At 36.3% G+C, this 72089-nt stretch overlaps 2 protein-coding genes and 1 long non-coding RNA gene across 3 annotated transcripts; 2 read left to right on the plus strand and 1 right to left on the minus strand.

The window, feature by feature from the left end:
• Positions 1–10740: 10740 nt before the first annotated feature.
• Positions 10741–12876, minus strand: LOC117315903. The gene is made up of 2 exons (XM_033870321.1): positions 12656–12876; positions 10741–11661 (listed from the first exon to the last, which is right to left on the minus strand). Exons 1-2 carry the CDS (start codon positions 12855–12857, stop codon positions 11087–11089), a joined length of 777 nt encoding a protein of 258 aa, XP_033726212.1. The 5' UTR covers positions 12858–12876; the 3' UTR covers positions 10741–11086.
• Positions 12877–23661: 10785 nt separating this feature from the next.
• Positions 23662–25385, plus strand: LOC117314998. Its single transcript, XR_004529660.1, has 2 exons — positions 23662–23822; positions 25210–25385. It is a non-coding gene; the product is annotated as an uncharacterized LOC117314998 (long non-coding RNA).
• Positions 25386–31096: 5711 nt separating this feature from the next.
• LOC117315835 lies at positions 31097–33886 on the plus strand. The gene has a single exon (XM_033870238.1). It carries the CDS (start codon positions 31097–31099, stop codon positions 33884–33886), a length of 2790 nt encoding a protein of 929 aa, XP_033726129.1.
• The last annotated feature ends 38203 nt before the right edge of the window (positions 33887–72089 follow it).

Raw genomic sequence — 72089 nt, forward strand, 5'->3', positions numbered from 1 at the left:
ACACTTTGAAAACGAATTTACAAAGAGAGGCAACGTCCGCCACAACAATCACTCCAACAACCATGACCAAGATGACCCAAGCTACACCTCCCATAGCTACACTGCTGGTCCGGGAGTCATACACACTGATCAGTTTACGTCTGTAGGCAGATAGCTTGGTTTTGTTTACGGCCAACTGAACCCTCAACAGACGTAGCATCTCGTCAAGTTCATCTTGGTCAGGATTTGGCTGTTTTTTGAGGGAACAGCATTCCGCGCATGTGTCATTTGCTACGTCATAACTGACCAGAGCTCTAGTCGATGATATGGCTGACGACGTAAATGTTGTAGGAGTCATAGTGACATCAGTTGACCTATCCCCATCAGTATATGATGTTCTGAAATGTGTAGATGGATCAGTAAATCCATTAGAGACAACGTCCGCGTTGGATGACGTCGTAATGGGGCCGGACGCTGTTGTTTGAATCGTTGTATGGAAAACCCCTGAAAATAAAGTTTAGGCCTACAGTTTAATTTAACTATCTATTTCATCATTATTTTAAGGTATGTTTATGCTTTTCTTAAGATGAGGTGGCAGATGTAAAATATATTATATAAAATTAATTTGACAAAATTTTACGAAATGATAGCACTCAGTTTCTTCCTACCTGACCGTCTTAAGAAATACACATACTCAGGTTTTGAGGCAAAGGAGAAATGAAATTTTCTCTAATCAATTAATTTACCTTATCACCTTTTGAATCACTGGGCCAAGGTGGAAGTATTTTGGACTAAAAAAGGTAAAGTAAAATCGATATAACGAGGGGTAAATAGGAACAAAGAAATTATTGATATCCAGGTAAAAATGACGCATGATCACGAAAGGTTGGTTGAATACTTAAATACATAACGTACCGTAACAAACAGCAGGTAATTAATTCGCTGCCAGACTGCTAATCATACCGAGTACTCATTCATGCATATAGACACTCTATTTTTTTTCTTTATAAACACTGCGTCATTTAACCGTGAAGGTTTCGCGTAGATATTGTATGTGTGGAGTTATTAAAATGCAAACTGATGTGAGATAATAATTAACGTGGAGATATTATCATGAGATGTGATATGTAATGTACAATGTGGTTACTCTAGTTATTGTTGTAGTCTAGCTCTGGTACATATACACCTCATGGTACATCGACTAAATGACGAAATAGAAAAGTACAGAATGTATTGTGTTACAAAGAATTCTTTAAACACAAATGCATAAAACCATAACTTTTAAATTCGACTGTTGAATTCAATTCGACTGTTGAATTCAATTCGACTGTTGAATTCAATTCGACTTGCCGGTGACATCTTCATATCTTTATGTAGCATCGATTGATGTAAAATAATTCATCTCATCTGATGTTTATTTATTAATTTCCGTTCTAGCTGTCGATGTTTCCTTGACACCTGTTCTCATATGATCCAGTTGTCGGTGTTTCCATAAAACCCTTTTCCACTTAATCATAGTTGTCGATGTTTCCTTTAAAGCCCTTCTGAGATTAATCAACTTGTCTATTTAAATTTAATACATTGTTTCTCTTTGTTATTTCACACATTTTATTTGTATCATGACGAAGTGGTTCGACCTCCCGCGGAACACCTGTGACGTAGTTGTTTGTCCTCCTGAAGATCGTCAGTGACGTATTTGTTGGCCCTTCTGAGGATCACCAGTGACGACGTCGATCGTCCTCCTGAGGATCTTCAGTGACGATGTGAATCGTCCCCCAGGGGATCGCCAGTGACGAGGTGGTTTGTCGGTTCTTATAGGACTCGTCAATGTACGTTGTGTTTATTTGTCAATCTATATTAAAACTCTTTATTTTTCGAGACAAACAACACTGAATACCCACATTAATAACAAAACCATAATTCCAAACCAAATTTGATTCAACAAATGCAAAACTATAGGTATAAATTGATAAACCTTTACATAAAACCTTGGCTTTATATATTATGAATTCAGTCTCAGATAATAAAACTTCTTATTATCACCTTCAATACACATGTTTTAATACAATGTACATGTCAGCAACAAAAACATATCATAATTGTCTGAACGAGATATCTAAAAAAAATTCTGCTTCTAATTATTTTCGCGATGAGAATATATTTCCGATTCCCCCAGACATTTGTGCTCATTAAACAAGACCCTGCATTCGAGGAATTATGAAGAACATGTAAACATCGAGTTGTGCTTCCTGTCAAGCTCCCTTCAAGCAACGAAATGGAGACATGATAACAAAATAATGTGTACTCAAAATACAGCACGAATTATGGACCTACATACAGACCATTGAGTACAAAGAGATGTAGACCAGGTGTTTCGGGAGTGTAACTGTCTTCTATTTCACGCCCAATATTTTTATCTTTGCAAAATAGTGGATCGTGTCTGAGAAATATGTGAGAAGTTAGTGAACATGGGATTGAAACCCGAAGTATACACGCTTCTAATCCCCCAACCCCCGGTTTACTTTATAATAACAACATGTAATGAACTTTAACAAAAAGTCGGTAGGAGACACTATGGAGTGTTTATTAACTGATAACTATGAACTTAATGGCGAGTTTATATTAACGTTGAAGTCATTATTAAAACATTAACCTGCTACATGTTAATGATAATTTCAAAAGGAAACGCCAGATGAAATAATCACTATTGTCAATAAGGTGTATAAATGCACAAAGCGTTTCAGTTAAAATCACCTCCACCTTTATACCCGTCAAGTGGAATGTAACGATACATACAGTGTACATTGATTTTTAGTTTTAACATTCATAGCAGTTTAAAAACCTAACGAGAGCGACCCCAGGTACACCAATCTCATCGACAACCGTGACCAGGATGAACAATGGAGCATGACGTAAACCTTAAAAGAGGAGTGGATGATCAGGTAGAACAATGATAACATCGACAACCGTGGAGCATGACTAAAATCTAACACGAGGTGATGGGGGGTGGGGGGGGGGGGGGGGATCAGGTACAATGGTAACACCGACAACCGTGACCAGAATGAGATATAAACTTTTAAAGAGGAAGGGAGGAAACAGGTACAACAATGATAATATCGACAACCGTTAACAGGAGAAGACTATGGAACATGACTAAATCCTAACACGAAGGGGTGGGTGGTGGGTTGGGTTGGGGGTGCATCAGGTACAACGAAAACACCGACAAGCACGACCGGGATGAGACAACAGGACTTTATACAAGCTAACAAGGAAGACCCACTCGGGAACATCGACCAGACTGACGGCCGTGACCAGGATGAGGCCATGGAACATGACACAATTTTAATTGGAAAGAGGCCATTAGGTACAATAGTCAAACCGACAACCGTGACCAGGAAGACAAATGCCACGCCTTCTATGCTCAATACTTGGGACATGAGCCATGCATGCTGATAAGTTAACGCCTCTGGACTCTGTCACTATTGTCTACATCAGGTGCTAAGTTGCTGACGTCATAGAAGTTGTCGGATTGTGAAAAAAAAACAGCTAACCAATCATTTTCTGCTTTGATTACCGTTAACTGTGTACAGCCGTTAGCTTAACAATCATGTGTATAACGATAATTCTATTATTGAAAGTTCCGCTCTAACTACTCCATCCGCGATAGGCCGATGACTATTATATTAATCTTATACACATATTCGTTTCTTCTACGGAAGCTAGTTAGGGTCACAGGGAAAACTATATTATGTCGTAATAACGACTTAGTATCTCGTAATAACGACTTAGCTATGTCGTAATAACGACTTAGTATATCCTAATAACGACTTAGTTATGTCGTAAAAACGACTTAGTATCTCGTAATAACGACTTAGAAACTCGTAATAACGACTTAGTATCTCGTAATAACGACTTAGAAACTCGTAATAAAGACTAAGTTATGTCCTAACTTGCAGCAAGTCATGTTGGGACATGTCATGTGACTTCATTGGATTATTCAGTTTCAGTTTTTGATTGCTTATTATCAGAAAATATTGCACATAACGTTTTCAAATACCATTTCAATCTTGTTGTACATTCTAATGTAGTAGAATCTAGTCCTTGTGCATTTAACTGTTTGGGACTGACCAGAATCACAATATCGCAACCAAGTGGCCATCTCGGGTTTTAAGAGTACACAATAACTGGTAATGTTCAACTGGACTCTACAAGTTTGGTACATTATATGCATACATTAAAAGTTCATCTTGGAATAGTGGAGCGCAGTATAAAATATGGCTTAGTAAGTCATTTAGTATCTAAATAGTATATACGTTGTTGGCATTTTGGCAAGGAACAATTTGGAAGATCATCATTGATGAGAGGTAAAGGTGAAGCTCTTTGTTCCAGTGCCACTTTAGGACATGATTTTAGGTTGCCTTTTGTCCATCGTTTTCCTTCGTGCGTTTGTAAACAATCTACCTGCGACGAAATTCGATGAATGTTCAACCAAAACTGTGAAATATGTGTTCCCCACCACCCGGGAGCCTGAGAGGCGGGGCCAGAAAAGGTCAAAATGATATATATATATCAAAATTCTTCTTCTCAACTCCGAAACATGATAGAATATACATGGTCCAACGTCCATCAAGTTAAAAACAATCATTTGTACACACTTGTTATGACAAAATATGTAACATCATTGAATTTGTAAAATGTTTACACACTTATAGCTACAACCACTTGACTCGCGCAAACGTTTTGTGAAACGGCTCTTACTCTTTGAACATGGATTGAGTAATGCAACAATGAAACCAGTGTTTGGGACTCACTATGAATGCAGTTGACTATAAAGTGGTTGAACTGTCATTGTTTAAATTTACGTGAACCCAACGATATGATTCATAGTGAGAAATACATGTTAGCTTGATGTTCGTTTTGGTATTGCTAAGTACCATCCGATTAAAGATATATGTCCATGGGATTAAGTACTTCAATCAGTTTGTACTATGGTGTTCATGGTAAGCACACTCAGAAATGAGTAGAGCGAACATCATATTGCAATTGTTGAGACATGAATTCTGCCCAGCACCGACAACAGTGTTACTCATCACCTACTATTTCGATGGTTTCACACAGCAAGCCATGTATGTATTAAAATAGATTATACGTGCAGCCATAAATGCGAGTTAAGGTATTATCATTGTCGGTAAGTATTAAACCAAGACGGTCACGAATATCCGTAGTTTTGAACCTGTATCTTAATGTTTTGACTTTTTGTATGGCAAGTCAAGTTGTCATCCAATAATCAACCAAATCACTTCACTTCAATCAAACTGCACCGATCTAATTTTTTATAGAATTTTTGTTGTATGCATAGTACGCGAATATTCTGTTAATATGTTTAAATGTTAATTATTAGACAAAGTTCACGTATGTTCGATATGTAAACAACGGCCATGTGTGTAGTTTATGTGCAGTGTACGTTGTTATGCAGCTGTAGCCTCGTTCTCGGCTCCGTGACAAATATCACGATAAATATAAATGCGGCGAGTTATTTTTATATACTGATGTCGCAATAACTCCCCCGGTCAAGCGTCCAGGCCAGTGGTCATTTTAATGTTAGGAGAGAGTGAATGAGTGATTGCCATTAATACACGTGTGCAACAAGAATTTTAGATTGTTTGGGAGTATGTGGCTTTAACCCCGGTCGTTGTTGATCTGTTGTATATTTGTGCCCGCAATAATACCACACTGATGACTTGCTCCAAGTTAAGACATAGCTAAGTCGTTATTACGAGATACTAAGTCGTTATTACGACATAGCTAAGTCGTTATTACGAGATACTATTTCGTTATTACGACATAGCTAAGTCGTTATTACGAGATACCAAGTCGTTATTACGACATAGCTAAGTCGTTATTACGAGATACTAAGTCGTTATTACGACATAGCTAAGTCGTTATTACGAGATACTATGTCGTTATTACGACATAGCTAAGTCGTTATTACGAGATACTAAGTCGTTATTACGACATAGCTAAGTCGTTATTACGAGATACTAAGTCGTTATTACGACATAACTAAGTCGTTATTACGAGATACCAAGTCGTTATTACGACAAAGCTAAGTCGTTATTACGAGATACCAAGTCGTTATTACCGTTATTACGACATAGCTAAGTCGTTATTACGAGATACCAAGTCGTTATTACCGTTATTACGACATAGCTAAGTCGTTATTACGAGATACTAAGTCGTTATTACGACATAGCTAAGTCGTTATTACGAGATACTATGTCGTTATTACGACATAATATATGTTTTCCCTGTGACCCTAACTGGCTTCCGTATTCTTCAAAGCAAATATCACAGTGTGTATTCAGTAATTCCACCTTACACTGTCCGGTCGACCATGTCAATAAGATTTTTTTTTTAATCAACAGTATTTGATAAAAATAAATATTCATTTGTTCTTAGTTCAATTAATGTCGTCATTAAATTTTGTTTAACATTTTTATATTGCTATTCTCAACAAATTAAATATTATCTCGCCCTCGCCAAGCTGGTTGCATTACGTTTCATGTAATCGGTTATAGCTCATTTATAATTACTTAGCCAATCAAAGGACGTAGCGTCCATCTAAGCATCTTGAACGGAAAAAGAACAGTAAGGTGCAAAGCCAGAAACCATTCATAATAAGTACGAACAGTTTGAGGAGGCCTTGTTATTATTATAGATCGGCTGCGGACAAATTCGTGAAAAACAGTTCGACGAGAAGAGGTTGTAGATCGAAGATACGAAAGTCACTCTATATACACATAACCCAAAATATATCCGAATTGAACAATATTCAAATTTGACGAGTCACTGAGCATTATTAAAATATTTAAGGGTTACATGGAAGTCGATGTCTCATACTGGACCTACTTGTTAATGTGATTAGTATCAGTCATTTGCATTTTTTTTTTTTTGTCAAAACGAACACTAGCGTGGATCGAAATATCCAATAGAAAGGTTTATTAAACACATGGGGTGTTATAAATATATAATTATCCAACTGAAGAGCACATGTACCTGGATAAACATGTTTCGCACGAGCGATGCAACAGTAACCCACGTATATTGCAATTCCCTTTGTGTAAATATGGCGACAGCTGGAAACAGGTTTTGATTAGTCATACCATCTAGTAGCATTAACAATTCCTTCTCGTCAAATTATCAAGTGAAGTTTGAACTTTTGAATTGGATACGTATTTGATATAGCACTTCAACCGTAAACTGCGCAGTATCTGTCGGTGATCAAATCAATGAAACAGTAATTACATTTTGTACATACATTGCTTTTTTTAATCTATCGCTCTTATTCAAGTTCATGCTATATACAAGCATGTTTGAATTTGTATCTATGCGTTATAAGATCAACTCGGATATACAAACTATATACGGAATAAATTATTTTAAAAAAAGGAAATGCATCAAATCAATGTCGGTATCAAGTATCGATTACATAACCGCTCTGCGCTGCAGGTAGGACGTAAGAATTGTACATGCTGCCCCAATTGCATGATCGTAAAAGGCGACTAAATTTGGGATCTTATGTTTTCTTTTCCTTCTGAACAACTTTCTTCTTCCTAATGTCTCCCTTGACAATGCCTCACTTTTGGCCTTTAGTTGAGCGTTCGCCCCTATGAGGAAGGCTTTGGGTTCTGTCCCCTAGCCGAGGCATACCAGAGTCTTTAAAAATGGTGGTTGCTACTCCTGCTTAGCGCTCAGCATATTTGGAGTGGGACGACTGCTTTGCCCGTTGTCAGTATAATGTCACCGGGTGGTGTGTGATGCTGGGTGTCTTCGGCAACGGCAGTATGCTTCAGTGAGGTAGCACTATAAATCGGCAAAAGTTCCGGCCTATCACAAGAAGACTTAACACGAACATACCGTAGCCTTTCAAAACACACATACACAATCACCACACGTATGCATGTCGCACGCACGGGAGGCCGTCCTTAAATGACCCTAGCTGTTGATAGGACGTTAAACAAATAAAACCAAACCAAACCAAGCATAACCGCTGCTGTGCTCAATGGAATAATTTATGTCATGTTGTCTACTATCCCCGATCGCATGAACTGTTCGCATGCCTTACATCTTCCAACCATTGTTTAGGAATGGGTTGATATATATTGTTTACAATTACGGGTAAGATGTCACTAAGTGGCGCCCATTGTGTTGTAAAGTTATCTAAGTCACCGTCGCCCAAGTATAACCTTATGTACACTGCCCCCTTAAAGTCCTGTTACCGTTATTACGCAAATAAAACAGCAATCTCGAAGTCTTTACTACAATTTGTTAGAATCATAACTTCTTAGGATGTTTTTGTTCATGATTTCAAATGTTCATGTTCATTTTTCAACAGTGCGTATGTTATGTTGCAATGGAAATTTTCAAAATGTAATATTCTGGAAATTTTCCTCTTTGTTTAATATAAATTTCAAAAATGCATTTCTTACATTTTTTACTGTTAATCAGTTAAACAATTACTTCTATCCGTGTCTGAATAAAACCCATATTTTATTCATTATTGAACATTATGGAAAATAGGACCCTCCATTCCCTCTCCCTGCAAAAAAGTAAGGTATTTTTCAAATACTATCTAACGGATATTACAACACTTTTTCTCACGTTTTGTTGGCAAAACCATTCGATTTAATTAACGTTCCGAGTGTAACAGAACTTTTTTTAGAGCAGTGTATGCATAATTTATCAAAATTATTAAAAAAAACTTGTCCACACAAAAATAGTCTTACGGATGCACATAGCTGCAATCAGAAAAGCTAATTTGATGATGAATTCTAGCAAAACATAGCATTTATTTACGTTGTAGTAGGACGTCTGTTCAGAGTGATTGTTACTTTCAACCCATGTATACTCAGGTTACATACAACTTGCAATCTTCATTTCTCGTTAAAGAGTTAAGTACAATTCACTAATAAATACTAGTCTAGTAAGAGTATCCCTTAACTGTAGTTGGACAAGGAAGATGCCTGCTCACAGAGTTGAACGTTGCTATTTTAACCAAAACACAAGCAGAATATATTTCTTGTTATCAACATAAGATACTCGCCTGTTTGAAAAATGTATTTTGTGCCATAAATCAAATATACAATGTGGTTAATGAATTGAAACTATTGATACGAATATAATACCTCTCAAAATCTATATTTTTGTTTTGTTTTGTAAATATGACAGGTTTTTAAAAACAACGTATTCTCTGTCTTGAGAAAGCTACCTTAGCCAACCTCTAATTTATTTGAAACGTTTTATTTCCGAGCATAGCAAATCAAGTATAACTAGATACAAATGTAAATGAATAGATAAATGAAAATATCAGTGGCCATAAAATAGCGATCGTTTATGTCACACCAGTATTTAAATGTGATTTTTTTCCTTCTGAATCTTTCAATTATGTCTCAAACAATGTTCAAAAAGGTTAACAGTTTATTGGATATAAGAAAACACAAGCAATGAGACAGTAACGTGAAATAAAAACAACAAACACTGAAATATATACGGACACGTGTAAACATTGCCGATCATTGAACTATTCAATACCAAACGCATTAAATATTTATGTACGTATATTTTCTATATTTTTTATTAGATTCTATTTCATTCCAGATTTACATTCAAAATGTATTAATACAATGTACTTTACGCTAACTGTGACATTATGAAACCTGACCACGTGCATGTCAAACGTTAAAATAGGTAAATGTTACAAGTTAGATATTAACATGCAAATATATCAATTTGATATATATCATCTACAGAAAAATAGTTTAAATATATTCAATTATCTATTTAAAGTATTTTTAGTTAAAGACTCTTACCTTTAGCACTGTGGCCGTAAAGCACACAGCTTATGCTGGACGTGTGGGTATATTAGGGTCTATAGCCGGTGTGAGTTGCACTCACCTGGGTAGGGCCCAGGTAAGGCTTTTCACGTGCACTGGTATAGGGTCATGCGGGGTAAAGTGACACACTCAAGCAATCCTTGCCCCCACCTGTCATACGTCACAATAACAGCTTTATACACAGGTACATATGACATTGTTTGACACAGAGACTTGTACCAATATTACACACGAAACACAAGTATATATACAAATAACATCTGTTGGTCAAACTAACAATAGTTTGACCACTGTAACATTCTCCCCTGGAGAATTACTCCTGGCATTTAAACCAATATCGTCCATAGTGGTTTAATCTACTGATTAGGAAGGAACGGACAGTTATATAATAGTCAAGTGATCGGGACAAGTCCTACCTACAAGGGATGAAAGATAACTGCTCATATCGCAATATAGAAAAAAATACAATAATAAAAGTACAATCCGACATTGAAACCATCACCTTGACAAGTGCCCCAAGGTAATATAATATAAACTATGACTACTTAGAAGAATTTAAGAATTTCTCCTCTGCCATGTCGAACAAAGCTTTCCTGATGTGAATATTAATCGTTTACTTTAAAATTGAATGAAAATTACAATGAAGCTACAGTTTCTACTTATTCAATGGTAAACCATGAGGTAATGCACACAAGTAGCTGTAGAGATTAAATATCAATTCCAATATCCGGAGTAAACTTTGCCCACAACGACATTTATTTGGTTTAAATATGGAATTCAGTTACAAAAGTAGGCGGAGTTTGATGATATACGTATAATGCAATGTACTTGTCAAGATATATCAAATTCACAAGTTGCAGAACTCAGACCAAACAAATCCCAGTGAAAGACAGAAACAATGTAGAAGAAAAAAAAATAAATAAAGGAACTCCACAACAGTTTATTTAAGCATCATGCATATGACTGGTACAACACTGTATAATAGCCGATGACGTCACAATACTGGTTATCACTGACGTCATCAGAAAACCTATACTTTATTTTCCAAAATTGTATTTGAATCGAAGGCTACTGCATGATTAGAAAAGTCCCCCTTTGGTTGGATATCGTTGTCAATATTAGATTCGATACTTCTGTTATTTCAAACTATCGTGACCTATATTATTAAAAAGACGTCTTGATATGCCTAAAATGCTGCGTTTGGCATGTGAAAACTATACAACCGAAGTTTTGCGTCGAGATTTAAAGAGTTTGAAAACGAACCTACAAAGAGAGATGGCGTCAGGTATCACAATGATTCCGACAACCGTGACCAGGATAGCACCAGCCATACATCCCATGGCTACACTACTTGGCCGCGTGTCATACACACTGATCAGTTTACGCCTGTTGGCAGAGAGCTTGGCTTTGTTTACTACCAATTGAACCCTCAACACAAGAAGCATATCGTCAAGTTCATCTTGGTCAAGACTTGGATGTTTTTTGTTGGAACAACATTTAGCGCATATGCCATTTTCTACGTCGGAATCGACCAGAGACTTAGTCGCTGATATGGCTGACGAAGTAGAAGTTGTAGGAGTCATTGTGGCAACAGTTGACCAATCAACAAAGTCTCCGTCCTTTTCTGATGACGTCATTGTGGCAACAGTTGCCCAATCAACAAAGTCTCCGTCCTTTTCTGATGACGTCATTGTGGCAACAGTTGACCAATCAACAAAGTCTTCGTCCTCTTCTGATGACGTCGTAGTCTGATCGGAATCAGTTGTTTGAATAGATGCATGAAAAACACCTAGAAAATAAAGTTTAAGGTTACAACATGAACATTTAATATTTAAGTATTATTTCTTTTGTAAAGTTACCTGTTGTGTTTTCCAATAATGTGTTGTTGTTTTTTTTTTATCTTGGGCATCAGTGAAATAAGTTCATAGAATCGTTCTAATTTCCTTGTTTAGTTTTTCTTTTTTTTTCTTAAGCGTGCAATTGACTGGTTTTGCGACATTAATACGTTTCCCTTTTTTAATTGTATCTAAATATATAATATATTATAATGTGATATTACATTTTTTTTCAACCTATCCCATTCTACACGTTGACTATATAAACATTAAATATATAATTCTTCAGTTGTTGATAAATGTGGTGACATTCAATATATGTGTTATGAGTTCAGATTTCAGTCTGTGAACAGAAGAACTACGAACATGAAACCTATTTACATCTTAATGACGCAAGATATATTGAATTTATCTCCAATCCCCATTTTTAGCAACTACTAGCCGTTGACCTAATAATCATGTGAAAGCCTAGATATCCAATGTCGTCATGTGGTTCCGTTATTATATCTGGATTATTTGACAATTGATATCGGCTACGGGGATGGCGTAGAATGTTTGAAGTTCGAAAATAAGAAAAAAATGATGCATCTTATTTTCTATTTGATTTGAAATTATATGTCAGAAGCATATTTGCAAAATCAGAACGAAGAATTTTTTTTATTTATTTATTTATTTTTTTACAATCCTTTTTGTCAACCTGTGGAATAACAAACCAGAAAAAGTAGTGTGTGCAGATACCCTAAACCCTTTAACAAACATATCTGATAATTACGTGGAAAGACAAGAAAATAGTCATGGATACGTTAAGGCCAAACTGAATTACATCGAAAGTCACCGTCACGACCAGGGAGCCTCAATTAAAAAATGACGCCAAGTAACGGTATGTAAGTAAGTATTATTTCAAAGTTTGATTGAAGGTTTTTCTGTATTCAGTGATATAATAATTACCTGTCTCACACAGAGCTTGCAATAGTACATAACACCACCAGGTGAACATTTCATTGTTGTAAATAATAACACATTCCTGGACAGGACAACCTTCAGGCTCTTCATTCAAAATATTCCACCTGCCCCATCTGCCCCATCCGCTATAGATCCATTGGTTTGCGGTACCTTTCCTTTTGCACGGAAAAGTGTCATTGAACCTCATTCCAATCCAATATTTCCCTTGGTTCCTTTATAACAAAGATCAAAGTGCTTGTGTTATTAGTATTATATAGGCCCGCCTCTTTGGTACACCGCAAGAACATGAGTCATGTTAAACAGACTGATTGAAAACATCTTTCTGCCTTATGTTGTTGTAAATATATACATTATGATATTGCATAGTACAGACCATTTCAATTATTCCACTGTTTGGTAACAAGCTTGTTCTGTGACCTCAATCAATACTTATCAATTGTACATGTACAATGATTATATAATTATGTGTACACCGCTATGGCAACGTGATAATTATAAAGATATATATATATATATATCAATATCCTTCTAGAATACCCTTTTTTTCAGAATGCAGACACTTACAAGTGATTTTTATGATATTGGTCATGAGCTGTAAAGTAATCCCACTTTTCTTGACTATCCAGAACGATCATGCGGCCATTCCTTTCCTCACAGTATTCTACCGCAGATGTCCAATTAACTTGTTCTTGACTGATCAGCAGCTCCGTGAAAAGGGGCATTCCCTCTGCATATTATAAAAACGATACAGCCGATGAATTCTTAATAATACAAACTCAATGTCGATAATCTCTCATTAAATCGCGACTTGCGATATGAAATTTCAATCAAATATGAAATACATTGTGTCGTTCTAATTCGGTCTTGATTTCATATCCCCCGATGTCAAATCTAGGTCATGATTTAGTTAAAGGTGATATCAATAATAATTTCCTTCTAGTACTCTACTCTCGCTTGTAAAAGGACCACACAACCAGATTAAAAATAGCTTGTGGGTTTTCGCCCTTACGGTAGAAGATTTAATAGGAAGGTGGATACATCGGGGCCTACTGATTGGATATTCAGGTAAGAGAAGTGTCCAAAGTTTTATGTGCAGGCTTGAAAATACATGTAGATATAAAATGTAAAGAAAAAAAACTTGTTTGTTTCTAGCCTGTTTTTTGTCAGGCGGAATTATTTCTGTGTGTACTAATAATAACTAACAATAGGTCATTCCTGCGAAATACTTTCAATCACTGAAAAAGTAAACGTTTTTGTGTGTAAATCACGAATTTAAACCGCTTCGAAAAGTCGTTAGGAATTCAAATGTGAAATTAAATCATGACGAAAACGAAAGTATACAATAATGTTGAATACTTTATAACAGTTATTTGGATCAGAGAGTATACAAATTAAAGGTTAGTTGAAACTCAGATGTCACCAATTTAATATTTTTTTGCGTTGGTAATTTTAGCTTGATTATTATAGTTAAAATTATTTATCATATCATGACTATATTGATAAACTTGTGATCAAATGTCCATAACGTCACTAAAATCACGATATCCATTGGCAAATATGTCCAGGTGTCTATGATAACGATGAGTGTTCTATGTCACAACGGCAAGACATCCATTGGTAGATTTTGTTCCGGTGTCTATACTAATGATGAAGATGTTGTGTTCTGTGTGACCAACGCCACGACTTCCATATGTAGACCCGTCAAGGTGTCTGGGATAACGGTATCTAAACTGTATTCTATGTCACACCGCCACGACATACATTGGTTATTTTGTCCAGGTGCCTATTATCACGTAATAGAGAGTGTATTATATATCGTCAATGCCACCGCTGCCATAAGTAGTTCCGTCGAGGTGTCTTTAATAACACCGTTGATATTTTATTCTTGTCACACCGCAAGACACCTATTGGTATGTCTGTCCAGAAGTCTATAATAACGATGAGGAATCTGTGTCTACGTCACATCACGACGGAATCATTTAAGTAAATATCACGTGTTAAAGATGTATGTATATAGCTTTGTTTTGTATGCATTATTTACATCGTTGTATGCAGTTCATGTAGGACATGCTATTTTTATTTACAATGCTTTAAGTACATATACTATATATAACTAAGTAAAAGAGATTTTATCTTGCAACCAGAATACTAAATAATTTGCTGAACGAGAGGTTTAAATCAATTTCCAAGCGTTTTGGCCCATTATCATTCCTAAGATTGTATTCGATATCGATATATATATATTTGTAGCTCGTTAAACCCCCCGTATTCTGTTTTACAATCCATACATAATTTTTTTTTAAGAAATTAGTACTTGGTGCCCTCATTTATAAATGTGTAATGCTTAACCCTGTATTAAACAAAGTGTACTTAGTTCGTGAACATTGTTTTATTAAAGGTAACTTCCCGATCAATTTTATTGATAGAAAGTGTTAGGAGTAAATCACTTGCAATACTAATTCTTATCTAAACTTAAAAATATTCTTTTAAAAAGAATCTGTATAACATTCTTTGTTTGCTTGCCTGTTTGTTTATTTGGTTGTTGTTGCTGTTTTTTTCTTCTTTTTTTTTTATGTATATATATATGGGTTTTTTTTTGTTTTTTTTGTTTTGTTCTTTGTTTTGTGTTGATGTTCTTTTTTTATTGTTATATTGTTTTTTTTTGTTTTTTGTTGGTGTTCTTTGTATTCAACTTTTCGGTTCCAGTTGCGTTGACATTGATAAGACTCCACTTTCCCCATATATTGTATACTAATCCAATTTGGTTTTAGAGCTGTTATGAATAATTCTATAATATCAATTTGAATACCTCCTTTTAATTTTAATTTTTTTTTGATAATCATATCCCGTTTAATTTAATAAGGTGTATCATTTCACCGATATTGTCCTTCTGGTCCAAATTGATAAAAACAGATGATTGAACTCTAATAGTATTCAAGCTTTTCTTGTAACTGCAATACCAATGGATGCAAATTTTATCCTATTCCACAGAAACATTATATACATGAGTTTTCAGACTTTTTTTTGTTTTTTGTTTTTTGCTGTTTTTTTGTTTTTGTTTTTTTGTTGTTGTTAAATTTAGCTTAATTATTCATGAAAATCAACACGATATTTTTTGCCTAATAGAGTGAGATATATACTTTTCTATTTTAGGTCGAAATTAGTAGATTCAGTATTTCCACTGTTCTTGTTACTGCCAATCAACACTACCCGGGTCTTAGAGAACTTTATTCTAAGCCAGAGATATTTGCAAAGTAAGTGAGACTATCTATTGTTAATTCCAAAGCGTGCTTTAACCATATTTTTTTTTTAAAAGATGTGCTTTCAGTAAATTGTGATAGCAGTATTTCTTTACCTCTTACTGTCATTATTTTAATATTGGTATCTGTTCTTAAAATTGTTGACAATAATATGCACATGAAATACAAATATCTTAACAAATGACGAAAACCTTTTCATTCTTTCATTCTTGTAAGTTACTCTCTTGGTTAACAGCATACTGTTTATTGTTCTGAAAACAAAGTATTCGTCTGGTAAAGTTAGGGCATGTATTATTTGTTGTTTTTAGATACAAATTTCGGAACGCGGAGTCAACATCCTGTTTGAATCATTTGGATAAGAAGTAAAAGTCCAGGTAAAATGTCTTCTGGATACTGTATTATTTCATGAATTAAACAAGTGCTTCTCCTATGCATCTTCCATGAGTTGATGCAGGTTGCTTGCTACTGATTTTGGTGGTTTTACATTTCTCAGCTTTTGTACTCGATGTCGAACGCCATATTGAATTCATACCAAACAATGTAGTTTTTCCTGGTTAAAAAAAAAAATAACTTGGTGATGAACATTTATGTTTATTGAGTATCCATGTATATAAATGTTGCTATGACAATAAGGACAAGACTGCATCAGATACATGACTGCGAAGCTATATAACTATTCTGTCTTCTATTAGACTCTCTGTTTACTCGCCTACTAGGGCAAGAACTGATGTATCAAGCAACTGCTGAAATAAATCAATATCACCGTCAGGAAACTTTCATTCACCTAACGTCTTTCCTTATGTTTCACGTTGAGAACATGACATTACAAAGGCATGGCGATGACAATAGAGAAAATGAGTGATTAATTTCTTAAAAAGGAAGATGTTTTGACTATAGTTATCACTAGATAGTATTGTTACGTGTTTACTCAGATCATATGCCTTGCATTTTAATTATCACTATTTAAGTAACAATATATTATACGTTAAGTATAATCTAATCAGACAGCAGCTCATCTTTACTAGATACATACCCGAGGTGACGTTATGTTCTTGTTGATTATATGGTAGATCCATTTACCAAACATAATTGGAATGTTTACTTGTTATCATAGATTCATAATAATAGAATGGTGGGATAGCAATCGTAATGCATTATTGATTTCATACAAACCTTTGACTATCCCGCCGTAGCTGACTAACTAACTATGTGGAACCATTGCCTAGTTTGTACGGTTTATTAACTCTGAGAATAATTGACAATGAACTATCTATGTATACTTTATCGGATAAGACTCATTTTCCGTACCCTTATAATAATTAGTTTCTACTGTTTCTTTTTTTTTCATAATTCTCCAAGCTTCCTGCGGTGAAACACAACATGTGGTTTTTGTATGCTCCTTTGGTTCAGTGAGGCCGGTTTGGTATGATTTAATTCATTCGAGTAGTGAACCAGTTCACAACAACATAATTATACTTGTCGTTATTTTTAAATGTAATATTGAAAATCATGAAATTTTCAAATGTATGGAAAAGTCAGATTTCTGCACTTCATTTCATCTATTCCTCAGTTTAGGTTTCATATCATCAACACATTGGGCTCCTGCTATCACCAACGGGTAATAAACGCCCGAAACTGCTGCATGATGATATTTATGAAAGTGTTGCTTTAATATCTATTGAGAACCATATACGAATGCTAAAACTAAATATACCAATGGACGTTTACTCATCATTTAATGGCAATACATAAATATACAAAATCAAACATATAAGTAACCATGGACAAGAACAGACAATAGTAATACAATGTTACTGCATACAAATACATTTAAAACTCGAAAATAGGACATGGCGTATCCTTTTTATGGTGAACGATTTAACTCAACTTATTGTTTGCAACTTGATAAAACATCAAATCCAGCCCTCCCACACCCCGTTAAGTATCGATTACACATATAACTTCTATAACAATGTCACCATCATTTTAACGTTAAAATAGAGTTGAAATGCATATAGATGAATAACAACGGGAATAGGTCATCTTCTCGAATCTCGAATAGGAAAACTGTAAAGCACTATTTAAGATGAAAATCTTAAATTTTAGAATATGTCTATGTTCAAATAATAATAATAGTTTGTATATAGAGAACATATAAATTTTGGGGAAAATTTTCTATCGATTTATTTCTGTATTGGAAATTACACAACACCATTCGGGGAAATTTGATTTTCTATTCAAGTGAAATTTATTTAGACATTCAGTCATGAAATAAATGACACATAAATCAGATGATTGAATGAAAAAAATCAAGCATGTTTTCAAATGAAGTTCACTTATCAGTTTTAAAATGTTATTAATATGATAAAGGATTCATAGATAGATACTCATAATTATTATAATCCTTATTTTTTAGACGAAGGCAGTACATGAATAGGTAAATGAACATATATGGCCATCAATAATTGTCAAACTAACTGGTGACATATGACGTCATATATATGTAACTGTCTGATCATATAACTGACATTGACATTTTATATCTTCAGTTACAATAGTTGTAATAAGGGTTATATCAACAAAAATCCATGGTATTACTTCTCTGCCATATATATATATATAAAGGCTGTTTAAGCACTAAATATTGTTCTTTTTGTCGTATGTAAGACAACAACGGTAATCTAAAAATAATATTATAGTAAGAGTTCAAAATATACATTTCTAAAGAGTCCAACTCCGACAGTGCCATCCGTAAGGTTATATAACACAATAAAATATTTATTCGCTAAAATATTTAGGTAATTATCTTAGGTATCATTACCATAAAAAGTAACCATTAACCAATAACCATTTGAAATGTTACGATTGACGGAAAGATATGATTGTGAACTAGAAGGATCATGAAAAGTGACTAATAATCAGTTATAATATCATTGTAGCTTTGCAAACTGGTTAAATTTGGTATTTGATAAATTTCTTCTTTTGGACTTAACTTCAGTTGCATCAAACCTCACCTAAGGCAGTATCGGGAAGAATTCCAAACTGAAGGCCAAGGTACAAGACCACGTGCATGTAACAGCCAACAGGGGTATATATTGTTATATTCATTTAACATTTTCACTTTTCAAAACTGTTATAAAATATGTCTCTTCGTGAACGAGTTCTTTAAGCATCACAAATCATGTTCCATTATACTAGGGAAATAACATATCAATTTTGTTTTTACAAAACATCATTACAGATATCAGATATCATTGACCGTAAATGATTGAACAGTGGTTGATAAGTAAATGTGACTATTGAGTGATACAAAAGGAACAGGATATGTCAACGAAACTTTGAGACGGGCGTTATCAGAGAAACACAATCCATGAACTATTAATATTATTTATAATTAATGTACCTTTCTTCCTGTACAACGAAATCTAAGCATGATACCAAAAACAATTTGTTATCAAGTGTTATTTTCATCTAAAATAAGAAAGGAAATTCGGGTAAATATTCTAAGTTTACAATGGTCGGGGTGAATTACAAGTCAAACCTAAAGTAGTGATCCTTAGACGTCTATCCTACCACCAGTAATGACTTATACCTATTGTGAGTCCACAATTGTACATTGTTTAAATGGCCGTTCTTGGCTGACATCATGACAATAGATAGCACTAAAGACATCTTACTAAAAACCAATTAAGCCTTGACCCTTTATGAATATTAGAATCAGATATATTGTGTTTACCGATTATTTACGACGGATTTGTTTTTCTTTAGATTTGTGATTTATTGCGAAAAAATAAATGAATAAAGAAAATTAATAGAGAAAAAAGAAATCCACAAGAAGTACTGTTCTGAAAATTAGCTTTCTTTGTAATCGTGTGGACACACAAAAACCACAAAACCTGTTATTCTCAAATGTCATTCACCAAACAAAGCAATTGGTCATCGCCTACCCTGTGTGTGAGCCGTTTGCTATCTGTGTAAAATTCCTATATATTTTTGTTGCTTTTATCGATTAATAATTTTTTTTTTAAATGTTCCGTGTTGATATTTTACACCCCCCCCCCCCCCCCTCCAACACCCTTCATACATACCCCAAGTAACCCCTCTCTTACACACACACAAACATCCCTCTACCGACCCCCACACCCTCACAAAAACCACCCCCTACCACCCCCACACCTTCACACAAACCACTCCCCCTACCTACCCACACAACATCACACAAACCACCCCCTACCTACCACATACCCTCACACAAACCACCCCCACACCTTCACAAAAAAACACTCCCTCTACCCACCCCTACACCCTCACACAAACCACACCTACCCACCCACACATCCTTATACAAACTACACCCCCTACCCAACCCCACACCCTCACACACACTGCTACCCCTGCCCACCCCCACACCCTCACCCAAACCACTCTCCTTACCCACCCCACCCCCTCACACAAACCAATCCCCCTACCGAACTCACACCCTCATACAAACCACTCCTCCTACCCACCCCATTCCCTCACACACATTTCTGCATACCGGGCATACATATAAGTATAATAATTATAACGCTGCCAACAATATGACTATTAACCACACACACAAATAAATAATTACAATTTCATTCATTCAAGGAGGAGGCAATATGAAGTCTCATATTAACTCCTGCAGAAAATAGAAAGTATGTCGTGTACTTCTAGCAGCGGTCAAAATAACAATTTACCGACCGGGCGCAAAGGTTTGTTTGTTTTTTTTTTTTTGTTTTTTTTTACTTCTCGGTGATGTGATGAGGTATTTTGATGGAAATTTCTTTATTTTTTGGGTTTTTTTTTTAAACAATATACATCATACAATAAAGTAAATCCAGGCTTTGGTTTTGGGCAATCCGTGGTTTTACGGATCTGTCTCAAACTATATCCCCTTCAGCATTCGGCCGCGAGGATCATTGTCCAGGTCAGGTTCATAAAACCATGAATCGCCCTCAAATAAAATCTGTATTTGTATTTCATTATATACCGCAGTATACTACAAAAGTTATGTAAAGTCCATATTTTAGAGATTTCACATGATGTTTCCATTTCTATTTTTGACCTCGCTGCATCAACTTATAATAAGATTTTACTAGACTCGAATCAATAACAAAGGTATTTTGTATATTGTTACCTGATAGTAACAGAAAGATAAAACCCAGCAGGCATGTTCAATACACAATAATATCTACAAAACAAGAGAACATTCAAAATTAAAGTATTGTACAAGTTTGTTTTTAATCAACATTGTAAACTACTTATCTTATAACAGTTGTTCTTGGGTAATCCTTGCCTACCAATTCCTCCAGAGTTAAGAATGTTTCTTAATCCAACAGTTCATAGTTCCAGACAATTGATCATCCAGCAAAATTCACATAACTCTCTTTAACACTTGTTTACCAGTTCAGAATAACAAACTGTCTCTCAAGCTATTTATACTGTATTGCGAAATGTTCGCAGTGCATTTTCAAAGCATCTCTTTTTTCTAGAATTCGTTAACACAATTCGTGTAAACAACCAATGTAAATAAACACTTGTTAACATGATATTAGGACACAGCTCCCTTTATATCATTCCAGATATAACTATTTGCATATAATTTCGTAAGTGTTATTTCACTTAGTCAAGCCATACACATTATTTCTACCACAATACCCTGTGTTATTCAACTCTCAGACCATCAGTTAATCATTACAGCTGTTGATTAACAATCTGTTTATACCACACGTGGTATAAACTCTATACGCATTTTGATTGGCTAACACGGTGAACTTTGACCCAAGCTGCAAATGTTATTGACGTCATCAATAATCTAATGACGTAACATCACCGGGTGACGACCGCTCCGTTCTTTACAGTATCCTATTGCAGTCGCCCATGGCATGTATTGTTTATTAAACAGCAGATCCGTGAAGACAGGCATTCCCTTTGGTATGTAAAATTTTACATAGAAATAAATCAGATAAAACATTATTTCTTATATTTTTTACTGAATTGAGCATGTCAAACAAATAAGTAAGCAGTATGATACACGTAATGATTTTGATTCAACAACGGTACATTTCCATTTTCTGGATAGTTACAGCCCTGCTCTTACTGCATATGATGTTAACATGATCAATTTTTTTATTCAAATATGTGATTCTCTTAACATGCTTTCCGTGGCATATGTCGACCACTGACAGAAAAAATAACAAAACAATTGTTCTATTAATATCAGTTCATGAAGACCATGTATAATAGTATGGTCGACGTCATTATCTAATAGTGACTAGTGAATACTTATGAAGATGGACTTTGATGATTGTTGACATGCTAAAGTATCCAATTCTAATTAATTTAACACAGCCACTAAACTCGGATCCGTCAAATATGTGCATGGTTGAAAACGCCTTCTCTTTTGAAACAATTGGTTTTATTTTTTCTGTATTTTTAATATGATATTTTGCTCTATTTTATAAGAAATTTTCTGCATATTTTTTTTTGGTTTTTGTTTTTGTTTTCACATTCATTAATATAATTCATTTTAAATATAAACACTTTTCGTGATTTACATTTACAAATTATCTACAACGACTTCTATTTGCGAAAAAAGATATCATGTTCGTGGATGTGAATAGCAGCTTTTGTTATACCAGGATATCTCCGTTAACAAAGGGCCGAGACAGCCAAGTCGGTAATAGAGTCAGCCGCGTTACCCTTGGAGAAGATTCAAGGCATGTTGTTTATCGCTCCATACCCGTGTCTGTTTGTGTTTCAGGGGAAGTAGAGAAACAGGACGACTTCTGATGTCTTGATTTTATCGTTAGACAAGACACTTTACCATATTTGTTCTACATAACATGCGGCGGTCATACACTATGTTGTTAAATGAGGTTGTTACCAACTACTTCAAGGAGACCCCGGCCTGTCCTTGTCCGTTCACGGGCCGATAATCGAAGCAACCAACAAACCCTAATTTCAAGAGAAATAAGATGTAAGAAAAAATAGTTTACCTCGCAGTAAAAATGTCCATAACGTCACCAACAGCAAGACATCCATTTATTTTTTCCGGTCCGAATGTCTATGATTACAGAACAGAAGCTGTGTTCTATGTCATCAATGTCCAAGTACCACGACGTCAACTGCTTGTGCTATCCAGGTATATATGAACCGATTCTGAAGCTCTATACTATTTGTATTCTTCACTGTTATACATTTTTAATATATGCATAAATCCTCACGTGGTAGGTCGATAGAAAAAATGAAATTGATTTAACAATATAATAAGAGCGAAGCTCTTCGGGCAGCGAAGCTGCCCGAGCGAAGCTCTTTACCGTTAACGTGCACGTATGTACAGTATTCTAGTCCAGCTTCGCATAACGTCGTACGGGATGGTACAGCCTGAACATGTTCTGCCGGAAGAGAGCGTGTGCAACCCGCTCCAGTTGTCTGCAGAAACTGTATAAAAAGTCGAACGTTACGTAAATCCAGTTGGTGTGTTCATAATTTTTACTAATTATTTTTGTAAAAAATATCTCTTATAGTGTGCGAATAAAATGTAGCTCGAGTTATGGTTTCGAGGATGGAACTGGGAACATTCGGCATATTTCCGATGATTGCCGAAAATGTACCGAGATGTTGCACCCTCCATGTTGTTCCTAGGCAACGTGGTTGCTATATAAATCTAGCCAATCAGATCGCGAGGTCGATTGTCCGCCATTACCTCCGTCAATTTGTCGGACCTCAGTTGAACACCGCGAGAATACATATGTAAACAGAAAATGGTAAAAACGTGCTCGTGGGGAACTGGCAACAGTTACGGCCGATACCCTGATAGATTGGAGGGCGGTGTTGTATATTCTACAATTCATGGAACCTAAAACGTAAGTAAAAGCGATATAAAAATGAGCTGGAGGTGGGTGAAGGCGTACAAAACCATGTCAAAACGAAAGTAGAAGCTACAAGGTAATGTCACCGCTGTGTACTGTACAGCAAGACTAGTGCAACGAAGTACATGTATGTGTAGTACAAACATGTATTTACTGCGAAAGTTTGGAATCTTGTCTGCATGTATTTAGTCATCAACAGTGTACTTTCACTTTCTCGTGGCAAGGTTTGCCTAACGTTATACTGCAGTCTGATATGTATGTCTGGCGTAGTGTTAGGGCCAGAGGAAACTCGGGCTATCTGATACCATTTGAAACACACTCATCATGTATGCATGCTTTTATTACTGTTAACTTATACCACAGGGGCATGTCTAGCCTTATTTAAAAAAAAAATAGCCAGATATACCCATATAAAGACTTTATATTTAAGTATTTCTGGCTATGTTTAAAATATATGACGAGACATGTCCATGTGGTTATATCAAATGCATTAGCTATTAATTTACAATGGTGCCCAATACCAGTTTTAATTAAAAAATGATAATCTCTCAAATCTTACTGTATTTCTAATTCTACTATAGAACACAGTATATACATAAGGTTGGTAGAGACATTAAGTTTACATTGTAGTTACCAGCTATGTTACTGTTACCAACAATATCAATGTTGCAAAATTACATCTGATTCACACTTAACCTTATTTTCCCCTCACAGATTACTAAATGTACTGCCACATGAAATGTGTATATTACTAGAATGCCTCCATTTGGCACTAATATTTGGGATATCTAATGATAATGTGATATTTTTTAATGAAACACTTTCCTGTTGATTATCATATTGGCATTGAGTGAAAATGAAAATATTCTATAACTAAATATTTAATAAACCACATTTGAATCTATAAACCAGTCAAACATAATGATGTGACAGCTTGACTAATTGTATGCATTTGATTTGTCTTCCTCTATAATAAACATCGGTAACTAAAATATAATACAAGTGAAATTTTGAAACTGTCTATTCTAATCCCTGAGTGTTATTAATCCATGACCTTATCCACCATCAGTAAACATATTTTATCCGACCCCACCCCCTGAGTATTCTAACATCCATGACCTTGCCTGATATGAATCCTGAGCTTTCTAATTTACCAATTAAAATACATGTAAAATGTATGTACATAGGTTTTCTATTTTCTTGTCTATAAAGTAAACAGCAAGCATGTCAAAAGACTTAATGTATAGGGTGGGAATAGCACATACATAGAATATATACATCATATTTGTTGAGATATTGTAAAGCATACTCCGGACATGTAGTCATTAAATGAAAAATATGAAGAAAAAAAACAACATTTGTAACTATTGTATTTTTTCAGATACAGCTTTGGAAGTTGTGTCAGCAGCAGCTGAAATAAAGAGGCTAGAACAACAACTACATAGATATGAGCTGCTGAATTTGCACCATGAACAACAAAATACTACATCTTTCTCAAGTGTTATATTGATAGTGATATTAATCAGAAATAAAATCGATTGACATCCTGAATTGTAACTGTTGTCTAGATTTTTTATCCATCCTGGATCCACTTCTGGTTATAACTAGACATAACATTGTCAGACCTGTATTGTACTGTACTGCACTTTATAGTTTTGATTACTATACAGGTTTGGGTATTACATATTTGAAATTACTCATTTAAGCTCACTGATTATTCTACTTTGTATCAAGGCTAATAAGGGGAAATAATCAAAGACAATTAACAGTCCAGTGTCTTGGTTATAGCTCTGTCTACATTGGAACATAACAATTGTTCCTCTAATCAACCACAGGGACATGTCTTGTCTTATATTAAAACAATAGCTAGAAATACCTATATAAATTAACATATAGCTATTTCTGGCTACAAAATGTATTTATTTTTAAATAGAAGACTAGACATGCCCCTGTGAATCAAGTTTACATGTTCACCATTGGTGTTGAAGTGATGCAATTTTATGTTTATCATTACATGATCATTACATGGTGATTTTTCTCAAAGACTGAGAAAGTACATCTGTACAGATATGTATAAAAACTGGATTTTCTGGGAAGATTTAAAAAAAAAAAATTAAAATTGGTTCAAAACACATCAATTTCTAATTCCACATACAGGACGCATACATTGTACACTATTCAATAATGGTTGGGCTACACTTTCTGAAGTGAAAGCAGCAGCAATTCATTTGGACATTCACATAAAAGTATGGTTGAAAGGAAGCAATGGAAATAATTGGCATGTATTCAATGTCATGCTTTGATCCTTCAACTACATGGGGCCATATACCTACAGTTGAACTGCTGTTTAGAAAACTCTCATTTTTGGTATATACAGAGATAAATGTCTGGTATATAAACACATAATATGCAATAAATCATTCATATGTCTCTGGTAATGATCACACATGTCTCTGGTAATGATCACACATGTCTCTGGTAATGATCACACATGTCTCTGGTAATGATCACACATGTCTCTGGTAATGATCACACATACTGTACTATGCAAAACCAAGGGCGACAACAATTCCAAATGGTCAACCCCAAACAGAAAATAAAAAAAAATGTTGGGTTTTGAAAGTCAGCACAAAGCAATGGAGATAACCAATTTACAAACATTCCTGCAAATTCATAAAATCCTTTGCATGTTGATATTGACCATAGATCTACATTTTTGTACATACTACAAAGCATTTCACAAGTTTCTGAGAAATAGCATCTTCAGAAAAGTCATTCTGGTTTCCGGTTATTATTACTTTCTCGTTATTAAACGGCGAAACGTTTATCACTATATTTTTTTGTTATACATTGGCATACTAGCTAGCTTCGCTCTTTTCAGGCATTGCCTGTTTCATATTATAATTTTCAACGTGTTTAAGGATTCGGTCCAGGTAATTTTAATGCCGTAGAGAGATATGCTGGCTCTCTGGAGGATTTTTCTCTCCCAGAATGCCTCATTCAAGATGGCTGCATCCATGGGCAGCTATCTTGAATGAGGCATTCTGGGAGAAAAAAATCCTCCATAGATGTCATCAATTCTCTCTGTATCTTGGTTTTCAAATGCAGAAGTGTCGTACCTTTTTTAGTTGTATTTTCTTCTTCTTTCAATATCTCTTGTTGATGATTCATGGCTAGCCGAGTTGATTTTCACGACGTTATTGACTTTCGGCATGCTAGTATAGCATGTAAATGGCTAGCCGGGTTGATTTTCACGACATTATTGACTTTCGGCATGCTAGTATAGCATGTAAATGGCTAGCCGGGTTGGATTTCACGACGTTATTGACTTTCGGCATGCTAGTATAGCATGTAAATGGCTAGCCGGGTTGGTTTTCACGACGTTATTGACTTTCGGTATACTAGTAGAGAGCGCAGCTCGAACGGGCGAAGCCCGTTCGCGTAGCGAACTTAATGGTAGAGATGTCTCCAAAACCCCCCTTTTCCCCCAATATACTTAGAGTTCAAAAACTTTCTCCGTAACCGGAAACAGGAAGTCACAACAAGTGCCAGTGTTGCGCAAGTCTGTATTCAAAGTCACATTCTCGGGAGATAGGCCTAACAAAATATCAACATTTTAAAAATATGCAAATGTTTGACTTCACACTAGTAAGAATTTGTTAATAAAATTTATCTCGAACAATTTCTTAATTTGTTATATTCAAAACGTAACGGTATAATTTTCAACGAAAATATTTCCGGTGTTTTACGAGTGACTCCGGTCCGTTCGAGTTGCATACAAGTTTACCAAATATAGCACATAAAATAAAGAGGACTTCCGAATTTTTTGTTGTCGTCTGCTACCTGCTGTCCAGTCACCTTGGCTTATTCTACGCTTAGTTTTTGTAACTAGTAAGTTATTACAAACCAGTGTATAGATCTATATATGAATTCATTTTGTAGCTGATCAATAAACCATGGATTGCGAGTCACCACGTAGGTCTTATGCTCAAGTTGTAGCGTCTTTTGGTAAATCCAAATATGATCATACTTATAGTATGGCCGATGTCACACCTCATATGGATGTTGACATTGATGAGACATGTATAATTCCTTCATTTTTAAAGGACCATGCATATACATCTTGCATTTCAAACAAAGATCATGGTGACTTGCAATTCATGGATTTTTGTGATGCCAAATCAAGCGGTACACCTAGTCCTTCTGTGTCTATAAAAAGAACTTACGCCCAAGTAGCTTCTGACCATACTTACAGTAATGTAACAAACTTGAAACCATCCACCGAGCATGAATCTATAGAAATTGATGACCCATCAAATCAAGTACAACTGGATCCTGCAGATGATGGACCTATGGGCCCATCAAATCAAGTACAACTGGATCCTGCAGATGATGGACTCATGGGCCCATCAAATGCAAATCAAGTACAACTGGATCCTATTAGTTTTTCTGTCAATGAACATACATCTCGTGTTCAATACAATTCTACAATGGACAACAAAATTGTCATAGATGGTGTTACATTCACTATTGAACAAGTGCCATCGGATGGCAACTGTTTTTTCCATTCGCTATCAAAATTCAACAACAAAGACCATTCTTTTTTGAGAAAGTTTATTTGTACATAAATACAATGTACATGACAATTTCATATTTTTTCAAGATCAAATTTTCCTGCATCACACCGCTAACACCACCAAACAAATGTACCTGAACAAAATGATTAATTCATGTGGTTGGGCAACAACATGTGAAATAAGGGCTGCATCCTCACTACTTGACTGTAACATCAATATATACATGCTCACAACACACAGAGGAAATGCCCTGAAAACAACATATAGGCCAGACTCGATAAACCCTACCCGTTCTACAATTAGTTTACTGCTATCTAATAACCATTTTTAAGCTTTGAAGTTGCATGTAACTCCTTCAATTTCAGTTATTACTCACAACCCAGCTACATGCACTAGTTCCAGAATGAATGAAATTCTACCCAAATGTACAAGTTCACCTAAAAAGTCTACAAAAACAATATGGTGTAACAAAGTCTACAAAGACATCATACAAACAAAAACAATCAGGTGTAATAAAGTCTGCTCAGACATCATATAAACAAAAACAATCAGGTGTAAAAAAAGTCTGCTCAGACATCAGATAAACAAAAACAATCTGGTGTAACAAAGTCTGCAAAGACATCATACAAACAAAATAAAGGTGTAATAAAGTCTACAAAAACACAACATGAATTGAAAAACGCATCCACTGAAAATGTACCACTTCATAATTCTGCAATTTTAACCCAAGATAAAGCAGAAGTACCACAGAATTTACAATTAAGTACTTCTGAGAAATCAACGCAGGCAAACTGTAGAAAACTTGGCCTTCACTTCGAAAATAAAAATGGTACAGAGGATGTTAAACAGCTCAAATTACAAGAAGGCCGAAATCGTCACAAAATTCAGTACAGACTTAAAAAATTTAAATTGTCTCTTGAAACAATACCAGAAGCACCTCCTATTACTAATAACAAACATTTCAATGACTCCATGGACTGTATTCGCTCATTTGAGCTGAAAGAAATGACTCACGAAATACAATGCTGTATTGCATGTAAAGAACGAAAAATAAACATGAAACTAAAAGATGATGTATGTCATAGGTGTTCGGTTGATAAGCACACTATTAAAATGTTTTCTAAAGAAAACAATATGGATCCCGGTGAAGTACCAAAAGTTTTGCAAGATCTAACAATAGTTGAGCATCAGTTAATTTCACGAATATCCCCATGTATAAATGTACATCTTCTTAAACATGGTGGATTAGCATCAAGTGGTCATTGTGTCGCATTTCCACAAGAAATTAGCGAACCTGCAAAAATTTTCCCCAAGCTCCCTGAAGAAATTCACATTATACGTGTCCGTCGTCTAGGTAAAAATGACACTTCAAAAGATTTTAGAGTGCGTCGTTATTTTGTTCAAAATGCTTTAGAATGGTTGCAGAAAAACAATCCTGTATATTCAGATATAATTATATGTCCCCAAAGACTCTCACAATAACCACTTGATGGTGAATTACCATCCATACCAACTGTGCAATTCAAATCAAATACATGTCACATAAAAGATCAAGGGCCAGCAAATGAACAGGTAGACCCTGGTAATATTGAAGATAATTGTCAAACATCTTCATTAGTCCTCATACCAGATCCAAATTTAGATTTAAATAAAGAAAAAGATACCATTATTAATGATATTCTTGATCAAAATAACACAACAAAAACAACCGTTATCCCTTGGCCAACTCGAGATAACCAACCTGTTTCAGAGTTCACAACCCGTCACTTTTTCACCCTTGCTTTTCCCTGTCTTTTCCCAACAGGTTTAGGGGATTTCTATATTAATCGCCAGAGAACATGCAGTTCCTTGTCAGACTGGGCAAATCATCTGATATGGTACAAAGATGGTCGATTCGCAAAACACCACATTTTCAAATTCATTGCACACAATATGATTATTAGAAAAAGAACTATAGAACAAGGGAATTACATTGTACAACAAAAACTAGGAGAAGATCAGTTCTCGCTTTCAAATATAAAAGAACAATTAGAAAAAGGGGATTCATCTTTCAGTCAAAAACTTCTGTATTTTGGAGCCAATCTCAGAGGCACCCAACAATATTGGGCACAACGCCGTAAAGAATTAAGAGCCCTTATACAGTACAAAATAAATGAAGGGCAGGGTCTACCATCCTTTTTTGCTACAGGCAGTTGTGCCGAGTTTTATTTTAAGCCTTTAAAACGCCTACTAAAAATGTATATAAAGGATACAACAGGCAAAGCCATCAATTTAGATGACAAAAATATCTTGTTTAAAGTTCTCCAAGAAAATACACACATTGTAGCAGATTATTTTGATAAAAGGACCATCAACTATTTCAGGGAAGTACTTGCTCCTGTGTTTGGAGTCGATACATTTTGGTATCGCCAAGAGTTTGCCAAATCAAGGGGCATGATCCATTGGCATGGACTCTGTTGGCGGGCTGACAAGGAACCGCATAACCTCATGCTCGAGTCCATTCAAAGTGACCTATCCACTGAGGAAATGGCAAACAAAGTTTCTGAATGGGCTCAACACGAGTTTAAAATGACCGCTTGTCATCCTGCTGGTAAGGATGACAGCGGCATTCCAAGAAAGGAATTCTGGCCCCCTCCTGAAGGTTCTGCTGAGGCACCCCCATAAAATCAAAATCCACTACTGAAATTACTAATGGATGTAAGCTCAACCCAAGAATCTTTACTGGAAGACCACCTCTTACTCACCAACAAAATAAACATACACCGCTGCTCAGACTACTGTCTAAGAAACCCAAAACGTAAAAATATATCTGAAAAAGAATGTCGCATGGAATTTGGCAGCAGTTCTAACCCTGGTAAAGAACTCAGAACCACTCCAGCTATAGTAAATGACAAAAATGGGTCACCAAGACTTGAAATGGCAAGGGACCATCCAATGCTTGTACAACACAGTCAATATCACACGCAAGCATGGCGTGCAAATGGTGACATTTCAATCATTTTGTCAAAAAGTGATCCAGAAAATCCTTCTGTGAATGATATCATTGCAACAGAAAAATATGTTACTGGCTATGCCTGTAAAGGAGGGGAATCAACAGGGGCTGTTGTAGATTTTTTCAACGACATGATTAATTCAAGCAGCGACGATTCTACTACAAAATCATTATGTACAAAATTACTGATGCAAACAACAAAACGTGATGTTTCTGCTGTTGAAGCATCATTCGAATTATCAAATTTACCCCTTTACAGATGTAGCCATACTTTTCAAAATGTCAGCTTGAGTGGTTCTCGAGTTCTTGAAAGAACAGGAAAAACATTAACTAAGAAAACCTCTCTTGATAAATATATATCTCGACCAGATAATGCAACAGAATCATGGTATGGATATATCTGCAAATCGGGATATGTTCCGGTTATATCTGGCAAAAATATTTATTGTACCTGGCCTTTGACAGAAGAATATTGCAGAACCATGATTTTGCTGCATTGGCCAAACTGGAGAAAAATCAGTGACATAAAAAAGGACAACATTTCCTGGTCTGAAAAGATGTCAGAATTTTTACAAATGTCAGCTCGACCGAACTTTGTGAAAGCAGATGTGGAAAGAGCGAGACTTACCTCCAAGAAAGGATCAAGAAACGATGACGATGGTGGTAGTGATGATGACAGTGATGGTAATGAAGATGTATTACAACCTGAATGGATTGATTTGGTACAACCAAATGTGGAATACAAAGAAGTTACTGAGGAATTCAATTACAACGATGGAGGTATAGAACATGACTGGTCGACAAAAAGTGCCAAATATCCACCTGACCTTGGAATACAATTTTTAGAACAAATAATTTCCGACATGAATTCAGACCAGGAAATGCTGAACCTTCCTGATGTTGATATCTCCAGTCTTAACACTGAACAGGAATTTGCTTTTAATCTTGTTATAAAAGCAATACTTGACTCTATACACTCTCCAAATGTCCACCCATTACGTCTCATTGTAGCTGGTACAGCAGGATCAGGCAAATCATATCTAAATAAATGCCTGGTTAAAACAATAAGATTGCTATTTCAATCTAATAAATGTGTTCAAGTCCTCTGTCCAACTGGCAGTGCAGCAAACCTTATATCTGGGGTAACAATACATAGTTTTCTTAAAATTCCAATAGTTTCTAAGTCTAAAGAAATGACTTTACCAACAGGTCATACGGCTGAGTCACTACAAGAAAACTGTGATGGCCTCAAAGTCCTCTTAGTTGATGAGCGGTCGCTCATTGGTTGTTCAACTCTCGGGTGGATGGAATTTAACTGCAGATTTGGAATGAAATCTGATTCCAATTGGGGTGGTCTTCCAGTAGTTGTGTTACTTGGTGATGACGTACAGCTATCACCTGTTCTGGACTCTCCTCTTTACAAGCCAAATGCTAATTGTCCAGCAGCAATGCATGGCAGCTTGGTCTGGCAAGATTTCAATACAGCAGTTACTTTAAAAACCATAATAAGACAAAATGAAAGTCAACAACAACTCAAGTCTGTTTTAACATCACTCAGACAATACAAGTTGACTCCAGACCAAGCTACATGGTTGCAAAATTATCAGTGGGATGACCTAAGAAAAAACTTCAATCATGACCTATCACATCGTATATCACAAAATGGCCTCTATGTATTTCCCACACATAATGAGGAGTGGAAGCATAACAAAAACAAAATCCTTGAAATTAACAAAGTTTACCCCATTGCCAAAACAGTAGCATTAAAAGAGGATATTCAAGCCAATACCTGTACCTCAGACAAAGCTGGAGGGCTGTTAAGTATAGTTTATCTTTGCAAAGATGCAAAAGTGATGCTGACATCAAACCTTTGTGTTAAGTATGGTCTTTTCAATGGTTCTGTTGGCACAGTTATTGACATCATATACCCTGAAAACGAAACCCCCAAAACATCACTACCACTTGTTGTAATGGTTCAGTTTGACAAATACACAGGTCCACCTTTTATACATGACATTCCTAAATGTGTACCAATAACATCAATAAAACGTGGGCTTGAATGTCCTTGTCACAACTGCAAAATTACTCAAATTCCATTACGCCTAGGCTGGGGTACTACAATTCATCGTTGTCAAGGCATGACAATAGGTGAAAATGAGTCCAGTAGATATATAGTAATAAGCCCAGGTACAAAAAGTTTTGAATCGCGCAATCCTGGTGCACTTTTTGTTGCTCTTTCCAGAGCTAAAACTGCTGGCTCAGTAAACGAAGATCCAGATTTTGCCTGGCATCCCTCTGTATTGGTTAATCAGGATAGATTTTGTCATGTTGTCAATACACCTACAACACAGGCAAGAGACAAAGAAATTAAAAGAATTGAAACTCTTAGTCTGAAGACAAAGGAGAACTATGCCAACATTAAATATGATGAGATCTTTCAAGGATTTATATCGAATATCAAAAACAGTTCCCCATCAATTGAAGAGTAAAACCATTACCCAGTCCCCTAACAATATTCACACTGAAACAAATAATTTTGGGCTTAGTAAATCGAGTTGTATTAAAGATATTGTAATACGTTGATCAAAGTGATGTGGTGTGGGACACACAAGTCTCTAACCCGTCAACATTTAACTGCAAAGTTCAATCGACGTTACCTATTATTTAATGTATGATTCAACGATTTTCCAAAATGTATTTTTTACAAATGATACAGTGACAGTGTGGATATTGCCGTAACATTATTCAAAATGTCTTAAAAAAGGCACCCTCCCCAGTAATTTCTCAATCATCAACCCTTTTATTACTTAATTGCATTGTAACTCAAGGAATATCATAAAATAGACCCAAGTATACATACATGTATCCTTTTTACATGGACTCTAAACAGGTTGGATAAAACACAAATATCTTTCACATGGAATTTTCTAATCTTTTAGGCAGGTCTGACTATACATTCAACTGGACACCATGACATACATTTGGAACTACCCGAGAACATGTAGTTCAATTACTGGAAAAAATACTTAAATGCCTCTGGAACAAGACCAGCTATTGTACTTACATATCTTCACCAATTTCAGAATAAAATATAAATATTCTGATACCGTAGCTATCTGGGTGTGGGACATAACAGTCTCTAACAAAGATGTAGCACATATATAAAATATTGCCATGTTATATGTAGCAGACTTAATTTACATGATTCTTTTCTTTTCTTGAATTTCAGAATTAAACATGACCAGTCACATCATATTTGCAACGGATTCAAGGGGAGCCAGATTGGCACATTTTCTTGATTCCAACAGTTTTTTTTTCAAATAGATGGATTACCCATACTATTATCAAACCTGGTGGCACACTCAACACAATACATCATTGTATACTATCAAAACTGGGTGAAATACCTCGCCAATCAGGAAGTAGAGTTGTTGTGGCAGCCGGCATATGCGACCTCACCTCAAAGATTCACCATGAAGGTGGGGTCGAGATATGCTACAGCAATTCTAAAGTAGCCACTGTCATAACCAATCTGAAGTTGCTTGTAGAAAACATTAAAAACAGTTTCAACAATATTCCTATACATGTAGCTCATATCCCACCTGTATCACTGTCAAAGTTTGCCGAATTTCAGACTCTGCGTCATAAACTGGTATTCAGTCAATTCAATCATGATGAGGTGGCTCAGCAACAGCAGCAACTGGAGTCTGATATTCAGCAAATTAATTCTGTAATTACAGAAATAAATGTTAATCAAAATTTGGCACTCATACGGTGGGATAAGAGTTTAATGCAAATAAAAATAAAACATAGAGCTAGAAATGGCAAAAATGTAAAGAAAATAGTAAAGCTTCAATACAACAGCTTATATGATGGGGTGCATCCTGACAAAAGAGTATCAGATAAGTGGTACTCCTTTATGTGTATGTCAGTCAACGGTGACATAATTACAGAAGTCAATAAAATTAATTCTTAATCTGAGGACAGCGACACAGATGATACAGAGCACTTGGATTTCAAACGCACTAGATATAATTGATTTAATATTGCAAACATACCAATTTAAGTGGTAACTATTTTTGTGTTACAAACATTTTGCTAAATATTGTCGCACTAAATAAAGTTTCTGTATACTGCTAACATTAAAATGTTTGTCCGTGTACCAATTCATCATTGCTAACATGTTGAAATTTGGTGTTACACTAAAAATTTTGATGAGCCAAATTTTGTTTACAGTATGCTCATTTTCTGTGTCAATGATTTCAGATATTCATAACTGCAAAAACCCTAATTTTATTCAATTCACTACAATAGCGGTGGGGGACATACCAGTCTCTAACCCTTTAATTTTACTGAAACAAATAAACATATTGAGGGTTTATATCAGGTAGATACAGAAATCATTGCTAGTAAAGCAAAATGTATAACTTCCTCAATTTAGAGTTTTATATTGTACAAATATAATTTTAAAGTTATAGGAGCAATTTAGAAAAGTTCATTTTCATCATATGATGATATTCTGCAAAAGCCATTGGTGTATATACATTACTTGTGAACAAGTTCTTTAATTAAATTGTATGGTTAGAACAGTTAATCAATGTGGCTCAATATAAATTTGTGTATGTTTTTGCACAATATATAGAGCTACATTGACAATGTGATTTATTCAGGTATATTTGATTCATGTTATCCTCCAAAATTACACTCTCTCATGTTGGTATTACCGACTAGATGTACACTCATTAGGAGAGATGTTTATCCTATGATTCCATTATCATTTTTAATTTAACTATCAATTTACACAAATATTAAAATTGCACTTGAATTCCATCCACCCAAAAGTTGAACAACCAAAATAAATGTAAACATTTAATCCACATTAACAGATCAGTGTTCTGTAGTCTTAATGTCTTATAGTACCTGTTTAAATCCATCTCTGTTAAAATCCCTGTAACAGATAGTGCCAAAGGTATAATATGCAATGATGTGGTATTTGTGCCACTCACAAATTTAAACCCCTTTTCATACATGAAATCTTTCAAATTAATACACTATACCAGTATTCATTCAAGCAAAATATCATAATCTGTCATTGAATAATTCAGATTTGTACTAAAATCGCATATAACTGGTGAATTACATTTTTTAAGCAATTTATGAATAATGCTCCTACTTACCAGTGTTAGCATTGGGGAACCACCTTCGGTACTGGTGAACCGCATGCATAATGAATTCATAACTGAACAGGCAGCTTTTGAAGCTTTTCCTTCCTGCATATACAATGCCCTTGTAAAAAAAGAAATTTATGTAGTTGTAACACTTGGGATTTTTTCTCTTTTATTGAGAATAAAATACTGTTAGTTTCCTTACATAACATATTCTCCAGTAAATTTGCCCATGTAAAATTGTGGGTATGTCACTTGTATAACATGACATTTGTAAAGTTATATGGACAATGATGTGTATTGATGTCAGAAATATAACGACACATCACAAAATGAAGATTGTGTAACAAAAACACCTGCTTTTGCAATGAACAATTTTTAACATTTTAAAGGGTCAATTAATTAGTTATAGTCATTAGTCTCATCTTCCCAGTTACTGCATTTTGAGAATTTTCTTGGCAAGTGTATTGTAGAGGTGGGCAGTACTACCGCGGTAACAAATTTTGATGGTACTGTATTCACCGTAATTAGCGACAGGGCGCTTAAATAATTGTAACAAAGAAGGGGCACTTATTAATGAACCAAAATGTAAGTTGTTGACGAAAAAAGTCAACCATATTTTAAATCTTTCTGTACTCATGGTACATTAATCTGTTACAGTAAAAATGCATATGCCTTTTATTCTTCGAGATGCATTATTATGTCGTGATTCACATGTAAGACTCGCAAGTTCATGTAATATGGGATACAATGCTGATGTTAGAGGCATGCGCATCACATGTTGTAAAACATTGTTAAATCCATGCGATGGGGGCATTTATACAGCTTCAACTCTTCTCCAAAAAGTGGGAGGGGCGCTTCTAGGGGGAGGGACGCTAATTACGGCGAATACTTTATCAATGGACTAAAATGATACCTAGATGAAATAGAATTTTGTAATGATTTACTGTTGATTTTTAGCAGTCGCTAAGTTTTATCATGTTTAAGGTTATCTTGAACTAGTGTGTAATAGTTATTATATGAAACATATGAAATTAATATATATCCAGAGTTGGTTTTAATTTGTCAGCTCTTTACTCAATATATATATTGTCATAACCTAGATATGTGGTATACAGTGGTATGTACCGTGATATTTGACAAAATACCACAGTATACCGCAGGGGCTTCATTGAATACAATTGTTGTCAATAATAAATGTCTGAGCGAGATGAAACACTGGAAGTCAAAACGCCAATTCTAATCTAAACCAAAGAGGACAAAACCAGGGCCTATTCTCTTGATTTCAAAATGGGGCACGGGGTCTTTAGATTTGGGAACTTTAACATTATCTAAATGGTAACATTGAGAATCTTATAATAACAAAAGCCACAAGATTAAGTGATGACATTATTAAGTTAGTGGTTGGTGTATGCTTAATTATCAATACAGCCAAGTCTTAAATGGTCTCAATCAAGGGGAGGTGCTGAAACTATTTTGATCAACGTAATATTTAAGAAATTTCAGGCCACCAAATGGGAAAAAAATGTGGCTATATTCATTTGGGAACAGGGCCCATATTTGGCCCCAAAATATATATAGAATAGGCCCTGAAAACGATACAGAATTTTAAAAATTACAAATTAAAAAACATCGCAGCGGGCTGGGTTGAGAATCTAGCAATTAATTTATTATGGCCGTACTTAAGTTAAGGATTGTACTTATGTGTAGTCGGAGACACCTTAATGCAAAATTATGTATTGATTCATACCCCCCCCCCCCCCCCCCCCCCCCAAAAAAAAAAAACAACAACAACATTCCTTGTTATAATTTTATACATACTGTGCTGTACAGTACAGTACAATTTGATTAAATGACTAAATGAAGCTATCATATGTATTGTAATATTAATGTTCCAATGTCAATCAAGCTCAGGACTTAGAACTCTGTTGGAAATATCTGTTGACTGCCAATGTCTAATAAAAATACTGAGAAACAATTAACTGACGTCTGGAGTTGAATTATGTGAGGGTAAGTACACATTTATTCATCTATGGTACAGCTAGTTCCAATTAAATACCAATATCGAGTAGCATGCATGGTAATCAGCAAATTAAAACCATTTTAAATAAAAAAATTCTTGCCTTTTAAATCAACTTTACAAAGTTACTATCAGTGCAAATCAAGTTATGTCACATCCCATCATTAACTGAAACACGTGAAGGGTTATTTCAAATATACAATTCACTAATTACGTAAATTTCAACCATTTCGTAGATATATGCATGCATGATGCTGCGTGACAATCAATTGGTTGCAGAGACCGAGGAAAAGTAAGTAGATAGTTTGTTCATATATAGAAATAAATTATTTTATGATATTATACCTCTACATTCTGTCAGAAATCCAAACGCTTGTGTACCAATTCACCATTATCAACGAAAACATTACGTTATATACTATATTCTGTGAAAAAAATGGCCGTGCGCGGGCCGGGGTACAGGAGATTAGATCGTTAAAACAACAAAATGTTGTTGTAACGATACAATGTACTGCCACACTACGAAACATATAATTATTGTTTTTCAATTTCAAATAGTATGCCATGATATACTCACATTTACAGAATACATCGCCACAAGCCTAAGTTGATGCAGAACGCACCAGTGCACCATCCCCTGGCCAAGACCGACCACGTGGATGTGGACTCGGTAAACTTCGGCAGATCTCGCAGGTATTCGAGGAGTCACGTGACCACCGTAAATAGATTACTTGTAGCATCGAAATCACGGTCTTGCTCCTCGAGTTTTAAAAACATTACAATATTATATATATCTTATATAGGATATATCTTACGCTAAATAAAGCATGTATTTAAATTCACATGATATTTGAGGCAGTGATACGACCAGTCTGTTTTACATTTCACACCATCGGAAACTGTAAGTACTACGTTCCGCATAGATGAAACAAATCACGTGGGATTTACTATTCTAGTAGACTAGATTAGGTGTGCTTGTTTCTCGAATTCCATGGGCACCGGGATTGCTGCGCTCTCACATAGGCCATGCCTAAAATTATATTATAGCATGTAAATGGCTAGCCGGGTTGGTTTTCATGACGTTATTGGCTTTCGGCATGCTAGTATAGTATGTAAATGGCTAGCCGGGTTAGTTTTCACGACGTTATTGGCTTTCGGCATGCTAGTATAGCATGTAAATGGCTAGCCGGGTTGGTTTTCACGACGTTATTGGCTTTCGGCATGCTAGTATAGTATGTAAATGGCTAGCCGGGTTGGTTTTCACGACGTTATTGGCTTTCGGCATGCTAGTATAGCATGTAAATGGCTAGCCGGGTTAGTTTTCACGACGTTATTGGCTTTCGGCATGCTAGTATAGCATGTAAATGTCTAGCCGGGTTGGATTTCACGACGTTATTGACCTTCATGCTAACGTGCTGTTTTAACGTGTTGATTTGGTGTTTTAGCATGCTAACGTGCTGTTTTAACGTGTTGATTTGGTGTTTTAGCATGCCGACGTGCTGTTTTAACGTGTTGATTTGGTGTTTTAGCATGCCAACGTGCTGTTTTAACGTGTTGATTTGGTGTTTAAGCATGCTAACGTGCTGTTTTAACGTGTTGATTTGGTGTTTTAGCATGCTAACGTGCTGTTTTAACGTGTTTATTTGGTGTTTTAGCATGCTAACGTGGTTTTAACGTGCTGATTTGGTGTTTTAGCATGCTAACGTGATGTTTTAACGTGCTGATTTGGTGTTTTAGCATGTTAGTTTGACACTTTTTAGCTTTTAATGTGTAAAAAGTTTGAAAATATGCAAAACAATGACTAAAATATGCAAAAAAATGAACATAAAAATAGTAAGAATATATGGTCTCCAACCAAATTTTACCTGAGGTGGAAACTGAGAAAAAGCAAAAGCTGGATATCATTGATAATGTGCATCAAAACAAAAAATGATTATTGGGAAGTGATAAATGATGTAGACCGTACATGTTTACGTGGAAAATTAGTTTGTGAAATATTTACCAAACATTTATGTGAAGTGCAAAGAACCGATTCATTTCTTAAACAATTTGAACTGTTAGCAGCACATGAAAAGGTATAAAAGAAGTTGCAATGAATATATGAATAAGAAAAAAATGTTGTCAAAAAAGCAGAAAGATTTTCTGAAGAAGATATGGTATGATTCATGTGTTGGGATTCACTGGCCCCAAGAGGTTGTATGAGGGTATAAAAAAGAAAGGCAAACTGAATATAAGTCTATCACAGGTCACTGCTTGGTTGCAGAATCAAGATCCTTATAGTGTAAGAAGACAAGTTAGACACAAAACACCAAAAGTCAAAACTCCTTTGGTGAGTGTGGATTACATGTGGGATGCTGATTTAGCAGATGTCTCTAATATCAAAGACTATAATGAAGGCATCACTTTCTTACTAGTTGTTGTGGATCATTTTTCACGTTATGCTTGAGTACTACCCCTTAAAAACAAGAAGGCTACCACAGTGTTGGAGGCTTTCAAAAAGATATTTGCAGAACGTCAGCCAATCATCATCAGATCAGATCATGGAAAAGAATTCTTAAACAACGCATTTCAAAAGCATTGCAAAGCCATTGGGGTCACCCACATTGCAAGTCACCGTGCTCATAAAGCTGCATTTGCTGAATCATTTATAGGGAAGTTGAAAAATATTTTGTACAGATACTTGCATTCCAATCAAACGTTTACCTTTATCGATGTGCTACCTTACATCATTAGAAGTTACAACAGTAGAACACACTCTGGTCTGTATGGATGTGCACCCAAGGATGTAGACAATGACACACAAAACATCGTCTTTTCCAAAAAAGACCATGGACCTCCCAAGAAAAAGATGCCACACAAATTCAAAAAAGGAGACCAAGTGAGGCTGAGTTACAAAGTCCTTAAATTCCGTCGGGGGTGGCATCAGAAATGGACAGATGAACTACTCATAGTCTCCCACAGATATTACAGAGGAAGTGTTCCGGTTTATAAAGTCAAAGATATGATGGGTGAACAGATAGAGGGGGTTTTCTACGCTCAAGAATTACAAAAGGTCTACAAATCAAAAGAAACGAAGTGGAAAATAGAAGAAGTCTTAACAGTTAAGAGAGTCAAATGAAAGAAATTAGCGTGACGTCATTATTCACCAAAAAGAGTCATCATTGCAACATCAGTGTCATGTATATAGTTCAGAATTTATTTTGTCAGAGTTAAAAACATAGAGACATCAGTTTGAATTCTCATTACATTGTTTTGATGAAAAATCCTAGAGATTCGTCACAGGTCAGGTGTTTATCTCAGCAGATGTTTCCATGTAAAACTTTACTGATGGAAGCCTACAAGGATGCTACTCTTCATCCTCATGGATATATGTTAGTAGATTTGAAACAAAACACTCCTTCAGATCTCAGATTACGCACATGTATATTTCCTGGAGAGTATCAGTTTGTGTATGTCCCCTAAAAACTTATATATATATGCTTCATAGAAGGCAGATGTTGTTTGACGAAGATGTCTTCATATCTGGAGAAACATTGTAAAGAGTATTTTTGCCAAGCCGAACCTTCTATATGCAAAGCCATCCTAGAACAGGCCAGTGAAAGTTTTATATACTGTTTATGTGAGTGCATACAAAACATTCTACAGGGTCGTTTGCCTTTGACACCAAAGCAAAAGAAACGGTTGTCCCGTCACAAACAAAAGTGTAGACAATTATTGAAATCTCCGTTCAAAACTAAAACAACGTATCATTCAACAAGGAGGCTTTTTACCTGCCATCGCATCCATCTTACTACCCTTGGCAACACAAGTCCTGTCCGGTCTATTTAAAAGATGAAAAAAAAGATACTGGACATGCAAGGTCCCATCACCAACTTCAGACCTAAGCCTCCTGTAGACTCTTTCGTGAAATCCCTTCACCACATTGAGGGGGAGATGGCAAGTACTTTGCAGCGTGGAAATCTTCCACTTGACGAAAAAATGACTTTGTATGATCAGGATTTAAGAAAATACCTTTCTAGACATCAACAATACAAACAGGATGGTTTAACACCCAAGGTAGTGAATACCATCGAAACTTTTCCCAAAGAGGACCTCACACGTAAACTTGTTTTGCAGAGTGTACCAAAAACTGCTCAATCTAAGACAGAAATGTTGATGGATAGATTAAAACAGGTAGTCCAGTGGAATGACAAAGGAGAATTTGGATATAAAGGTGCCCCGGTGATTTCAGGTTCTAATCTAGTGGATTTAGTGGGCAACGCTACACGTCAAAGGTCTCTGAAACACGTCAATCCACAGGGCATGAATACCTTTTAACAGCTGTAAGGGATCTGAATGTCCCTCAGAGCTGGATAAGTAATAAAGAATATTTGGATAAAATGCAAACTGTTGCCTCTACTCCTTTACCAACGATAAGAGAGACTATACCATCTGAAATGTCTTTGGCTAGACCTCCAGTTACTCTTACATCTATGATGCCATCTCCAGTCACCCCATTGGCTACATCTCAATCTACTCATACACTATCTCATGTTACCCCTTTTGCTACATATCAAGATTTTCATACACCGATACCATCTGGAGCTACCCCTTTGACTACATCTGAGAACACCCTCCTAGCTCCAACACAAATGTATTGGAAGGAATACAGTGATGAGAGTGGCTACAACACCTTTTCTACACCCACTTCACGATCAACGTTACCTAGAAAACCAGTTTCAGACATGCTAAAGAAATGGAAAATGTTTAAGCCTACAGATTAGAGCCCGGATAAAGTATAAATGTCATCGAAACACTCCAGTCAAATCATAATAAAATGACTGACAATGCCAGTGGAAGTGGTTGTTCTTTGGTACCAAACTGCCAAGAGAAGAAATTGTTTTATTTTGTCAAGTGTGCATCATTTATATCATCATCTGCTGTAGCATCTATCATCTGAGCATAGGCCATCCACTAGAGTCTCTGTGGGTTTCTTTGTTGAGCAGTGGTATTGGCTATCTAATACCTAGTCCTACTCTGAAAAAGAAAGATGTTTTACATAACCCTTCCTAGTAATAGTTCAATGGAGTACTTCCAAGACAATACATTAACAACTTACAAGACACGTTTGCCTCAACCTCTAGATCTCAAAGGTTCTTGGGAGATGGGTCTAGCTGAAATTCAATATTCTCACTCTTGGTTCAACGTACATGAAGGTGAATTGTGGTTGGAGATGATCGTTGGTGGCAGTGACAATGTTGCTAATGTAGAATTTGATCCTGGAGCTGCATTAAAACTTTACGTTAAACCAGGTTATTATGCCAATGTGCTCAATATTTTAGAATACATATGGGGGTCCAAAAAAATGGTATCACATGGAGATATGTTCAAGATTTCTACTGATAAAATTGATCAGAGGGTAACTTTGGCTATATCTACTGGCTTACGTTTAAATCTCAGTCCTATGCTGACAAAATTGTTAGGATTTGAGTATTCACGGTTTTCTGAAGGCAAACACACTGGCAGGAACATGGCTGACGTTCGTCAAGGTTTCTATTCCATTTATGTCTACTGTCCTTTGGTTGAACCACAGATGGTGGGTGATTCCAGGGTTCCACTTGTCAGAATAGTTCCAATTGAGGATATGCCAGGACATGTCATCAGTAATGAATTCCAACCAATTCATTATGTACCGTTACAACAACGTCAATTTCAAGAAATAGAAATAATGTTGAGAGACGACACAAGTTAACCCATTCCATTTGAGAGAGGAAAAGTTGTCGTCACCTTACAATTTAAGAGGCATTCTTTAGGTTCAATTTATCAGAACTAAAAGGTCTATATAATAAATTATTATTAGGTTCAAACTGACGAAAAGCAATCGATATGAAAGCTGCTCACCAATGTGATAGAAACCTATTTGATAGGTATTACTTGAATCAAGCTGGGGGAGGTGGTAGTAGAAATGTCTTCAGAGGAAGGAGAATGCAGAGAGGTCATGGTCATGGTATAGGAGGTCTGTTTAGAGGTTTATTCAAAACCGTTAAGCCTTTACTTCATTCTGGAATGAAGAGCATCACTCCAATTGTGAAGAAAAGAATGAGACTTGTAGGAAAACAAGAAATTGATTCTGGCATGAAATTGACTAGTGATTTGCTAAAGGGGGAAAACATCAAAACTGCTGCAAGAAAACGTGCCATCGAAGCTAGAGATCAGCTTAAGCGTAAAGCTTTGCAAGACCTAAGGCCACCCAGAAGGAGAAAAAGGAAAAGGAAAGAATCATCCAATCAGCATAGAACCAAAAATTTTTCTTCCTTCAGAAACATTACGTAAGAAGCTACATGGGTCTGTTTAACACTACCGGCAATACGTTTCGTGACGAGGGTAATAACATCTCAAAGGATGAATATGTCACTGGTTTCACCCTCTTTGGATTTGATCTGACACCCGACCTTTCAAAACTGGGCACATTTTATCTTATAAAAAAGGGAAACTTGTCTTTGGAAGTGCATTTCGGAACAGCCTTACCCAATACCATCAACGTTGTGGTGTATGCTGAATTTGACAATATCATAGAATTAGATCGTAACAGACAAATGAATACTTTAGAAATAGAACTGATCCTACAAGCCGTTTCTCCTCATTTTGCAGGGGTGTATGCTAGAACTACATTACCTTCATGTCCTTTAAGTGTTCCTAGTCTCATGGTTTGTAATACTGACCCAGATAATAAACAGGGACAACATTGGATTGCTATGTATATAGATGAAGAAAGGCGTGGAGAATATTATGATCCTTATGGATTGTCTCCCTTTCATTTAGATTGTATCAATTTCTTAAACCAACAATGTAAAACATGGATTTATAATCCCGTTGCAGTGCAGCATTTGAACTCTCTAGTATGTGGTCAACATTGTATCTATTACTTGGTTCACCGAGAGATGGGAATGACCATGAATGACATCACCGAACATCTTCAATCAGAATGGCATGCCAATACTTACATTGTAGATGATTTCGTTCATCGTCTTGAACGTTACTTGTTATAATAGTAATGAGTATACATTGTTATTAATAGCAGGTTTTGTGTAGTGACTGTATGTATTGCAACCATAACTTATAAAAAATATTGATTGTTTAATTAAGAAATTATTGTTTGTATATACGTTTGTGAATATAATAAAAGAAAAAAAAAGTATGAATTATGTTGGGGTTTTTTTTCAATTATAATTCTATTGAATTGATTCCAATCTCCAAGACAACTGTAATTGAAGAATGTCTGTCCTCTCAGAAAAATAATGACAAATCATGACAAAAATGACAAATAATGACAAAATAATGACAAAACATGACAAATAACGTCATGAAATCCAACCCGGCTAGCCATTTACATACTATACTAACATACCGAAAGTCAATAACGTCGTGAAATCCAACCCGGCTAGCCATTTACATACTATACTAGCATACCGAAAGTCAATAACGTCATGAAATCCAACCCGGCTAGCCATTTGCATACTATACTAGAATGCCGAAAGTCAATAATGTCGTGAAAATCAACCCGGCTAGCCATTTACATACTATACTAGCATACCGAAAGTCAATAACATCGTGAAAATCAACCCGGCTAGCCATGAATCATCAACAACAGATATTGAAAGAAGAAGAAAATACAAGTAAAGAAAGGTATGACACTTCTGTATTTGAAAACCAAGATACAGAGAGGATTGATGACATCTATGGAGGAATTTTTTTTCTCCCAGAATGCCTCATTCAAGATGGCTGCGCATGGAGGCAGCCATCTTGAATGAGGCATTATGGGAGAGAAAAATCCTCCAGAGAGCCAGCAATTATTCGGAAATACTACGTTGTTGAAGGTTATGATCCTCATCAGAGAATGAATATTTACACAATACAATATATTTACTTTTCATGAAGACTTATTTTGCACTAGTCATTTTTTTTAATCAGGATCATATAGAATTTCATATTTACTTGCATATGTGCATGTATACGCAAATGTGTTCAATATAAAACCTCGGTATTCAACCTAGTTAATTCAAACAGTGCGGAGTCTTAAAACGTGTTTTGGTCATCACAATTATATTATAATGCAATATATGTATATATACCCGTCCGGTGGGGGCGGGGGGGGTGAGGGGGATCAATTACATTTAACACTGATCTACCTCCATGAAGGCTACAGTAACGGTTGCGTGCCTACAGTCCGTTACCAAGTTCCATCTTGGACCCAATATATATCTAACTGTTGTAAGAAAACATAAACATTGCCGACAATATATACGAAACAATGGCTAGTCTACCTGACTTCAATATGTAATGATTAAGAAATTTACGCCTTGTAAATATTTAACGCTATGATAGCCTGCATACAACCTATACCTAGATAAACCAACTGTATCCCAATGTACCTGCACCTGTACACCCTGTACCGCAACACTATGTGATCACGTCAACTTGACCGCGACACATGTACACCGTGACTGCGACTACCTTTACCGAGACACACTTTGACCGAGTCATCCGTTTACCAAAACACGGCAGACACTTGCCTTAATACCTGCCACAGTTACCGTAACACAGTACGTCGCCCTGTACTATGATACCCCGTAACGATACGTGATACCGGTACAACAGTGGAACCCTAACTTATGCAGCTAGGCCCAAACTTATTCAGCTTGGTTACTGTTTACCTTTATTTACCTTTTTGTAACACTGTGTATTCCGTCGCCCGAGCGAGCTGGATAAAGAGTGAGCCTGCCGGTGATGTTGATGTTGATGTTGCTGGTTTAAAGTCTCGATTTAGATTACAACATCTACTCGCGACTCTATGTTAGAACATCAGTTCGGGGTGACTGTTAGATGCTGTCAGTTGGTGAATCCCTCCTCCTTTCTCAACGCGAGCTTGGGACCGCCGGTCTGATGGAGCCTCTATTTATGCCCCCGGCCTGCACTAAATCAGCCAATCAGAAACGCTCTTACAGACACACATCCATGCAAGTACTTGAGCAAGACTATACAGCTGCAGATCATTTAATAATCACATTTTTTACATTCATTCGCTTCACTACTTATTTCGATCAGGAACGGCGTATGATACCTTTGTTTCAACAGTATTCACGCCAACGCCGTTTGTGATACGGCAGCAAAATATATTAAATGCATTCAGTAATGATGATGATAGATTACGCCGCAGGAAGTTAACTCTTTTCCTGGTAACATTTACGAACAGTTGTAGTCTAAAATCCTTCGTTGCTGAAGTAGTGATGCGGTCTTATCACACTCTAAAAACAATATCAAATTTAAATGAATAATTTTCCAACACATACATAGCATATCAACATTTTTTTCTGTATAAAATGGAAAATAGTTCAAGAAGATACCCGAATGTTGATGGGTTATGGTGAATCGCTCTAGGGTCAAAACAGCAAAAGAGGAATCGGGTTCAGATTTGTTGAAAGTGATAGATGACGTCATAGTTATTTGCCAATTCCATTTGGTTAATTCCATTGTAGATGCCTCAGTCTGGTCATTATTGTTGCTGTTACGTCTCTATCATTATTTTAACAAAATATGGTAATGTAAACAAATAATAGAATTATACGTAATTACTGTAGCGGGACTGGACTGGGTCGATCATCGGTGATCAGGTAGCTCACTTGGTAGAGCATCCGGCTAGTGTTCGGAGGTTTCGGGTTCGAACCCCGGTCTGGCCGCTTCATTTTCTCCTCTCCTGTTACAAAATTGGCGCCCAACTGAAATACCCACGGTGACGGTATAAGGGTCTCGTGTGTCTTCGAGGGCGAAGACTTGAAAAAAAAGATGGAGGTGTGTAGCGGGACTGGACTGGGTCGATCATCGGTGACCAGGTAGCTCAATTGGTAGAGAATCCGGCTAGTGTTCGGAGGTCCGGGGTTCGAACCCCGGTCTGGCCGCTACACGCAGACAATACAGTGGAGGGCTTTATGCATGGCGGTGGTATCCACCAGCCTTATTCTGCAAATTAGGTAAGGGTTGGACAGGGCCCTACAAGATATTAAGACTTATTTCTGAGTACACGTACGTTGTCCAGAAATCCCCATCCGCTAATTATGTTTCCGTTCACGTTGATCATTTGAAGCCGTATCAGGGGAGACTACCACCTTCCACATGGGTGACGGAGTCCGATTCCATATGGTCAGATATTTCGGTGTCCGGTGAGGCTACAGAGTCTAGTACTGAAGGATCGGGAAGTGCAACTCCTCAGCCTGTAGTAATAACCAGAACGGGGAGGGTTGCCAAACCACGGGAAATATATTCGCCATAACCTCCAACTCCACAGACCTCTTCTGTCTGTAATCTGCCAACCTGTCTTTGTGAAATATAAATATGTGTATAACATGTAATGTCATTGCTGTAATTGTCATCTACCTATAGTTATACTCATGCAAATTAAAGTAAATACTTTGATATTTGGTCTATGAAACATTATAGTATAGTTTAAGCAATATAAGGGAGAAAACTCTCTGAAATAACCGACCTTTCACAAAATCAAAAGACAATGCAATTGCAATTACAATTTATTAAAAAATAACTTATTATGTACATTCTGTAATTTTAGCTAGAATGGATCTCCTAGAAATTAAGGTTGCCCAAGCTGATGTCCGGGAGCTGGATAGAGACCTTTGCCCCATGTGGCAACCACAGGGTATGCCCTTTCCTGTGGTTCGGTGTGGATACATCATCTTCAACAGATATACACTACTTGCCCGGCATTGGAGGAGGGTACATGAGCCGGAGTTTACAGCAGTTGTGTGTCATCACTGTATATTCCGGAATAGGCAATTAAACCAGATCAGTAGGCACCTGGCTAGTCGTCACAGGCTAAGCCCACCCCAGGTGGCAGAAGCAATGCGGAATGTTCAGGAAGTAGAGATATTGAACCAACAGTTTATTGACCCTGGAACTATGCTGATGCCTGTGTGTCCCCCTTCAAAGGGCGCTCAGCAATATAGGGAACGGGTACGGAGGCTCAAAGACAGGAAGTCAGGGAAAGTATTGTAGACTTTGCACGCAGTTCAGTGCACCAGCCGCGCGATAAGCGAATCCGCTTCCAAGGGGAGGAGTCTGGCCACTCATGGCCTTCCATGGAATACCATGATATCATGGACATGTTTACTGAAAATTAAGAGACATTCATAATATTTCTGAAAATATTAGAGGTGACATTTACAGGTATGTTTGTGTTAGTGTTGCTATTGAATTATTGCGGGTTTTGTTGTTTCAAATGTCGAGGGCATGTCTACCCTCTTTCTTTTTTTAAATATACATACAGTTTTTTTTCAATTGGTAAATGAATTCAGGGTGTAAATGTAAATGGTTGGCTGCTCTTTGTTGTTTAATGTAAATATCTGAAATAGTTACAGGAGCTAGGGTTGTTAATTATTTATTTATCAAATAACCAAAAATAACACAAAAACCAATTTCCATTCATTTGTATTTTTAATACTTATTTCTTGGCAAATTATTGTCGTGGTATATAAATATCAAAATAATTTTGGAGTGACCAGTGGTAACACAGAATCAGAATAACCCAAATATACTTTCATCAAAAACATCAAATTGATATGCATCAATTTGTCATAGAAATGTTATAAGAAAACAGGTGATCAGAAATTTAAGCCAAACCGTCCTGAAGCTGAAATCCATTCTCCAGGGAAATCTTTAACCAACAAGTCCTACTGTATTCTTCGTGATCACCAAACAATACACCACGACGTAAAGAGTGAAATCACCTCATCTGCAAAATAAAAAAGACTGGCGCAAGAAACAATTTTCGGGAGGGTTGGGAGGGTAAATTTTGACTCCTCCACTGAACAACGTCTTTCTTCCTGCAATGGTTTATATAAAGGAAGTTCTGTCACATTTCCTAATAGATTAAACGGACATTCAAATTAATCCGGAAAATAAATATCCGGATCAGCACTATTTTGCACTGTCATAAAAACCTCAACATTAATTCTTTTTTGGCATTGAGATAAATTGTTTGAAAATATAATTTTAAAACTTATTATCAAATAACCAAAAATAACACAAAAACCAATTTCCATTCATTTGTATTTTTAATACTTATTTCTTGGCAAATTATTGTCGTGGTATATAAATATCAAAATAATTTTGGAGTGACCAGTGGGAACACAGAATCATCCAAATAAACTTTCATCAAAAAACATCAAATTGATATGCATCAATTTGTCATAGAAATGTTATAAGAAAACAGGTGATCAGAAATGTATGCCAAAAGCTAGATACAATCTAGCTCCGCCACAAAAACAAAATAGGTGGGGGAATGATGATAAACCTGTTTTTCAGGATACAAATATAAACACATACATTAAAGCAATAACGACAACAATTTGCCAAAATTCATACAACTATACCTAACTAGGACCAAGACCCATACAAAAAAACTACAAAATTCACTTGATTGCCCAGCTGTGTTACCGACCTTTCCAGAGGTTTGTTATATGGCAACTACAATCAAGCATCCAACATTACAAAATTACATCATCATTTGTATGGGCCATTTGTCCGTAAAGAAACAACAACATAAGACCCACTTCATCAGTGCCAAACATGTCGTCTCAAGCTTACGACCCTCATTCCATGTTCATAACATGTGCTCACTTCATCAGTGCCAAACATGTCGCCTCAAGCTTACGACCCTCATTACCTGTTCATAACATGTGCTCACTTCATCAGTGGCCAACATATCACCTCGAGATTGTTACAAAGTTTGTCACCCCATAGTAACTAACATATCAAACGTGCCACACCATTCTGTGACCAAGCATTTTATAAGTTGTGGCCACAACTGGTGACTCAAGACATAATAGGGTTGTTCCTAAGACTGACAAAATATATACATATAATTATATAATCACATGACATTCTAGTGACAATGCCATAATTACAATACCTCAATAATACCCATAAAGCAGTAAGTCAGGCCTAAGAACCAACTGGCGAGCACTCTGCAATCTGTAAAGGAAAATCTCATTGCCTAACTTACTCAAATGCGTACAATCACAAAACAATTCTGGAAAGAAATCCAGTATCTCAGGGTATTCCACGATAATACCCCGGAAACACTCACTCGATGTCTTGACCTCCCTATTTACTCTCCTGCGCACCAGTTCTAATGCTTTGTGATTCATTTCCCCTCTCCAGTAAATTCTTGGCAATATATTGGACCATACAATCTGAGTACCAGGCAACATCCTGTAAAGCTCCTGTAAAGTACTCACAATTTTCTTTCGTAAACAAACTCCTGTTGTACCAGACCCAATGTCGTTTCCCCCACAGTGTATGACTAAAACACTAGGAGGGTCCTCCATGGTGACTAGATGACGTACTTTTGGATTTAATTCCCTTCCAGGTCAGGCCACTGTACCCTTGCCACCATATGGTTGTGTCGAATCGCCCCAAACCCAAATCAGGTCCATCTTGAAAATTATTTCCTCGTGCATGGACAAATGCTCTTTTCACAATTGAGGATCCCACTATCCATACCCTCTTGGGCAAACCTGTAAACTTTAGACTAAATTAGTGATGCCCTATAACTGAAAACAATGTGTTAACATTTCCTTACAGGAAAATATTCTGCAAAAAGAGTACATTACTGCAGAATTCCCTTAGGAATGCGGATATATTTACGGAATGCATTCGATGTCCACCGACCATAAGACATGAGCTCCTCATCTGTTACAGCATTTCTATACGCGGTAGTGGCTGCCCCAACCCGAAACGAATGCGAATTGTACCTATTTGCATCCATACCTATGTGAGAAATAGCTAACTTCAGAACAGCACAAAACTGGAACCTAGTAAGAGGCTTACCATCTGCATGGCATAATAAGTACCCCTCTACCTTTGGCCTTCTGCAGATGAATTGCTCGTAACACTTAACAGGACATGTTCTCCCCCCTCTAGCTTCTAGAATAACAACTACTCCTTCCCTGTTCTGGTCAGTTTTTGATGATTGTAAACCTAACGAGATTGACTTTTCAGAACCTTCATTCACCAACTGTACATGAGTAACCTGCAGACCATGTTCTGCAGGTGTTAATACCAATTCACCAACCCTAAAGAACCCTAAAAAGCCAGTGAATAAGCAAGACTAAACAAGTATGCCTCATAGAAAGATTTACATACCTTTGGCAACACTGCCATCACCCTGTCCAAAATGCCAGGAGTAATCGATAATCGCATATCAGTGGAATGTTTGCAACGACCGAAAACCTTGCAGTACCTTCCTAACTAAAAATGTCTGTGTTGGGTCAGCAAGACATAAAACCTTACATCTATATGCAACTGCTGACACATATGACCGAGCCGAACTAACTGCAAAGCCCTGAAGCGATAAATATGACACAAAATTTACCACATCTGACACCACTGGTGGCCAAACTAGTTCCAAGCCATATTCCAACCTAAACACCTCAAATTTCTGTAAACCAGTATCATACATCTTCCTAGTGCTTGCTGACAGGGAACTGTCAAGCAGCCTTAGGCTTTCATTTCGTAAAGCAACCTCTGAAAGCTCTCTGGGACTTGAAATGGTTTCTCGTCTGCTTCTGGAGCCAATCGACGAAACCGGAGCCACTGTTGACGAGAAATACTGTCAGCAATACCATTTTCTACCCCAACTATGTGCCGCGCTTTAAAATTAATACTGTTCGGCATTGTGTACAAAACTAGAGGACGCACTAGGCTCAATAAATCTGCCCATAAGTAAACTGCCAAGACTATTGGTGCCAACTCTAAAAATGTAATATCACGCATTATTTCTGTTCCCAACCAGTGCTCAGGCCACCCCAAAAACGACCAATGAGGCCGAAGATAGGCTGCTCCACCTTTTGACCCATCCCCACCAGCACTATCTGTGTACAAAGCCAGATCCGGAGAGTTTATCCACTCAATCTCACCAAAATGATAATACCCATTAAACAAGTGTAGAAACGTTAGCCACACTCTCAAGTCCTCCTTTAACTCCTGAGTGATCCTGATTAAATAATAGTATTGTTTAATACCTGCCATTACATCATAAAGTCGACGTGTAAATGCCCCAAATCTCGTAATGTCACCTTTTTTCTACCCAAAACCTGTGTAATTTTATCCTTTAAGTCCAACAGTTTGTCTCTAGGGATTTTAACTACCATATTCACTGTATCGATTTCCAGGCCAAGGAATTCTAGCACAGGTGTAGGCCCCACTGTCTTATCTCCAGCAATAGGTACTCCTAACACATTACATATTTCCTGGAATGCTGACATATGGAAAACACAGGTCATTTGAATGTTTAGCACTTGCAAATATAAAATCATCTAAATAATGATCGAAAGGACTTAAGACCAGTCTGGTCTGATACTTTCCACTGAATGGCAGTAGACAATTTTTCAAAGACTGCACATGAAACACTACACCCCATGGGTAAAGTTCTGTAGTAGAAATACATGCCTGCTATCCTGAAACCAAGCAAATCAAAATCTGATGGTTTAACTGGAATAAGACGAAAGGCCGACTTTATGTCCATCTTTGCCAAAAGCGCCCCTCTCCCCAATCTTGCTATCATCTCTAGAATTTGGTCAAAAGAAGAGTAATGAACAGTGCAAAATTCTTCTGCAATAAAGTCGTTTACACTAGCTCCCCCTGGGTAAGATAAGGCTGAATTAGGCGCATTGACCCATCCTTCTTTGGACATAAACCTGCTGGAGATAACCTAAGGGGCATCGGCGGAACTAAGTAAGGACCAGCTATCCTACCCAAGATAACCTCCTTCAACACTAACCTAATCGCCTCTACTTCATTGCCTTTAATTTATTTTAGATTCCCACATTCAGTAGTACCCCTTGGACCTTCATAATTTAGAGAAAAGCCATGTTGAAAACCAGACAACAGAATGGCCTTATCTGCCTTATTGGGATATCCAATTAACGCATATTCTAACATGCTACACTTTACTGGGGACTGTCCGAGCGACATTGGGCTGGCCCACCTGACCTGATCTACTATGGTTGGAGGTACCGCCGCCCGTATTTCCTGCTCGATTAGGTCCTGCACCTCCAGACCTGAAACTGTAGGACCGAATTTTTGGATGAGTACCTAAACACGAAATGCAGACATGGGCAAATTTACAATATGGCCTCTTACAATTTCATGTATTGTTATATTCAAAACATTTCGGCCCCGCTTTACCTGAAGTCATCTTATTGGAACTAACTCCAGCAACTTGATTCTTACTGGCATACATGTAAATTAACCACAACTCCTGGTCTACAACTCCCCAATCCAAATGCGGATTCACTGCCTTCTTCATCCTGAACTGTATATCATAGTCCAACCATGACAAACCACTTACTCTCCTAGCCCCCAAACGCACACAATGCATATGCTTCAAAATCCCCTGTGTCTCCTCAGGGTGTGTCAAAACATAAATGGCTATATACTTCAAAAATGCATCAGTCCACATGTCCAAATCTGTTATTTTTTGCTTTTTTATGATCCTTTAACACAATGGCCCCATCCACTATACAAAACTGCTTGTCTTCTTTGTTTACCTCCCCTGGTTTTCTAAGCAACAAGGCTAAATCTATGTACTCCGCTTTTATAATTTTTGTCTTTAGGGCTACATCAACTCCGGCATCTAGTCCCTTCTGAATAGCTAGGCACCTGATCACTTCGACATGCCACTGCAGTAGCACCTGTCTGAAAACCACTCATACCTTGTGCAACCTGCTGCATTATCCTTGGGGTGATCCTTTGAATGATTGTCTCAACCATGTCTACAGCTGGCTGTTGTACTTCGGCCTGCGTTTGTTGGACAGGAGGGTTTTGTACGTTCGGAGGGGTTTGTCCTTCCTGTACTTCCAGTGGAGGTGGCTCTAACTCTGATGTCTGTTCTGCCACCTCTTCCAACAGTGGCTGCCCCCTCTGGTCTCTTCCTGGCACGCCCTCTTGCCCTAGCCCTAACTTGTTTAGGCATGACCTCACCTCAACAGAAAAACAATAAATATGAGTGTAATGCACTTAAATGTATAACTAAAATAAATCAATTCCACCACCACCGTGTAACAATTCCAGCAGCAAATGAGTAGATGTAAATTGCTGTAACCAAGTTTCAGTACATACAATACATGTATCTATATTTCCATATCTGGGTTACACCCTTAAATAATGTTAATTCATATCGCCTATATTAAATTGACATAATAAAAATTTAATTCCAACATCTCATATTTATCTCGGCAATTGCTTAAATGACAAACTCGGTCCTAATTTTAACCGTGTCCGTAATGGCAATTTATGAAAGAAAATATTTAAGCCAACTCGTCCCAGAAATATCACCGAAATACTCCGGGACAAGTTGTCTTTGCAAATCCCAGTAATACCCCTCTCATATCTTTAAAACCACCTCTCGTATCTCTTATATGTTTTCAACCACACATAAAAATTGTCAGACATTGAACCATCAATGCGAATATATATATAATGTCCACGTGTGAAAACACGTGCTCACCATGCGGTCCGCAACATATTCCTTTCAATATTTTACCATATGATTACATCTAAACATACTTATACCCGTCCAAGATTGCCAAAAATTAGCTTCAAAGATAAATTTGGACTCCTCCACTGAACAACGTCTTTCTTCCTGCAATGGTTTATATAAAGGAAGTTCTGTCACATTTCCTAATAGATTAAACGGACATTCAAATTAATCCGGAAAATAAATATCCGGGTCAGCACTATTTTACACTGTCATAAAAACCTCAACATTAGTTCTTTTTTGGCATTGAGATAAATTGTTTGAAAATATAATTTTAAAACTTATTATATATTCATTTGTTCGTTTTCTTAGTCCAAGGCATAGCTAGATGAGACTGAGATGCTTCCCTTGGACTCAATCTATATATATACATGTATATCTATATTTTTCTTTATTTACCTTGTTTTTCCTGTAAAATGGAATGGATGTGTGCTGTTGTATATACATTGTAATTTTTTGGGAATGTTATTAATTAAACTGCATGTTTTTTTTGGAATAACTATGAGTATATATGGTATATTTTTGATAATACATACTTTATACGTGCGTTTGTACTTTATTTATTTATTTATTTATTTGTTACACATATATGTATATAAGATCTATATTTTTATATATCTGTGTTAATAACATTGAATCGTGTTGTAAAAATGTTGTTTACCCATGTTGATTTATTCATTTTTGTATTTGTTGAGTATCACTGTATTCAGACAAATGTACGGTGACATTTGTCTATTTTTCAAAGGGGGGAGGAGTGTGGAAGGAGTGATGTTTCTGAATGAATGACCGGTCGTGTATAAGTCTGAGAGTGTAAGTGTATTGTTTCATGTCATTGTTAAGTTAAAATGTAGTTCATTAATCAAATGTTATCTTGTAATAAGCTTTGTTTACTACCGCTGGTTTTCATCGTCATCCGGGCATTTCTCTAGACTCATTTCCTTTACTTTCATTTTAGTAACTGTAACGGGGATTCTGATTGGCTGTTCCTTCTCTATTGTGTAACTGGTATTTAAGTCCCGGTGTTTCGATTGTTCGGCAGTCTGCATATCATTGACCTGCTGGTAGGCTCATCCTTCTCTCTACTACTTTCTATGTTACTTCGTCTGTGGGGTTGGGGTTGGGGGGGAGGGGGGGGGGGGTCTGTATTCCTGAACTTTAGCTGTCCATGTTGATATAGCGTTAACCAGCGGTAGCGTTGTTATGTCATTTTGTATGTATTTCCGTATGTTATTCTGACGTCGTTATACTAATGCATCTGCGGGTGCAATAAACCACCCTGTACCAAATTCCTTGTGTTTGTTGTTTAGTCTCGCTATATCCCAACGGAACCTTAGGTCAATTAGAGAACCTGGGTTGAAGATGTATTAAATTATAGGTGGTAATACAGTCCTATTACATTACCACGATTTTCGTGGGAGGTGTCGAGCAATATAAGGGGAAATTAAAATAGATACGAGTATTTAAAGTCCATAAAGACCAAGGGGAGGTACTATGACCAACAACAACAACAATCTCATATTGTTATGGTGGATTTCCCGCTGTAGTCTTGTTAAATAACAATAATATCGTCCGAGTTTTAGGTACAACAATTATTGGCAGCAAAACCCAAAGAACAACGGAAAACATGCTAAGCAGTCTAAATCACAAAACGCCGACCGGTCCAAAGATCTGGAATCGCTGCCGAAACACACTTTTCTATATCATTTTGCGATATTAGGTCACATGTAACATGACCTATTTGTATATGGTTGGTGACGTCGATAAAGTAGAAGCTTTTGTTTTGAACACATTGTTTTAATCTTCATGTAAACCGTTGTTTCGTTGAAATTCTGCCCTCGTCTATTCGATTTTAAGATTAAATTATGGTTCCGTTGATAAGTCAGTGACACCTGAGTGTCCACAGTAAGTGTTGTGTAGCCTAACGTTATCGGTGTCAACTCTCTACCACAGCATGACATCTATATTTGTAAAACCATCGCTTTATTACATGAGATTATGCAGAGTACTGTACGTTTATACCAAACTGTCCTTGCTTACATCTCTGTATGCGATGTCAATCAATCCTTCTAATCAATCTGATTAAAAATATAACTGCACCACATTTATACATTTCATCTGATAGAACAATAGTATCTGTATAACTCGGGCTAGTACAGTTGTAAACAAATTAATTAGTTTTATTGTGAATTTACAAACTAAACTTATGATAAAATATTCATTTTAAAATGTCATATCCACACAAAAGAATACAATTAGGATTCAAGTACTAAAAGTATGTGGTTGTTTTCCTTTTTTTATTATTTTTTATTTATTTAAGTATTTATTTTTTGTTACATTGTCATAGGGAAAATGTGTATTTTATTTTATTTATTTGTAAACGTTACTTAGTGAATTAGTTCCATTTTCCTAGATAGACAATATCATTTAAAAAGACAAATTGAATAAGAAATAGTAACAATAGATGGTAATAATAAAATGATAAGCATGATAACTTCATAATTCCAACTATCACACAAACGCCTTGTCGGACAGTATTTAATTCCTACTCCATCGGGCATGAAAATGTGTCTGTAACTTGTCAGACAATCAAGATTATCTTTCAGTTAATCTCCCCTATGATTAGACCCTCACGCACTTCTATATTGACAATAACAATGATTAATATAAGTTGATAGTACCTGTTTCTGAATCGTTATAGAATAAATGAATTTATTTTCACATGCCACAATACAAATCGAATTCATGCTTAATAGGTTGCTTTGTGATCTGCATTTAAATTCATATATTTACATTCTGTGTTGCATTTGCCTATAAATCGTTAGTAAACCAAATTGTATTAATGAGACTGTATACTACAAATTACAGTGATTCGGTCAGTGTAGGAATACAGCCCCAGGTGTTGCAGGTCAAAACAATGGCCGCCAGTTACTTTCGGTCTGGAGAGCTTTAAAATGCTAGCATTTATAATCCACAACAAAAAAATAAAGCAACTGCACAAATTATGACAGCAATATTTTATAATCAAAACAAAATGTAGTCAACACAAAATAACTATAAACGCCGTTCAGGTTTTTGATCTAAGAATTATCAAATTGTCAAGTCAATCTCGTCACACTCACAGGGGCTCGTTCCCGAATTTTCAGAAATGTAAGACACGATAACATTAAAAGTCCAGTATTTAAAAAAAAAATATTGTGAATAATCAGGAGTATCGACATGGTTTCCGGTTGTGTACTGAGAGTATGCATATTGGATTTTAGTTTTGAGGTTATTCACCGATGTCAAAGGCCTACCTTAAAAAATCGAGACCCTGTGAAGTTGAAAATCGTCTGCTAAGATGTGACTGGTCAGACTTGAATCTGTTTCGAACGAAATATCCCTGGAATCGTTTTCACCTACAGTGAAGACGACTTTCATTTAGAATTCAAGAGCTGATATTCTTCTTAAAATAACGTAAATCAAGTCGATAGAAACATAAGTGTTTCCGAGGAATCGAGTCTGTCCTGTGCAATGCCCGTTCAACGCCGCATCACTTCTTAATGTTAACAGTATATCATTCCGCAGAAAAACAGTTTCGATTTTAAACAATCAGAAATTTTACAATAGTGAACAATTTGACGATACCTTCAAAAGTATATGAAATTAAGCAAAATTGTGCAAAAACCATCTTATGTGTTTCCTATTAATAACGTCATGAGGGACTATATTATTCCTTCTTGAAATTTCGGCTGTTCCGGTATTTGAACTTGATGACGTCAGTGATAGGGTAAGCGGCAAATTTAAACGCGTCATAACCTACAGTAAATAACAAAAATTTATGAATATAAATATAAGCATTGAACTGTTAACAAATGGTAGTATACAGTCGATATGAATACAATTTGGGTGACAGATACATATTTCATGTCGCCCTAATGGGCGACATTCTATTTATCTCTCACCCAAATTGTATTCATATCGACTGTATACTACCATTTGGTAACAGTTAAATGCTTAAATATAAGATGAAATAACGATATTTTACAGTTTATATTTACATATACACAAATAACATAACACAAGACTTTGCCCAATCAGCCTTCCTTAGGCGGACTATAGATATATACATATAGTGTATATACTAGCAAAGTCAATATGAAACAATCACCGATTGTCGTATTAAGTAGAATAAGTGGTATATACAAAGTTTAGTTTTTATTTGTGAGAGCATTCAAAATGACACAGCACATTGTATGATACATAATTGTAGTCGAAAAAATATTATGCATTGATAGACAATTGTATATATCTTCAGAAATCACAAATAGGTAGTTATTAGCTAACTATAGTTGTCAACTGCGGGCATACTACCGTTAAGCAGTCAAAATGAGGTACAAGCCTTAAATAATTCAGTTAGTAATTTGGTTATATGAATGCAAAATTTAGATATCTCATTTACATTTGAATCTTTAATCTTTTATTTTTAGAAATATACCCAGAACACACTTTCAAACCGAATACCAGAATCGTCATGTTAATGCCATCTTACGAATATCAAAGCCTAATAATTTTTTATTAAAAATAGACGTTGGTGATTTATTTTCTGGCGACGACGAAACCACTTCGAAAACAGCATGACCACTATCAGATACTCATCTCTCATAACCAAAATAGCATTTCCAAAATATGTACCATTATTGAAATGATATCCATGTATATCTGGTATCAGAATCATAGTATATCTGAACAAAGAATTCTGTGTCTACCAACATCCGTCAACAATAATTGTCATGTATATTATCGTTTAAAAACAACAACTTAAATGATAAAATAACACTATTAAGGACATAAAAAGCATACTCTTTTGGAAGAATTAATGGAACATACATGTGTTAAGCATTGATGTCATTTTTTTTTAGTTTCATCGGGGTATGAAACATCCGATGAAACTAAAAAAAATTGATATCAACGCTTATAATACTTTTTTGAAAATGATTTTCTAATTTAAAACATGTTTTATGTACAAGTTTACTGGTTTTAAATGGGATTATTTTTCTCGAATCAATACGCAACATCAATTGTCGTATTGTGATGTCACATTTTTCGCGCCATTCTCGAAATTTCTTTCATAGAAGAATGAAACGAATTTTTTGACCAATCACATTTGAGTATTTACCATGAAAACAAAGAAATCATAATTATATAACTATGAACGTGATGAAATATCCGAAGAATATTTAAAGTGCAATGATTGAACCACAACAGTCCTTCAGAAGCTATATACAGTCTGTAACAACAATAATATTGTTATCTCTTCGATGTCGATAGACAAAATCCATCGTTTAACACTTCGTCGTTTCGTAAAGTCAGACACAAGTTTAAACTAAGGCTCTCGGTCCTTTTTGCTCAGCTGTATGATCATATGGTGTCAAAAACAGTCCTGCAAAATGGTGTGCTGGTCAGCTCCATATACTTACGGCCAGTAATCCGGATTCCTGGGGAAAAAACAAAAAACAACCTGGATCATTACAGAAAAAAATATTTATGGAATGTTGTTTTGTTTGTATCGGAACAGACTGTATGTTAAGATGTTTTATATTCATTTCCCCTTTTCTGACATTAGTTATACTTATGTTGACAAATGTTTTAATAAATGATAACGTGTTTATACTAATGAGCAAAAAACAATAGAAAAACATTGTCAAACGAGAACTTAAGTGTTTATAGATTTCCTTGTCACCACAAACATTTAGATAGTTTACCTGTGCTGACAAGCGACATCATGCTTTTCATTACAGCTAACGGCCTCCATTATTCCAACCCGGAGTGTACGTATATCTTCACCAGTGCGATTATAACGCATAGCCATACACAGATTAGAACTATCAGTTTCCGGAGGAATGAAGTCCATCCAAAATGGGGTCGGTGGTGAGTATGTCAGACCAGTCCAGACTTTTCCGGATTTGATTTGATTTCTGGCTGTATAATACAAAATAATAGCTAACCCGGATACTGAAATAGAGTAACTCATACACCGATACAGTAACAACGTTTACACGAGATAGTTGTTAAAAATAGCCGGAGACAGTAATATAATTATGTATAATTACCGGCCAATCTAAAAAGACAATATATACCATGAAACAGTAATACAATATATACTATGATACAATAATGAAATGTTGTTACCCTTATTCAGTACAAATAAACTAATGTTTAACCTGACGCAGTAATAATATAATGTATATATGGAAATAGTAAGAATATAATGCATACCAGTATAAAACAAGAAAATAATGCATACCAAGATGCAGTAATACATGATGTAAATCCGATATAGTTATACAGTAATGTATAGCGGATATACTGAGAAAAAAATGTATACCTTGACACAGTAATATAATAATGTATACCCTCACACCGTAATATAATAATGTATACCACGATACAGTAATGGGGTAATGTTTAACCGGGCACAGTAGATAGTTTATGTTCACCCTGATACAGTAAAACAATATGGTATAGCCGGATACAGTATTAAAATAATGTATACCAAGATACAATAATAAAATAAAGCATACTCATATGTTCCGAAAGGAAATTTGAAATCTAGAGTGGGCGGTGCTACGTTTAATAGTCATGCTTTAGATCTCAACTGCCATTTAACTGTGGAAAGTACTCACAAACGCCGAGTCATTACAGTAGATTCGAGTACAATTATATATTTTCTTGTGGTTATTTATTTGTTTAATGACTTAAATAAAGATTTATTTCATGAGGCGCTAATTATACATACTGAACATCTCAACCATGTACAAGATCCATGTCTTATGTAGAATGTATTCGTCACTTGAATCAAATGTCAGTAGTTCAGCTCCAGTACTGGCGCAGTGGTCCTGTGAGAGATAGTTTCAACATTCAATAGGTACATGTACAATAATTACATACAAAATAATACAAGAAAAAATGTATGAATGAAATAAACACAAAACATATCAGCTGTATTTTGAAATATGAAAAAAAACATTATTAAATGAAAAAAAATAAAAACAAAAAACAAAAAATAAAAACAACAATTCCATGGAAAACTTAAATACGACAGAACCCTAATTCAATACCTTGGCTTCCATCCATGTTTTGTCGCTGGAGGAAACAGTAAAACACAAATCACCTGCATGTCCCCAAGATAAAGGGCACCTCACAGTAGGGTAGTCTACAGAATAAAAATTACATATTTATTGAATCGCGGTAGATTGGTAAATATAATGTAATCGCTATTGTCAATTATTGATGGAAACTGTTATCCTCAAGTTGTTTGACGTGTATATTTATATTTATATTTATATCAAGGAAGGTCGTATCTCAAACCTAATGTTTTGTAACTCTCTATTTATATCTATTTTATTGCCGTTCAGGAACGATGCTTGTTAACTATTAAAAAGACCTACCTAACTTAAATACTACAACGTTTACGACCATTTTTGTTCTGGGCACTTCAAATACCACATTGCAAAATTGACGGTGAACATATATTTTTGTTTTATTTGAAGATGGGAAAACTCCAAAAGCTAAACTGATAAGCTTAGTTTGACAGTTAAGAGTTTGTCATGTATTGAATTTGTCTAGTGAAACTGAAATGGCCAAACGAGTCTTTACGTCTCGTGGACAAGATGGCGTTGACGGATGTTTCGGTTATGCCACTACATGCGTACTCAGAGTGTAAATTGAACGTAACCCCTTGAGTATCGAGGATAAGAATCACCATCTAGTCCTTCATATATAATTAAGTATTTGTGTTTCGATGTGTTTACTTATTGATTTCAACACCGAGGCACATCTTGTTTTGAATACAAAAGCATGTCAAACTCCATGTTTTATACGATGTTAATGGCTATATCACAGATCGAGTTTTAACGGTTGAATATGGCTTGCTACTGGCGGCTATATTACCATGTTTTATGCAGAAATATGCTTGGCCCGTCGGAATACACATTTCGTCAATAGCACAGGAGTGTCCTCTACAAGCTCCTCCGATATCCTGAAAAACAAACATACAAAACAAGTAAACAATAACATGGTGTTGTATTGCCAAAATATTTCATGCTGGAATCTTACTTCCACATTAAACGATCGGATGTCAAAGTCTCATCAATACTGTGTTTTCTTTATAAGTTTATCCGATAACCTTTCAAACAACAACGCAAAACAAGTAAGAATAACAACCTTAATGGTTTGTTTTGCCAAAATGTTACGCGCTGAAATATACCTCCCTCATTAAGCGACCGTGTATCAAGTTTGTTATATCTTATATCGGTTGCTAAAGAAAAGTTCCCTTTCAACCCAATTTTAAATACATATATATTATAATAGTATTACAGTGAGCATTATCATAATCCCATGTGTCCTTCTTGATAACTGTTAAGCAGGAGTATTAGAAATGGTTGATTGCCTAATGATAGGAAAGTTATTGTTAACAATTCAGTTTCTGTTTCAAAGAAAAAAACTCATGCGAAACTGTCCTTCTGAATACCGTTGATTTCCGAGCAGATAAAACATATCCTGATTATATAAATGAAGTTGTCCTACGTGATTTCCCAGTGATTAAAAAAAATAGCCATGATCTTAAATTTTTCACTTAAAAAATTTTAAATAAAAAAAATTATTATGTGAAACACTCCTTTTGATTATTGATTTCCTGACAAGAGGAAATAGATCACGGTTATATAAATTGGGTTGTCCTCCGTGCTGTGACCTTGTAAATAATGCTGAGTTTGTGGAAAATATGATATTTTACCAGTGTGTATTGTGGTTGACATTTTATTTGAGGTATAAATATAATATGTGCGTATTTTATGTAAATCTATCAGAGACCAGGATACTATCTCATGGGGTACCTCAAGGTTCCATACTGGGACCCCTTATAATAAAGTTTTCAGAAAAGTTATGTGTGTTGATAATACATCATCGTCTGCATATCGGAAATCATATTGAGAAAAATAAACGTCATGTCGATAGAAAGTAGCTGGTATGCCGAAAATAAAATGATTATTAATGTAGATAAACAAAATTTGATATTTAAACAGCTACGGCTGAAGCGCTGTTGATTCGATGGAGGTGGACTGAATTTATGTTTCAAAGGTGAAAAAATACAACAGATAGAGAATAGGCAGATCCATGGTGTTTTTTTCATTTGCAAAGGGAAACATTGGTCAAGGTTAAGCATCAAGCACTACCTATACTTCATTAGAAAAGTAAAAGATCGTGCTTTATCCTACTTTTGATTTCATTCCATTAATACATTTTGATAGCTTTTTATTGCAAAATATATTAAAATGCAAAACGTGAATATTACGCGTTAAACCGATACCAGCCGAAAATAAGAGAACTATGACATGTAATGAAAGATAAGATCATTTGCCTGAAACTGATATATCACACGGTAAGCATCGTAGCACTATGTTATTATGGGTATCTCTAAAGTGCGAAACGAAAGCAAAACGAAACGAAATCAAACGCAACGGTACGTAATAAAACGAAACGAAGCGAAATCAAACCAACCGAAAAATGAATCATTGAAAAATGATCGGTTTAAAACAGCGCACGTTTTGTATATGATCGAAAAAGGAAAATATTTCATTTAATTTCAGCTTTCAAAGGAGATTTTTTCGTAAGATTAACTTGTTCTGTTCATCTAAACCCTCGGTCAGACATGCATTAAATTACGTAGGTTAACGTGCTTAGATGAGCGCTGATGGCAAGTTAAACCACACACAGACAGCTATTACTGGTTAGTATTAACAGCAAAATGTTAGGCGTTATAGTATGAGTAGGTTATAATATATATTAAATATTGATAATAAGCAGAAGCAGACGCCTGTGAACTACGTAAATTAATGAGTGAAAACCAAACATGTTGTTGTAAAAGTAACGTCCCCTCATTTAGAAAGTGAATGGAGTTTGTAATTAGTGATTATTAATTAGCAGGACGGTACGACAGACTTGATAGACTGTAATTACTGATTATTATGTTATGAGTCAAAAGATAATTTACCAGTCGAATCGTGATTATTGTTGGTAGAATCAAGTGTTTAATATACATTTATGTTGGCCACCAAATACACTACGCGATTTGCATGCTAATGTATCGTAGACGAAGCTTATATTCTGAATAGAGTTTTTTTGATATTTAAAGAAATGAGTGAATACTGCGATATTTATTCCGATGAGAATGAGACACTTAGGCCTGTGTACAGTCCAATATTTTGTTTCTCCGTTTATTCAATATTTCTTTCGTTTTGCACTGTATAAGTACCCTGTTATTGTTTTGTTTACACACAGCGGTGTGTAACAACTTTCTGACCTTCAGCACGTCCGATTGGATAACCTGTTACCAATGACAGCGGACTGCGTTTACTATCACGCAAAATATTTCTTTTCTGGTTTTGCCGGCGGTCAACATTGGTTCAAATTGAAGAGAAGGGTAACCTCAAAACAATGTAAAATAGTCAGGGTTTTAGGTCGTATGGAATAGAATCCGATGATGCTACAAAATACGTGACCTGAAATAAAGCATTGATCATGGCTCATGAATCATGAATCACCAAACCAAATAAAAAATGTACGATATGTCGGGTAAGTCACAGTCATTGATTGTACAGTCACGATATCTTGCGTAGGCATAAAACCCCCGCTACACTTCCACTGGTAGTCTGGTAAGTCGTTGTCACTCGGAACGATTGTTACCCCCAATACAAATTAATAAATTAATAAATAAACACTTTCGAATAAATTCACTTACATTTATTACGAATTTATACCTACATCACTCAAAACCTAACAATCGATGTTTGGAACACTAGTGTCAAAAAAAAAAAATAGAAATTCATATAAACACCCTGACACACGTGAAAAACGCGCCTTGATTAGCACTAAAGTCTGTTTCCAAAAACTGTGTTGACATGTATAGTGTCATGAATGTATATATGTCATGAATTGTAGGTATCACTATAATGATAGCACACCTACGATATCCAGAGAATGACCCAGAAAGTCTGAGTCTGACAGTGGTTTATCTCATATTGTTGTGATCAATTGGTCCGAGTTGGTATTGTTTAGAGATGAGTTTTCGCTAACTCTGACCGGAAGTGATGTGGTAAAGCGAATATCACTCTTCCGTGTAGTTCACACATAGTCAAGCAAGCGTACAGACGTATATTCGTACTGTGTTGATGAGATATCAAGGGTCTCGTTAGCTAACCTAGTTAAATATGGGACCCTCTGGTCAATCTGGGTGTGGTGACACTGGAGCCCGTGGCTTCTGGTGGTCAGGATAGCACCAACCTTGAACCATCATTGCAACAGGTCAAGGACCTGGCAGAGAGGGTGGGCGAAGGAAAAGTCCTCTTTGAGAAGGACTTTAGAATTAGAACTGAGGAATTGGAAAGGAAGGAAACTGATATTAGGGAAACATTTCAGATTTGCTTAGTGAGGCTCTTGTCAAGCAGGATGCAAAGGTGGGGTTTGGTCAGTTCGTAGGTTCCGTAGATTATGCTCCAAACGTCTATGGTCCTTCAAAATAGCCGAAGACAGAAGTAAGAAGAATTTCATTTCAGACTAACGAAGACCGGGAAGGGGCGTCCATACGGCAGATTATTTGCCCTGCCCGGGGGCAAGTAGCAAATATCTTGACAGAAAGAGTCAAGCAAACGAAGGAAGAGCTCTCGAAGATACGGACTCAGATAGACTCACTACTGAGGCTTATTCAGCAAAGGGCCGTCAATCGATCCCCGTCCCCGACACGAGGGCGTGGCTGCTTTGAATGCGGTGAGCTATCACAGTTTGCCCGTGAATGTCCGAAAAGCCTCCCTTCACCTACTACGGTTCCTTAAAACGACCAAGGGCTGGGGCAATAGGCCAACCCTCAGCCCTTTCAAATTCTATTGAAGTTCAAAAAAGCGCCGATATTATATTGAGGGAAGTTTCCCTATATCCTTCAGACGGTGATTCACGACATCCAAAGTCATTGCTTTCCCTATCAAAATGGAAGGTAACGATTGCAGAGCAGTTGTGGACACATCAGCTCAGGTTACAGTCGTCAGTTTAGAGTTGTTCAACTCCCTTGATGTTGTACCTGAATTATCGCGTGCAATTTGTTTACGTGGAGTTGGCGAAGATGGGGACGACTCTATGGTCCACGGACATGTCTTGGAGGGGGCATGCATGGAGATAGGCTCCCTTCGTGCTCGGGCCCCGGTAGTTGTTGCTCGTATACCCGACCAAATGATGTTGGGACTTGATTTTCTTGATAAACATAGAGCTTTTATTGACTTATCAACACAAAATGTTGAGTTGAATGGTGAATCCCATGCTGCAATATGCGTACAGGATTTCAATGACGATGGAGCAAACGTTTTTAAAGTTGGTCTCAAAAGTAAAGTTGATGTCCCCCCAAAGGTGCATTAGTAGGGGAGGAAGGATCGACGGGTGACATAGTCGTGCAGTCCCATAGAGACATGAATGGCCTACTTGCTCCAGACACCTTACAGTCTGGCAACAACGATATGGTTTTTAAGTTGAGCAATCCTACGGACAACTATATCACCCCGAGGAAAGGGTACGATTTTGGCACCTTATTAGAAGCTGATGAAATAGGCCACGATGTGGACGGTTGGATCTCCGATTGTCCGGGAGGTTATTGTTGAGCCAGGCGGAGATTTGGAAAAGGAATTGGCAAGCGCACGGTCAGCGCTTTCTCCGCATCTTGGTGACCTTTTCGACCGTTCCGTTAGTGGGTTACGACAGGAACAAGCGTTGACGGTAGCAAGGCTTCTTATATCATTTCGGGAAGTGTTTACTGATAGTGTTTTAGATCTAGGTTTGTTCCGGGGCAGTATTCAACATTGGATAGAAACTGGGGACTCGAATCGAAGCTCATACGACAACGCATGAGACGAACTCCCTTGCATTTTGAGGCGGAAGAAGAGAAGCACATAGAAGCAATGCTCGGAAGGGAGGTTGTCCAGCCTTTGTATGTAATGGTCGGAACAGCGGCAGTACAAGCCACACGTCCAAAGTCCTCTGTGAGGGGACCCCTGCGGAACCCGTGGCAGCTGAGAGTGTTGTGATCAAATGGTCCGAGTTGGTGTTATTTAGAGACGAGTCTTCGCTAACTCGGACCGGAAGTGATGTGGTAAAGCGAATATCACTCGTCCGAGTAGTTCACACATAGTCAAGCAAGCGTACAGACGTATATTCGTACTGTGCGGCGTGACTGTGGACTGCACTCGCCATTGTTAGCGTAACATTGTTACAATAGCAAATATTAGGCCATCTTTACAACAATATTCATCTGCTTGGTATCGTATTTGAATATTAGCGTGGGTCCAGTTAAACAGATAATACTGATAAGACATTTGATCAATATAATTGTCAAACTACTATTTCATTAAAAAATATATCATTAAGGATTGAATATCAGTTGTGTTGGTTGCTTTAACTGATGAAAAGAAGTGAACTACGAAGCAATTCATCAGTCGAATAATGCAACTAAATTGACAATAAATCTTGTTATTGCATTTTTGCTAGTGAAATATATACAATTATAAAACTAGTAAAAACTATTATTTTCACTGTAGCAATGACCAGTGAACATATAGCAGTGAGTGAAAATATAAGTTTTGCCGTGAAAATATAAGTTTTCTGTTTTTGACAAACCTTTCTATTCGACTCATTGAAACTTGGTTATTTTGCTGTATTTCCGAAATATTTTGACTAGTTTTTGACAAAATACTCACTTGACGTTAGCTATATTCATGCACAGATTCCCCCTATAACAGCAGATAACGCTTAAATTGCGCCAATCAGTCCTTTAAAAATGGCGCCGTCCAGTTGACGTGGAGTAACGTCACAAAGAGATGACGTAATTAATGAGTCCCGCACTGTTCGACATTATTAAATTTTCGAAGATTTTATTTATTTATTTTTAAGTAAACGAAATGCAATCAAAAGAAAAATAGAGTGGTTTCTCGTTAAATATAACACACATTAGGTTGTCGCTGATAGACGTAAGGGAGCCATTTTCTAATATAAATATACTTCCCGTATATGTGTGCACAATAGTGGAGTAGTAGTTTGTCAGCTACTACTCCGTCTCCCAGACAACATATAATATACTTTAAAAAAAATGTTTTGATTATTACAATGTTGATTAAAATGAATACTACATTTTCAAAGAACAAATACTAACAAAAAACAGATATTGATATAGTAAAATACGTATCTATATGTATACTAATGTAATGCTCAGTGTCAATGCAAGCAGTATAATATGGGATATTGGTATGAGACGCGGGGGAGGGGGGGGGGGGGGGGGGGGTGGCGGTGGCGGTTTGACTTAAAAAAAATACTGAAAGCCACCAGTGTACAACCACGCAATAGCAGATATTTACAGAACCTCTGTGACAATTTAACCGAATCCGTCTAAAAACTGAGATGTTCAGACCTCGATAAAAGGCATACAACCGTGGATTCTATTTGCAGATTAGTGGATAATGAATATGATTTTGTTTGAATATAGAATTAATTTTATTGTTGCAATCTTATTAAACTATATCAATCTAGTATAAGTTTCAATTAAATATATGATAATTGGAAATAAATTTGCGGAAAGGTTTCTCGTAATCAACCTTTGTAAAATCCTGATTTTCCCCTATAAACATGTAGCCAATGTCATTCTAACGTCTAATCTGCTAGACAAAAGATTTCTTGAAACATTGGTAGTGTCATTTCTTATTTTTAAGTTTCGATCGCCACTACCTCACGCCAAACTGATAACAACTTCATCTTACTTACAAACCAATCAAAATTGGATATAAAGGTATGGTTATAGTAACAAGATCTGGTATACAGCAATAACTTGTATATCATAAGGTAGTGTTATTGAATTACATTCCAATATTCTATTTTTTTAAATCTTAACCTTGTTTTGTGTGTGGGGGGGGGGGGGGGGGGGGGGTGCAAATCAGATCTGTTATATGTGTGTTTTACATATAAACTATTAAGACGTATTGTTTATGCTTAACTTATTTTGCTATCTATTATAAACTACACTGAATTAACTACCAGTATGATTCTAATTACACACATGATAGCCATGGATTGTGTTATGTCAGGATGTTGTTTAAAAAAGCACTAAAATAGTTTGATGTTAGCTCTCCTTTCCATACCAAGCTGACCAATGGAGCTTTGGCTGCCCTGCAGGTAGGGCGTAAGAATTGTACCTGCTGCCCCCATTGCATGATCGTAAGATGCGACTAAACTTGGGATCTTATCTTTTCTCTTCTTTCTTGATAACTTTCTTCTTCCTAATGTCTCCCTTGACAATGCCTCACTTTTGGCCTTTAGTTGAGCGTTCGCTGCTGTGAGGAAGGCTTTTGGGTTCTGTCCCCTAGCCGAGACATACCAGAGTCTTTAAAAATGGTAGTTGCTGCTCCTGCTTAGCGCTCAGCATATTTGGAGTGGGACGACTGGTTGGCCCGTTGTCAGTATAATGTGACCGGGTGGGGTGTGCTGCTGGGTGTCTTCGGCAGTATGCTTCAGTGCGGTAGCACTATAAATCGGCAAAAGTTCCGGCCTATCACAAGGAGACTTAACACGAACATACCGCAGCCTCCATAAACACACATACGCACTCGCCACACACATGCATGTCGCATGTGTCACTATGTCAATATTTCAATAAATTTACTTTATTTTATTGTACAACCATTGCGAAACATAATTTTTTTTATTTTTCATTAATAACACTCATTCCCAAAATACAGAAGATTGCTAGAGGTGTCAAAGAACATATCTACCTGAGGAATATCCTTCTTCCTGGTTGATTTACGAGGGACGAGTGACATCCATAGGTATTGTCTATCCATATCATCAGAGTTCAGCAA

This window comes from Pecten maximus, chromosome 17, assembly GCF_902652985.1.
Source record: "Pecten maximus chromosome 17, xPecMax1.1, whole genome shotgun sequence".
Taxonomy (NCBI): domain Eukaryota; kingdom Metazoa; phylum Mollusca; class Bivalvia; order Pectinida; family Pectinidae; genus Pecten; species Pecten maximus.

Bases quoted from the DNA above. Each gene is read 5' to 3' on its own strand.
- LOC117315903 (XM_033870321.1), bottom strand. From the start codon at position 12,857: ATGAGGTTCAATGACACTTTTCCGTGCAAAAGGAAAGGTACCGCAAAC. The intron at 11,662-12,655 runs GTAATTATTATA...TTTATTTTCTAG, and splicing joins GCAAGCTCTGTGTGAGACAG to GTGTTTTTCATGCATCTATT.
- LOC117315835 (XM_033870238.1), top strand. From the start codon at position 31,097: ATGGATGTAAGCTCAACCCAAGAATCTTTACTGGAAGACCACCTCTTA.